Raw genomic sequence first — 72,089 nt, 5'->3', positions numbered from 1 at the left:
GAGGACACTAACCCTGGTATAAACCGTCTCTGGTAATGAATGCTCCTTTTCTTTTCAGGGGATAAAAATCTCCCCAGCCACTTTCCAAGTGAGAAGGGTGTTTTGTGGACATTGTGCAACCTGGGATTCTAAGCAGAGTCAGAAGGAAGACATTCCAAGGGGCTTTCAGGACCTTCTGGAGGCTCCTAGGGCCTGTTGAACAAGGGCAAGTGGGAACAGAGTGGAAAGGGGTTTAAGTACAGACTCAGCTTTTGGAATGGGAGAGGCCTTTTTTTTTCTTCCTTCCTCAGTTCTCAGAGGACCCTCCCAGCAGCTGGGGTGGCTCTACCTGGAGCTTGTGGGCAGTCTGAATTGGGTATGGCATATTTAGAGAGTCTTAGCTGGTGATTTGGGTAAGTCTGAGCATGGAAAGGAAGCGAGCGCTGAGTACCAAGACTTGTCATGATCACCGGTCTGAGTTGGAGTCTTCCAAACAGGATGACTATGTCCTTCCTCTGCAAACGAGAAGGCAGCAGCCAGCTGCTTGTAACCCATCAATAGGCAGCCTGTGGTTCTGAATTTGTTCAACTCTGGCGTTCACATCCAGTGCTGTGTCTTCACAGGCCGCAATTCCCCCGCCAGCTGGACACAGTGGGTGGGGCTGGTGGGAAGAAGTGATGAGCAACTCAGAAGTATCACTCCCCTTCCCGTGTGCCTGGAAGCCACTCCTTTAAGCATGCTGTGGCCCCTAAGAGCATGGACTTTGGAACCAGGTGCACCCGGGCTTGCACCTTGTTCTTTTGGGACGAGTTCTTCTTGGCTGTAGTTGTGTGCCATATAACGCTTAGAATCCTGAGGAAGATGCATTGCCTCCCAGTGTCTGTGAGTCAGGAATTCGGGGCAGTCCCTTCGGGTGGGACTGACTCAAGTCTGTTATAAGAAGGTGAAGGAGCTACTGGCCGTGGCCCAGTCGCTGTTGGTAAGTCAGTGCTAACCATTGACAAGAGTCCTCTGGTTCTCACATCACAACACCCTTCCCAAAGCATGGTGTGAGTGTTCTCCTCACAGAGCAAGTGACTTTTCCAAAGTTGGCCGTCTCTGAAAGCAAGGTAGAAGCTGCCATGTCTTTCATGATCTGTCTCCGAGATCAGACTCAGTTCCACGGTATTTCACTGGCTCTCTAGGTCAGCCATATTTGATGTGGGCAGTGGCTACATGGACAGCACAAATGCCAGGGAACTGAGGACGACCTGGGGCCATCTTGGAATCTAGCTGTTTCATCCTCTCCGAGTTTTAGCTTCCTCAGTCCTGTAGTTCAGAGAGGCAAAAATGCAAACAAAATCTTCACCGGAAGTTCCTGCCATGCAATAGATGCTACCTGTTTCCAGTTCCCAGGAGGGATCTTAAGGGGAATTAGCTCATGGGAGGGGTGACTAGGCTGCAATTGTTCCAGGTGCTTCACATTTGCTAACCTATTGCTTTTCATAGCAATCCCACGAAGCAGACATTATGGGCGTATCTACTTTACAAGAGGAAGCCCAGGATGCTGACTATGGAGGAGTGGCATCAATCCTTTGGCCTGACTTCCCAGCCAAAGGAGATTCAGCCTGAATCTGAGAGTCTCCTACTCTGGAAAGTCATTCCTGGAGGTCTGGATCTCCTCTCTCTATGCTGTGTGCGTCTAGATGGAGAAATGAACCATGACAGAAACGTCTAACTTGCCTCCCTCCTCGCTTTGTTAGCGCAACAAGCGTCTCTCCCTCTTGAGTGTCAGACTTTGGTAGGGTTTGGATCTGCAATGTCCCCTGAAGGTTTGTGTGTTAAAGGCTTGAGTATTAGCCAATGGGTTTTGGGGGGAAGTGATTGGACCCCGAGGGCTCTAATTTAGTCAATTCGTGCATCCTTTGATGGACTCGTAATATGGCAGCATTATTGGGAGGTGAGGGCTCATTGAAAGAAAAAGGTCACCACTGAAGGCATGCCCTGCAAAAACATGATTTGTCCTATCCCCTTCCTGTCTCTGTCTCCGATGCCATGAGGCGAACCCCTTTCCTCCACCGCACGGTGCCACCATGACATGCTAATCTCATCACAATTTGCACCAGAAGCAAGAAAGCCAAGTGAGGAAGGATCCAGACATCTAGAGTCATTCGCCAGGCATTCTGTCACAGGGACAAAAGATGACCAACGCAAATTCCTTGTCACTGAAGTAAAGACATGGAGCCACAGCCAATCTACTGAGAGGATGGGAAAAGAACCCACAAAGCCACCAATCAAATGAAGTAAGTCAAGGCACGTCAGCCCTCATTTGTTCGGAATGGCAGGCCTTTTAGCCATCTTTCCCTGGAACAAGAACCCCACCCCGTTTTCTTCAGATCATTTAGAGATTAGGCACCAATGAAAACTCTCACTACTCATTACCTGGGATTGAACTTGACCTTGGGGCACAGTGGTCAACCTGGACAAACAGCTAAATGTAGGGAAGGGGACAAGAGATGAAGGAGCCCCTCTCCCAAATTTCTAGAGTTTTTGTTGTTGTTGTTGATGGGTGTATGATAGCCGCCTAGAACAAGCTGGGTTAATGCTTGGCATAGGAGATAAGTATATGCCCTCTACATACAATTTCTCTTCTTGTTTAACCCTTGCTTCTCCCTGGCCTGTGAGTGAGGGGTCTCACTGGGGTCATTTCTGTACCCTCCTCAGTCTCCCCTACCATGGTCTAAGATGTCTGTACTTACCTATGGAATGCAGTTCTCAGGATTTTGCTCTGGAGTCAGCGGGGGTAACGTGTCTAAACTCAGTGGCCAGGTCATCCTGGCATCTATCCAATGAGATAGTGTTTACTTAGCAAAGTATTCAAAGCTAACTCATCACAAAAATGACAGACACCATTGAGTTCTACCCAGTATCCAGGGTGTTAGGGAGCCTGGGGGGTGCCGTGGGCTGGGCTGGGGAGAGACTCAGGCAATCCCACTCTCTCTCTCACCCTCCTCCTCCTCTTCTTTCTTTCCCCCTAGAGTCACAGAAAACAAAGTATCCTTTTCTTTGGTTAGACAGCCAGTTGTTCCAGGCCCCAGCAAGGGCAGCTAGTCCCCAGGCCTCCCAGTAGGAATTGCCCTGGAAGACAAGGCCTCACTGTGACCTTTCACCTTTTGATCTCTGGGTGAAGGACCATTAACCAAACTGCTTTCCACAGTCTTTTGTAGAGGTTAGTCCTTTGTCCAGCTGTCCCCTAAAAAGAAAACGTGCGGAGTGATGGCTTCTGTCCCCAGGCTGTGCATAAGCATGGGCAGCCATCTTTGTTTGCATAGTCCTTTATGATTTATAAATTCCTTTCATGTGTGGGATCTCATTAGGTCTGCAGAGAGGTTATATTTCTGGCTCAAGGTCACCCAGCTGGCGAATGGCCAGACAGGACTGGCTCCCAGGTCTTTTGATTGCCTAACTTGCCTCCATCTCCTTCTGACCACTACGTCAGTGGCAGAAGGGGTTTGGGGCTGGCACACAAGGACGATTTTGAATTGTCCCATTTTTGTCCCTACATTCTTTACGGGGCAGGCTTTCTGTCTAAAACAAGGGAAGAACATTGCTATTTATTTTCAGCCAGCATTTTCACTTGCTGTGTTACGTAAGTTATCGGCTAGCTTTCAATGTGGTTCCCATGGGAAACTCTTGAAAGGGGCATTCTTGCTGTTTTATGAAGAAATCTATGTCTGGTGGCCAGGAATGCACCTACAGTTACACAGCTATTGAGGGGGGAAGGGGAGCAGGGACTGGTACCTTAATCTCCTTGATGTCACGAAGCATATCCTTTGCTTATCACTTTGGTTGTCTTAGGTTGTGGGGGGTCTCTTGGAGACACAACTCAGAACAGCTTGGGTGTGGCCCTGGGGTTTCATAATTTTCTATAATAGCAAGAAGAACACAGGGTTCAGTGGAGTTGAATACAAATTTAGAATGAGATTGGGCTGTGCAGCCCAGCCAACACCTTCTCAAAGCCTTTCTTCATAGCTGAGAAACACCAGTGAGAAGTGGGAGGAATGTCCCCTGGCCAGCAGGTAACTAACCCTGTGCTAGACATGGGTGCACCATAGTTGTTACCTCTTGGTTTAAGATGGCGGCTGTAGCTCCAGCCATCATGTCCACTGTCATCAGGAAGGCAGAAGAGATGTAGAGGAAAGGCAGAGAAGGCACACCAGTGTTTTCTTGGCAAAGATTTCTGCATAGTGTGCATGCACAGGTGCCTTGGGGACCCTGAAGATGACCACACTTGGCAGCAAGGGGAAACTGTGACTAAGGTGTAAACATGTCCTTATTTGGAAATAGAGTAACTGTATTAATTAATATAATTAATTAAGTCAAGATCCTATTGGAGGAGGAGGGTCAATGAGTCCAGCATGACTGGCTGTGTGAGGGACAGTGACATGCACAGAAGATGTGATGTCAGAGACTGGGGTAATGCTGGCAGAATCAAGGTGTGTGTGTTAAGACCCGGCAGCTAGGCAAGTGATATGAAGGTCCATCATATACTGGCCAAAAAGATACCTTGAGGTTGGATATCTTCTCTTCAGCACTGAAACAATACATTTGTGCTATTTAAGTTACTCAGACTGTGATATTTTGCTATAGTGGTCCTAGCAAGCGAATGCAGATGCAACGTCTTCTACGGTTCTGCCATGAAAACGTCTTTCAATGGCTGGAAGGTGAGTCTGCTTCTCAGGAAGATGCATGCCTTGATTTCCCTTACAAAGGAAGTGAATTAATGCCTAGTGGTGGCTGTTCCCAGGTTTTATTCAAGGTCATGAAGTTCAGGGCAACTTTTATCAACCCCCCCCCCCTTCCAGTGTTCCAGGCACCAAGCCAGATGCATGACCCAAAGAAACCAGACAAGACAGAGAAGAAATTAGAGTGTGTGTGTCGGGGGGGGGGGGGGCGGGTACCGTCTTAGTGTTGGGTTTCTCAAGCTGAGATATGTCTGGTCACTGGCTAGCTCAGTGCCTTGGCACTGGGAAGAGCGAGAAAGGCAGCCCTAGATTCTCAGTTGCTCTGCCAGGAGAGAGTCCAGACCAGAGGCTGATGAGCAGAGACCAAGTCTTCTCCCAGTGGGGGCTGAGCCAAGTTGTCTTGGTATTTGAGTTGCTCCATCTGTGGCTGCTTATCTTACTGGGTCAGAGCATGCAACAGTCACAAAGCCAAGGCCCAGTGTACTCAGGGGGCTGGCTGGAGCATCTTGTTCACAGTCTCCGGACTCCACTGGCAGTTGACCAGCAAGTCTGTGCTGTGCTAGCGAACTTTCTTCTTTCGTCTTTCAGGAATCTGTCCTGTCATCTCAGTTCCATGGTTATCTCCACCTACGGTGTGTGGGTAGCTGTCTGTTGGGAGGATACAGATTGTCTTTCCTCTTCTAAGGACAGTTTGTTCTAGCATCACCCAGTCACAAGATCCAAACTGCTCAGCTGAGCAGTGAATAGTGACTTGAATGACCATTTCTCTGTTCTCTCTCTTTCTTTTCTTTTCTTTTCTTTCTTTCTTTCTTTCTCTCTTTCTTTCTTTCTTTCTTTCCTTTCTTTCCCATTATAGTGCTTCCCCTCCCCCACCTAGCGACTGTCATTAAGTTTGTGTAATTTCTGAGTCTAGCATGACACAAAAGATGTATTTTCAGATGCATCCATTTAAGCATGACTACATTACTACAAGCTTTACTACATACTACATTAGCTTGGCATACCTCCTGGATGTCACAAGCCAGATTTTACACGTGTGCACCATTGATAACACCATTTAAGATGAAATGATTGGACCATGTGGAGTCTTCACACCACCACTAATTCAGGACATATTATCTGTATAGGAGAACTGGGGCAAATGTTTGGGGCCCTGGCTGTGATAAGGAGGATACATAAACAGGGAACAGGTCAGTTTCACCTGCGTCAAGGTTCTCAAAGATTAAGAGAACAACTCTTTTGACTGTCAGTGACAACATGGAGCTGTGTCTCTGTCCTTGCCAGTGTTGACAGGGACAGCAGTTGCTGATCTTGATGTCCCTCACTGAGGATTGCCTGAAATTGAAAGAAACTGCCCCCAACCACGTGCCCCTTCCTCTTTCACCCCTGATGGTCTTGAGCAGGCAATGTCAGATATGATCTCTTGCCTTAATTTGGGACGATATTGGGGGTCTGCTCAGGTTCGTGAGCTTTCTATAAGGTAGGCAGAAGCCTGGGCAGCAACTATACTTGGCCTTTTCTTCCTAGCTCCACCCATCCTTCCCGTCAGTCTTAGTTTAGGTTCTATTGCTGTGATGGTCATGCATCTCTTATAAAGGACAGCATGTAATTGGGGCTGGCTTACGGTTCAAAGGGTTAATCCATTATCATCCATGGCAGGAAGCATGACAGCATACAGGCAGACATGGTGCTGGAGAGGTAGCTGAGAGTTCTACATCTGGATCCACAGGCAGCAGGAAATGACTGTGGCACACTGGGCGTGGCTTGAACATCTTATGTCCCTCCAACAAGGCCACACCTCCTAAAAGCCTGTGGGAGGCCATTTTCATCCAAACCACCACACTGTCCTCTTTCTAGGAAAATCTTCTGATGGTGCCCCAGGAGCCCCTTTATATGCAACACTTTTCTCAGCATCTGTGTGTGCAAAAGCCCATCTATGCATTGAGACTTGTAGTAAGAGGCTGCTTCTTTGTTCCCAGCTTCTCAGCCCCCAAATAACCACACAGAAACTATATTAAATCATTGTTTGGCCTATTAGCTCTAGCTTCTCATTGGCTAGCTCTTACATCTTAATTTAACCCATTTCTATTAATCATGTATTGCCACATGGCTGTGGCTTACTGGCAAGGTTCTGTTCAGCATCTGTCGTTGGCAGGGCTACAAGGTTTCTCCCTGACTGTGCCTACTCTCTCTCTCTATCTTTTCTGGTCTGACTACACTCTGTTAAACCATTGCCCGAAAGCAGCTTCTTTATTCATTAACCAATAAGAGCAACACATAGACAGAAGGACTTCCCACACCAGAGACTTAGATAACTTAGGATGCCGTAGAAAGGACACAAAACTGTCCTTTAACCTCATTTCCAAATTTGTGGATTTAAAATGTGTGCACATGTGTGCATGTTTGTGTGTGTGTGTGTGTGTCTGTGTTCACATCTGTGCACGTACAGGTACATAGACATGCATGTGGAAGCCAGAGGTCAATCTTGAGTTTCTTTCCTCAGGTGCTATACACCTTGTTTTTGTTTAGCCCAGAGCACACCAGGTAGGCTAAACAGGCTGGTCGGCCTGTCCCCAGGACTCTCCAGTCTCCCTCTTTCCAGTGTTGAGATTACAGGTTCATGCTGCTCCATACCGCTGTTTACATGGGTGCTGGAGATTGAAACCATGACTTCCTGCTTAGACACAAATGCTTCGGTGATGGAGCCATCTCCCCCACCTAGCTCCTCCTCAGGAATTCAAGACCAGCTTCTTGCTTGGTACAAAGAATATCCTGTCCCATCTTACAATCTGGTGAAGGGTAAAATGTCCCAAAACACATGGGTAGAAATCCATAAGTAAATGCATGAATGCACACATGTGTGTGCACATGCATGTGCAGATGCATGCTTGTGTGTAGATCCTTATGCACATGTGTGCATATATATGTGGAGGCTATAGTCAGCCTAAGGTGTCATTCCTCAGATGACACCCTCCTTGGTTTTCTTTTGACACAGGGTCTCTCACTGGGCCCAGATTAGTTGATTAGACAGTGGGTGCCCTAGGACCACCTCTGTCCCCATTTCTGTTCTGGGATGGCAAATGTGTGACACCACACCTGGCTTTTAAAGACGTATATACATTTTTAAACATATAAAAATCATTTTTATTAGTTCTTTGATAATTTCATACATTCGGATCACATTCATACCCTTGCCCAGTTTCTCACGAATCCACCTCCCCTTCTTACTCACCTAACCTGTGCCATGGTTTTAAGGAAAACCCAGCAAGTCCAATTTGCACTGCTTAAATGCTCTTGGGTGCGTGGCCTTTCACTGTAGTGTAGTTGGCTTACCAGGGGCTACATTCTTAGAGGAAGGCAGCTCTCCCTCTCCCAGTAGCTAATAATTGTTAACAGCTCCTTGGTGAGGCCCATTATAAGTGCCTAACTCCATGCTATGAATTGTTCTGGTTTGGGTTCGCACAGGTCTTGTGGGTGCTGCCACAACCACTGAGTTCATTTGAGTATCTGCCCTGCTGTGCCCAGAAGACTGTTTCCTTGTAGCTGCCCACCGCCTCTGGTTCCCTCTCTTCAGCAATGATCCCTAAGCCTTGGGAGGAGACAGTGTTGTATAGATGTTCCATTAAAGGCTGGGCATCTCCCAGTATCTCATTCTCTGCACCATGACCAACTGTGAATCTATGCGTTAATTTCCATTGACTGCAGAAACTTCTCTGATGGGGGTTGAGATGCATTAAACCTGTAGGTATAATGATATGCCATTAGTAATCAGTTTAATATCATGTCATTGAGCAGAATGACATGAATAGTACTAGGCTCTCCCCTAGGGCTATGGCCTGTCTAGCCTTAGGTTCTTGGCTTGATAATGATGCCAGCCATGGGTTTCATCTAGACTTAAATCCGGACAGAAAGTGGTTAGTACTCCCATGACATTCATGCCACTACTGCACAGTGGGAACATTTGACCAGGCCACTCATGATTGTACCTCACAGGGTTCACAGCGGCTTAGACTGACAATTTCTCTCCTCCTACAGTGTGTACTGCGACCTCTAGTGCTATGAAAGCTAGCCAGTAGAAATGGAGCTTCTGGGTGAGCACCAGCTTGATTTTTTCCATGGTCTATGACTCGAGATTATGATGTTTGAAGTAATAAGGTCTTACTGTCAGGTTCTGGAGTATAACCAAATGCATTGACAACAGTCTGTAATATTTGGGAGTCTATGGGATCCTAATAACCAAAAACTTCAAAAGAAGTAACCCGGGCGATGGTGGCGCACGCCTTTAATCCCAGCACTCGGGAGGCAGAGGCAGGCGGATCTCTGTGAGTTCGAGACCAGCCTGGTCTACAGACTGGTCTACAGAGCTAGTTCCAGGACAGGCTCCACCACAGCCACAGAGAAACCCTGTCTCGAAAAACCAAAAAAAAAAAAAAAAGAAGTAACCCATTCCTGACATTTTTTTTTTTTTACTTTTTTTGCCTGTGGTGTCTAGTAGGGGTACTGTCACCAACCCCCATTTACCTCCATTTTAGCTCTTTTTATGTGTGTATGTATAGATACATATATATTATATATTATATGTGCGTGTCTGTGTGTGTACACATATCTGCCCCTGCCACACACACAACTTCTGCACTAGTAGGTTGCCACTTACCTTTTGCAGAAAGTCTTTGGTGTTATTTATCTCTTCTCATTCTCTCTCTTCTACCCTGCCCTCCCTCCCCTCACCCCCATTTAACCCATTGTGTTTATTATTCTTACAAGCTCTCTACTGATCCCGCTATCTCCCCAGTCCTGGGTATTTTTCTTAAGCAGAAATTGGTACCAGATTTTGGGGTGAAAAGACTCAATTTTGCTGGCTGAAGCCAGAACTGGCCTCCAGGCCCACGTACAATAAATACACAGGGATCTACAAGGGAAAATCTCGCTGGGCAGCAGCTGGTGCCTGCTATGCTTGATCCTCAGGATGGGGGTAGGGAGGGAATTGCTTTTAGTCCAACCAACCAATCTTAATGGGCAAAGTGTTCTGCAAAGCCAGTATCCTCTATGTTCAGCCTCCCTGTCCCAGAAGAGCCAAGACAGGACCTTTGGGAATCAGATGTTCTTTCTGCCCTCCTGCCTCTTCCTTACAAAAAGAAGAAGAAGAAGAAAAAAGTTCTGGATGGTGTCACTTAAAACAGATCTTGCATAAGAAGATGAGTTCCTGAGCAAAAATACCCAGAAGAGGCAATTTGAAGTAGGCCCCATTCTGAAGCACACTTGAAGTAATTGGCTATGGTGATTTCTGAACAGGCTTTTTGATTGCAGGAGAACAAGAAGGATCCATGGTGATCTAATGCGCGAGAGTTTACAGATCTTTATTATGGGGACTCAAAGGAAAATACTGACTCACAAAATACAGGACAAGGCAGAAGCCGCCACTGATACCTTTTGCCTCTCTGCCAGTTCGGTCTCCCCTCAAGCCAAGCAGGAGCCAGAGCAAAAGGGGCGAGCAAGACCCCCCTTCCTCCTTATAAGAGATCATGCCTGCAGACAGAAGCCGTGCCCTAAGTCAGGAACCCCCAAAAACTATTGCCAGGATGAATTCCTACAACTGTGTGATCAGGCCAGACAGTTTCTTCATTGGGAGTTTCAAGTTTTAAATATGGATCTAAACATTCACACTTAAAAATAGTTCTTTCCTTTCTTTCCTTCTTTCTTCCTTTTTTGGTGTGTTTTTCAAATTTTAGGTACTGTTCTAAGGAATTTTTAAAATCTTTAATTTTGTGTATGTATGCTGTGTGTGTGCATGCGCACGCGTGCACGCCCAAGCGCGCACGGACAACTTGCTTGAGCCAGATCTCTTGATGGAACTCTGGGTGTCAGTCTTGGCAGGAAGTGCTTTACCCTATCAGAGGCATTTTTGGGGGAATATGCATGAGTGTCCGGCAGCCTTTAGTTTAGTTTAGGTTGTTCATTTTGTTTCTAAAGCCGGAAAAACAGAGACTCGGTGAGGTGTAAGTTAGCTTCCAGGAGGCCCTTCTGAGCCTGGCTCTTGATCAAGGACGTCTGCCCCCGAGGTGGTGTCTTCACTGCAACCTTATAGGGGCTAGGGCGTGGATAGTACTGGGGCTAGGGCGTGAATAGTACTGGGTCTGCATTTGGGGAGGGGCTCCAGTCTCACCCTTCTGGAGGGGAGCCTTGCCTTCTCTGCACCAAATCCGTCAGCAGATTGATCTAAGTTGACGGGAGCAGCTGCTCCCAGCAGCCACCTGTCCTTTTCTCCCTTGGGGTTTCCTTTCCAGAACAATTTACCTCTAGCAAGGCTGGGAATGGGATGGGCTTCCCGCTGCCTTTCCCGGGGTTTGTCATGTAATCAGGAGAGTGAGTTATTCTTCTAGGCTTGGTGCATTCTTCTGCAGAGGGCTCTCTCTTCCTCACCCCACTATGAGATTTACTTCTTGGGGGGTCCCTGTACCAGGCATCAGTGCTATGCCTCAAGTAGCAAGCCTGGGCCCCAGTAGATGATTCCCCTGGGGGCTCAAGTTGTTAGCTTCTAGAATAAAGGCACATTTGATATATTTGAAAGTAGCCCAGTGGTCGACAGAGCCCTTCCTCACAACTCTTGCAGGCCAGAGAAAATAAAACTAATTCCCAAGTGCTTGAAGTGGTTATGGCCTGAACAATTCACAATAGCCCCGGGTTTTCCTTCTGGTCCTTTACGACCGATGGCTGATAATGTTAATTGCTACTTTCCTGCACAGGTGTGCTTTTCTGGAAGGTTGGTGTGTGTGTGTGTGTGTGTGTGTGTGTGTGTGTGTGTGTGTGTGTGAAGAATGCTGATAAGGCCTCAGTGTTTGGCTTGTGGTACCTTCCCCAGAAGATGTGAAGCCCCAGCAACGCACAGATGACTCTGGCCTGGTGCCCACATGCCTGCAGAAGCCAGAGCAGACAGAGCGTGCCTTGCACAGAGGGATGCCACTTCCTTCTCCCTTAGGGTAGGATTTCTTACAGGGAAGACTCACCCAGGCAGTGGGGCTCAGGTTGGAGGATCCACCTGCTGGTTGTTCTGGAACCTTCTGGGTTTCTGTACTAAGCATCTGCTCTAACCCTTCCTCCTTGGTCCTGGGCAATTAGGCCACTTGCTCAACTTCTCACTAGCTGTGTCTTCCACTTCTGTTTGCAGGAAAGTCCAGAGAGGGCAGCTCCTCCCCCCTCCCCCGCCCCAAGGAGGCTTATGGAGCCCGGGGTTATTTTGCACCACCTGGACCAAGTGGGGTGGGTATGTTACAGTGGAACTGAGATCTGGCTCCATTCAAGAGAGGAGAAAAAGAAATTTCTATACTGGTGCTTCAAGTGTGTGTGCGCGTGCCTGTGTGCACGCACGTGTATAAATAGGTGTGTGAGCAGGTGCAAATGTATGTGCAGGGACCAGAAGTTGACATCGGGTTTCTTCTTAGATATTGAGGCAGGATCTCTTCCCTGAACCCAGAGTTCGGCATTCATTTAGTGTAGTTAGCCAGTTTGCCCCGGCGATGCCCCTGTTTCTGCTTCCTGAAAATGAAGATTACAGCTGGCCTGCCATGCATGATGCCCAGTACTTGCTGGGATCTGAACAGTTCCTCATACTCATGTAGCAAGCTCCTTATCCTCTGAACTGTCTCCTCAAATTCTACTCTGAAGCGCATCTGCCACCCAGGCCCAACCAATGTGCTTCTTTCATAGCCCGGTCACTGCTGAGTAGTGATGGCAATACCAATGGGCTGACCACTGTTGCAGGGACGTGGACACGTCTACTTTTCAAAACCCTGTCATGAGCTGAGTGCAGTAATAAACCCATCTTCCAACTGGATCTCAGATAAGTTAAGACATGCCCCAGCAGCAAGTGGTGCGGGTCTAAGCAGAGATGGGCAAAGACTTCTTGAGGAACACAGAGCTGCAAACGGGGTACCGACTGTCGTGAGCAGAAAACCTGAGGTACACAGAGCCGCAAACGGGGTACCGACTGTCGTGGGCAGGAAGCCTGAGGTACACAGAGCCGCAAACGGGGTACCAACTGTCGTGAACAGGAAACCTGAGGTACACAGAGCTGCAAATGCCGGGGGAGGTATTGGCTGCCGTGAGCAGGGTAGATCACCCAGGCAGATGTGCAACATATGAGCAATACTATCCTTAGGTGAGGTACCAGGGTGGGTAGTAGGGCATATTATCATCCATTTAACCCACCTCAGAGTTTCAAGCTTGTGGGATTCTGTTTCCAAATTCATGACCAATTCTAAGTGTATTTAATCCTCATTACCCCAACCCCCCCCCAAAAAAAAAGCAGGCAGGCGTTATATAACCCAAACTGTCCTTGAATTCCTTAAGTAGGTGAGGAAGACCTTGGATTCCTGAGCCATCTGTTGCCACCTTTTGAGTGCTGGGATTACAGGTGAATGTCATCACACAGGGCTTTACCTTCTTTTTTGAATGGATTCAGTAAATGAGGGCTTCTCAACTGGAGGCAATTTGTCTCCCCCAACCCTACACCAAGCCAGGGAATTGTTATCAAGATCTAGTGGTGGTTTTGCAACCACTGCAGAAGTAAAGGTGGAATCCCTGGTCCCAGGAGATGATGCCCTCATGGATTTAAGGCTCTTTCTTATAGAAGAAAGGCGCCAGGTGGTGGAGATCTAGGCTCCTGCTAAATCATAACTATCCAATACATCTTCCCCTCCAACACAGGACTATCTGACCACCGAGTCATTGATGCCAGGGTTGAGGAGTTCTAATGGTGATCCTCCATGCCCCGGGATGCTCAACCTGAAAATACTGGTCTCAACTGCACTTCCCCCAATCAGGCTGGTGTCACTTTTCTGCGGCGGGGGGCATGCTTTGTTCTTAAGGGTTCATCCAGAGATTTAGATCTCCTTCCTGCCTATACACTGTCACGGGCAGCTGCATGCCTTTGGCAACGCCACCCCGCTTGGTTCTGGTTTGTTAAGACAGGGAATGAGATTTTACAGTTATCGCCCTTGAAAGCCCCATAAATGGCATCTGCCAGCATTAGTGGGCTGGGCTTTGCTGGTCAGTGAACTCAACATCATTGGTTGAAGAATACACACGCCCTCTATGGTGCGGGCATCCAGTTGCTGAGCAGGCCAGACATCTGGCAGACTGCAGAGACTTTGAAAGACTCAACCAGTCAAACGGGCATGATGTGGTTCCTGGGAACAACTTAGTTTGTGCTAGCTGGTTCTGGAGGAGGGCTGCCACCTGCTCTGGGGCCCCAGATGTCACAACACTCAAAGGACCTGGGGCAAAATGAGAATATGAAGGACTGGAGAGATGCCTTAGTGGTTAAGAGTACTGGCTGCTCTTGCAGAGAACCTGGGTTTTATTCACATCACCCATATGGCTATAATTCCAATTCTAGGAGATCTGATGTTCTCTTCTGAGTTACTTGGGCACCAGGCATTCATGTGATAGGCACCAGGGACCCATGTGGTACACAGATAAAACATTGACACATGTAAAATGATAATAGTCATGATAGATGATACAGCAGGGCTCCATGCTCAAAGGTTATTGATGTCCAGATGACTGGAGAAAGGCAAATAAAAACTTCTTTTTAGTTCCACCTCACCCCAGTCAGAATGCCTGACATCAAGGAAACCAATGGCCACAAAGGCTGGAGGGGACGTGGGAGAAGAGCCTGCACTCACTGCTAGTGGAGTGTAAACTCGCACAGCCACCACGGAGTCAGTATGGGGGTTCCCCTGTAAGAGCCAAGAGTGAGATGGCCATGCTATAAACCAGAAGGACTAAGTCCATACTTTATAGAGATGTATGCACATCTCTGTGTGTTCTAGGAAGTGTAAGTGGCCTAGATATCCATCAGCGGTTGGATGGATTTTTTAAAAAAGAAGTATATATACATAATGGAATTTTATTCAGTTGTGAGGAAAACCAAAATCATGACATATGAAGGAAAATGGCTGCAGCTAGCGATTATTATATTAAGTAAAATAACCTGGTCCCAGAAATGGCCCAGACACAGAAAGACAAACACCGCACTTATCTTCTCTTACATGCAGGTCCTAGATCTTCATTTTTGTGTGTGTGTTCGGGATGGCCGTAGGTCTGGAGACTAGAAAGGGAATCATGAGAAGGAGGAAAAGGAGAAAAAGGAGGGTGATGGAATACATACCTGTGGCTTGAAAACAGGAAGGAGGCTGGGGGTGGTGGTGAAGGTGGGGGAGAAAGGCAATCGGCAGAGGGTGGACAGGGAGATGGAAGAGGGAGATGGGGGATCAGCAACAAGAAAGTGAATGTGAGAATACCACAACGAAGCCTGCTACCCTGTGTGCTGCTTTTAAAAAAGAGAGCTCACTGCTATGGTGCCACCCTGGCAGTCAGTCACGTCAGGGCGGAGCTGAATGTCTCCTTCCCAGCCACTGGCTGTCAGAAACTCTCTGAAGTGCACGATGAACTCAGGCTTCATGCTTTCTCTGAAAAACGCATGGCCCCAGAAGGAGCTGATGTTCTGGGTGAAGAGTGAAGAGCCGTGTGGTCTGAATCAGTGGCAGTGCCAAACAAGGCTTGCCCATGAAGCACGTTATCTTGACCCACGGCAGAGTGCGCCTGCTGTTGAGGAAGGGGCAGCATTCTTGTTACAGCCCAAGGGAAGCAGAAGTCTGTTAAAGGATGCACTGTGGATGCCAACCTAAACGTTCTCAACTTGGTAAAAAGGAGAGAAGGATATTCCTGGGCCGGCAGATACTCCTGCACCTTGGCAGTTGGGGCCGCAAAGAGCTAACAGAATCTGAAAGCTTTTCAGTCTTCGTAAGGAAGATGATGTCCACCAATACACAATCAGAAAGACCTTAAATGAATACGGTGAGAAACCCAGGACCAAAGCGCCCAAGAGTCAGTGTCTTGTTACTCCACATGTCCTGCAACACACATGATGATGAAATGTACTAGACAACAACACACTAAAGAAAATGAGGAGGTTGCAGAATATACTAAACTTCTGGCAGAGAGAATGAAGAAAGCCAAAGAAAAATTGCCAAGAAACATAGACTGCCCTAGCCGAGAGATTCTACTTCTGAGTCCAGCCAAAAATAAGTCTTTAAGAGCAACAAATAAATGATCAGACCTTGAAAAAAAGGGCACTTATTTATTTTTCTGTAATTTAAAGATTAAGTTTCCTTTCTCTTTATTTTGACTGAGTTTTCTATAATGTCCCAAACTATTTCTGTAGTGTTATCAACTGACCGATTGTTTTAGAAGTGGCACAAAAAGCTGACAGAATGGAATACAAATGTCTATTGCCACCAGAAGAAATGACCGTGAGATGAAATTACACTGGCTTTTGGAACCAGAGCCAAGCAAAAAAGCATGCCACTTTGGAAGTGAGAACAGAACAAATGAAATAGCATTTGTAAGTGGCATTACCGTTCTCAGAACGGTGACTCAGAAGCGATTAAGACGTTTCGCAACGTTAGGGGCAATGCTGGGGAGATGGCTCAGTCGTAAAAAGCCCATGCAAGTGTGTTTGAGTTCAAATCTCTAGTACCCATGTAAAGAGCCAGTGTGACCGTGCATGTGCCTGAAACCCAAACACTGGAAAGAACAGAGACAGGAGGATTGCTGGGATTTGCTGGCCACCAGCCTGGCTCCAGAGCTGGTGAAAGACTTGTCTCAAAGAAAGAGGGTAGAGAGCAGTGGGGAATGGTGCTTTGCCCCTTCTGTGACCTCCAAGGGGTGTGTGCGTGCGTGTGAACCTGCAATGTGCATACACTCTACACACACACTCATGAAGCTGCCCTTGCTTTCATAGCATTTTGTGGCCCAGGACCATATGTCCAGGGTTTACTACTAATATCTCAAGACAACACACACATAAAGACACACACACAGAGGTCGGGGGGGAGCATTCCTGTAGTTTAGACTGGCCTTAAACTCCATATGACCTCAAACTTCCAACCCTCCGATCTCTACCTCTCAAATGTGGGGGTTACAGCCATGCATGGACATGCCCAGTTTTACGTGCTGCTGGGAACTGAACTCAGTGTTTCATGTCTGCTAGGCAAGTAACTCTATCAGCTGATCTACACCCCTAGCATCTCAGTGTGATTATTGTGGAGTTGCTTTTCCATTATCAATGCTATCCTGGTTTGGGGAAAGTTGCTTCATAATTGTCCAGTAACCTTTCTAGGTATCTATTCTGCCATAATGTCACACAAAGACTGACTACTTATGTACTTCCTTTATTTGGGGAAATAAAATGGCAATAGTTTTTCTTATTAACTATTTCAGGTTGAGTTCAGATCCTAATCTCAACCCTTGATCTCTGTACCAGGTCTGCTGTGGGGCTAAGTGGGCCTTGGAGGACGTACATTATCTTCTCAAGGGCATCTGAAGGTCACCGAGTTGCAGGTTCAGGAGATTCATGATGGAATGGTTAAGTTTCTACCTGAGGATCCGTGGCCACTGTTTTTTATTTTTCCTTCTGGAGTCAGAACATTCTGTGGGTGTAAGACCTCTCACTTTAAAACCGGAGTGTCAAGTGGGTATGGTCACACACCCTCAAATTCCAGTATTCAGGAGGTAAGAACAGAAAGACTACTGCTGAGTCAAGGACAGCCTGGTCTACATAGTGAGTTTCAGGCCAGTTGGGGTTACACAGAGAGACTCAGCTTAAAAACAAAACCAAAAAACAGGCATAAAAAAATAAAGTCCACAAGCTAAGATGAAAGAGTCTTCAAATTTAGTAAATCCAGTCTCCCAAACTATGCAGGATTCATGAATATTTTTGAGTTAATAACTTATGTGATTTATTGCAATCCTTTGTGGGGTTAGACTATCCTTGAATACTAAAGGATTTCATTATGACTAAGGGGTAAAGTCAATAGACTCATAGCAAGAAAGATTCTTATAAATATCCACCCGAGGAGATGAAGCACTACTCTACTGACTAAAAGCAATGCACAGTTCCTGCCCAAATGCAGGAGGGACCCAGAGCAGGGACCACAGGACCTCTTGCATCTGTCTTCTGCCTTGCCTTGGGGCAGCCAAGTTTTCCTTTGGACACACTGCATCATCCGTTTCCATGATGCCTGTGCACTGTAGTGTGCCACCCCTAAGCGGTTCTCTCAGAATGAGAACCTCTGCCCTTCGCTGACTCCATCTCAGGTACCCCATTGCCTAGAAAAAATATGGAGGCTCTACTGGGACCTGGCTTCCTGCAGTGGAAGGAAGACTCTAATGACATCAAACTGCTCATCATCTTCATCACCTCTCTGTCACAGCCGATGGGCTGCTCCAAGGTTCTGGGGGTGTCATTTTGTCCACTCTGCCTTCCTCGGTCTTGCAGCTGTCTGCCATGGTAGATGACACATAGAACAACGCAGCCGCCATGTTCACTGATTGTTTCTGCCACTGAGCCTCTTCCCCTTCATGGTTAAGTTACTGCCGCATTGAGCATTTAGCTCCTGCTGGAGGCTAAGGGCCAGAACGGCAGTGATGACTTCATGGACACTGAGAGTCAGTGTTTTACCTTGGGCTTCTATCCTGGCTCCACCCTCTGCTGGCTGTGCAGCCTAGGACGGACCACCCCCCTTCATCTCCAATGTGACAGTGACAGCAATGGCCCGCAGCCTTTTATGCAATCTCAGTGGACAGAACCTTTAATCAATGCCAGGTCCTATTCATATCGCTAGCCAAATGCTTGCCGGACGGCAATGATCCTCATCAGTTTCTCCATCTAGGAAGACAATTTTATCCCTACCTGACCCACTCCATAAAATGCTCTCCTATGGGCTGACATTGGCCTCTTCATCCTTCCCTGGTATGAGTCTGTATTGGGTGTAGAGGGACATGGACAGCAACATTGACTGTGGCCCCAGGTTGGAGGTTCAGATGCAGGGCACCACGCTGCTGGCACACTGCCTGTCGCTTGGCTTTTCTGGTATACTGCGATTCCATGCATTCGTTTCCTTTTACAAAAAGATTTATTTATTTATTATTTATGTCTGTGCATCTGTATGTGTGTATGTGTACATGTGTGTGCATCAGGAGAGCCCAGAAGAGGGTGTTCGATTTCCAGAAGCTGGACTCACAGGCTGTTGGGAGCCACTTAGGATGGGTGCTGGGAATTGAAATCATCGAACACTCTTCACCCCTGAGCAATCTCTCCCTCCCGGCATCGATTTTCTTAATGAAAAATTCCATCGACTGAAAGTAAGTCCCTTTACTTAGTCAGAATTATTGAATTAGGATCCATTTAGGAAGGTTTTACTTCCACAGGCTTTTTGTGACTCAATCCAGGCTACCAAATGCTGTCAAGGAGAAATTCTGCAGATCTGCCTCTGTGAACGGATCAGCATCCTTTTCTATAATGTCATCACAGGGACTGTAGACAGATCCAGGAAAAATGTTTGAAAAGTCTGTTCCCTGGAGTAGATTAAATATTCCTCTTTGTTCTTATTTTATTATATTCGTTGGCTTAGCTCATTTTTTTTCTTCCTGAACAAGGTATTTCAACTCAGTCTCTCTTGACCTCACCATGAATTCTAGACCAGATTTGAAGCCCACACAGCTTGGCTGCTACGAGCCCATGGAGCCTTTGAGACTCACAGCTCAGTGCCGCCAACACACTCATCAACCTTGAACGTTTCCTGCTAAGGGAACTCAGAACCTCCCAGGCATGTCCAGCCCTTAGCCTTGTCGGTCACAAATGGCCAAGGATAGCTGTGGATGTAGCCCAACACAGGGTCACAAACTAAAACCATTCATGGTAGATATCTCCTTAAAAACAACTCCATGGAGTGCTTCTCAGACATGATTTTGTAGACCCAGACCCGTCGCCTCACTTCAGGCAAATGACACTCACTCTGTCCTCCCCATTCTTGAGAAAGTCCAGCTTGTCTCTCTGACCTCTCTTGATATCTTGGTCACACAGACACACTTCCCTAACCTTTGTCCACTTCCTTCTTTTCTTCTAGTCTCCCAGAGTCCTCTGCCTCCCTCAGAACCCTAGGCCAGTCTTGCCCACCTGGTGGGAGGCCTCAAACATCACACAAACACAGCCAAACCTTTTAGTCTTTTAAAATAACAGCGGTCTGAACTAAGCCCCGGCGCATCGCTCCATCCTGATGCCTGTATCTCTCTCCATCACTTTCTTGCCAAACTTCATAAAAGAGTTGTCTTCAGCCACAGAGGCCATGTCATCACCTCCCCTTCATCTGTCCAGCAATCGTTTGCTGGCTGCTGGTCGCACCGGCTCGCTGACATGCTTGCCAACCAGGCCAAGGACATCTCTGTTGTGAAATCCAGTCAATACTGCTCAGCCCTTATCTCTCCAGGTTTCCTTACAGGCTCTGATAATTAGTTTCCTCCAAAAAGCTTTCCTTCTCTCTCTCCTCAGACATCCTCTCCCCTGCTTTCTTCACACCTCTTTCTTTCTTTCTTTCTTTCTTTCTTTCTTTAAGATTTCTGTCTCCTCCCTGCCACCGCCTCCCATTTCCCTCCCCCTCCCCCAATCAACTCCCCCTCTCTTATCACCCCGAAGAGCAGTCAGGGTTCCCTGCCCTGTGGGGAGTCCAAGGACCTCCCACCTCCTTCTAAGTCTAGTAAGGCGAACATCCATTTGGACCTTGGGGTTTCAGTCCGGTGCTCCTATGTGGGTCTCTGTCTCCTTTCATCGCCTGATGAAGGTTAATATCCAGGAGGATGACGCTATGTTTTTCTTTGGGTTCACCCTCTTATTTAGCTTCCCTAGGATCACGAATTATAGGCTCAATGTCCTTTATTAATGGCTAGAAGCCAATTATGAGTGAGCACATCCCATGTTCCTCTTTTTGGGTCTGGCTTACCTCACTCAGGATAGTGTTTTCTATTTCCGTCCATCTGCATGCAAAATTCAAGAAGTCATTGTTTTTTACTGCTGAGTAGTACTCTAATATGTATATATTCCATACTTTCTTCATCCATTCTTCCGTTGAAGGGCATCTAGGTTGTTTCCAGGTTCTGGCTATTACAAACAATGCTGCTATGAACATAGTTGAGCATATACTTTTGTTGTATGATAGGGCCTCTCTTGGGTATATTCCCAAGAGTGGTATTGCTGGGTCCAGGGGTAGGTTGATCCCGAATTTCCTGAGAAACTGCCATCAAACCACAGACACTAGTAGTAGGAGACTTCAACACACCTCTTTCTTGTTCTATGAACTGCTCCTTGAGAGATGTGTTCAGTCCTCCAGCTCCAATGGCTACCCACATTCACTTTCATGGGAAATGTGGGGTGATTCCTGGCTCACTTGCCAACCTGGGCTGCTCCCAAAGACTTGCTCTCTTAGAAGTTTCAGGCTACCGACATCTCTTGTTGTATTCCTGTGTCCCCTGAGTCTCAGCTCGAAATAGCTCAATATCCCATCCCAGGTCCTTTGTCCTTTTTTTTTTTTTTTTTTTTTTTTTTTTTTTTTAATGTCTGCCCAAGTCCCCTTCAAACTTGAGCATTTCTTTTCCTTGTCAATCCTTACTCTCTCTTGTCACCATAGACTCATGGATGACTTGAGCAGCATCCTAGCAATGCTGCCTTCAGACCGACTCACCCGCAGACATTGACTGTAGGGTAACCTGTGGACATTAAGACCAAGTCCACATACTTTGGAGCCCCATCACACTGCAAGGCAAGATGTGCAGATCTTCTCTCTGTACCCATTCAAGAGTTTCTGGACTCACAAGCTTTACCTGCTGGAGTCTTTTCCTTTGCCTGACTTCAAGAAAACTCTCCCCATACTCAGCTGGATCCATCCCTTCCTGGATGCCACTCTTTAGCTTCATGCCAGACTTGAATGTGTTGCTCTGGTGGCAGGGAACTCTTTCTTCTAGGTCAGGTCCTGGGATTGGCAAGTTTAGGGAGGCCCTGGCATCTAGGAAACAGGCCAGCCAATAAACACAAACTATCGATTGAATAAGTTCAATGGTAGGACGGTTTACAGTTGTAAACATTGGCGTAAGTCATACACAGTGTGAGATAACCCCAGTCTCAAATGGTTTCAAGTTATTCAATCTTGGGACAATCTTCTTGTGGGATTCTCATGGCCCAGCATTGTAACAATGAGGGCTGGCTTGTTGGGATTTCTGTCCCACCCAGTACCCCATAGCCAGCAAGCCCCAAAGAAAATCACACAAAGATCTCCATAAGTTATAAAACTGATTGACCCATTAGCTCAGGCTACTTATTAGCTCTTGTAACTTATATTAACCTATTATTCTTATCTATGTTAGCCACATGGCTTGGTACCTTTTCCAGTCGGGTAGATTATATCCTGCTTCTTTGGTGGTCTGGGCAGGACAGGGGGGGGGGGGGGAAGAGCTTCCTTCTTCCCAGAATACTCCTGTTCTCATCATCCTGCCTCTACTTCCTATCTGGTTGACATGCCTATACTTCCTGCCTGGCCAATCAGCATTTATTCAAAACATGATTGACAGAATACAGACAATTCTCCCACACCACAGCATGAGCGAAACAAATTTTTATTTTGCGTGTGTATTTTGTCTGAATAAGTATGTGCACTGCATGTGTTCCTGGTGCCTGAGGAGGTCAGAAGAAGACATCAGATTGTCTAGAACTGGAGTTGTGGATGACTGTAAGCCACTATGCAGGTGCTGGAAACCAAACCTGGGTCTTCTGCAAGAAGGTCAAGTGCTCTTAACTTCTGAGGCCATCTCTCCAATCCACAGGCACCCAATTTTTTGAATTTAATTTTATATACCTGTTCTTTGAGAGTTTCATACATTATATGATGCATTTATATATTTATTGGCTTTAAAATTATTTTAATTCAATATATTTTGACCATATTCTTTCTGCTCCCATAGCTTCCCTCAGATTCCCACTTCTCTACTCACCAACCTCATGTTCTCTCTCTCTCTCTCAAAAATAAAACAACAAACTCAAATCAAAAGAAACAAGAAACCAAAACAACTCCCCACCAAAACCAATCAAACACAAAACAAACAAAAAATACCAGGACAAACAACAACAAAAGAAAGCACACAAAACATGGAGTCTGGTTTGTGAGGGCCAACTATAACTGAGCATGGGGCCTGCCCTGGAGTGTAGTTTCTATACCTCATGTCACAGTATTGGAGAAAACCAGTTTTTCTCTTCTCCAGCAGGTATCACATGCGCATTGAAAATAGCTTTTTGGCCAGGGTGGGATTTTTGTGCCTATCCCCCCTTCTCGACGCTGGGTTTTGTCTGACTTGAATTCTTGCAGATTTTGTGCATGTTGTCACAACCCCTGTGAGTTCATGTTCCCCAATATGTCTGGAAGACACTGTTTCCTTGGTCACCCACCCACCACCTCTGGCTCTTACAGTCATTGCAACTCCTCTTCCACTCTGATCCTGATTCTTACGGGGAGGGGTTGATAAAGACAATGTCTTTATCTCTTTACATATTTTCCAGTTGAGGGTCTTTGTGTTCCCATATACTGCAAAAAAAAAAAAAAAAGCTTCTCTGGTAAAGGCTGAGTGAATCACTGATCTTTAGGTATAGGAAAATATTATTAGGAGTAATTTTATTGCTATGTTCCTTTGGCAGAATAATAGTAGGTTTTCCCCTAGGACTCACAAACTATCTAGTCTCAGGTTCTTGCCACATTTAGGAGTATCAGGTATGAGATACAACTCGTAGAGTGAGCCCTAAAAAATAAAAGGTGTGATTGGTTACTTCCATGTTACTTGTGCCACTATTGCACCAGTATATTTTGCATATTGGTTTCAGGGTCCCACCCTCTCCCCCATTTAATCCTCCTAGTTTCAACCTTATCTCTTTACAACACAGTGCTCTGCTTCCCTTTCATTGGAAGATCCCCTTCTTCATCCTGGTCCTTTACTAGCTACCTAACCTCTGTGGTTATTCTAAATGAAACACACATACATCTAAAGCTTCAAAGCTAACATTCACATTTAAGACTAAACATGTAATGTCTGTCTTTCAGGGTCACAGTTACCTCACTCAGAATGATTCTTTCTTGCTCCATCCATTTACTTTCAAATTTCACTTTTCATAATAGCTGAATAATGTTCTATTGTGTAAACATACCATATTTCCATTATCCATTCATCAGCTGGTGAACATCTAGGCTATTCCCAGTTTATGGCTGTTCAGACTAAAGCAACAATGAGCATGAATAAGCAAATATCTCCATGGTAGAAGGTAGAGTCCTTTGGTATATGCCTAAGACTGATATGGCTGGATCTTATGTTAGATTGGTTTTCAGCTTTTTGAGGAACCTCAATAGTGGATTTACAGTTCTGGCTTTTACCAGCAATAAATAAGTATCTCCCCCACTTCTGTATTCTTACCAGCATGTTCTGATGAGTTCAAATCTATTCCCTATGTTTTCTTCTATCAGATTTGGGGTATCTAGTCTTATTTTGGGGTCTTTGGTCCATTTGGAGTTAAGTGTGTGCAGGGTGATAGATATGGATCTGTTTACATTCTTCTCCATGCTCTATCCAATTTGACCACAACAATTGTTTAAGATTATGTCTTCTCCAGTATGTGTGTGTTTGCTTTGCTGTCAAAAGTCAAACATTTGTAGATGTGTAGAGTTGTGTTCAGCTCTCCAGTTCTAATTATTTGCTCAGCTTGTTTGTTTTAAGTCGATATCGTGTGATTTTTATTACTGTAGCTCTACAGTACACTTGAAATCAGGGATGGTGAGACCTCCAGAAATCCTTCTCTTATTTGTTTTAGCTAACCTTGTTTGTGTGTCTGTGTATTTCCATATGAAGCTGAAGATTGTTTTTTCCTCCAATTTCTATTTTTATCAGCATTTTATCAAAGTTTCCTAGTAGAGTCTTTAGGGCAGTTGTTCTCAACCTGTGGGATGTGACCTCTTTGGGGGTCACATATCAGATATCGTGCATATCAGAAATTCACATTACAACTTATAACAGTAGCAAACTTACAGTTAAGAAGTAGTAATGAAATAATTTTATGGCTAGGGATCACTACAACATGAGGCATTGCATTAAAGGGTCACAGCAGTAGGAAGGTTGAGAACCACTGCTTTATGGTCTTTTATGTATAAATCATATCATCTGCAAATAAAGATACTTTGGCTTTTTCCTTTCCTATTTGTGTCCCCTTGGTCTCCAATTGTCTTGTTTTTCTAGCTTAGACTTCAAGTACTATATTAAATAGATAAGGAGAGAGTGGACATCCTTTTCTTAGTCCTATTTTGTGGAAATGCTTTGAGTGTCTGTTTAGGGTGCTATTGGCTGTGGGCTTGTTGTAAATTGTCTTTATTGTGTTGAGGTATGTTCTCTGTATTCCTAATCTCTCCAGGACTTTAATCATGAAGGGATGTTGGACTTTTTCAAAGGCCTTTTCTGCATCTAATGAGATGATCATATGGTTTTTGTCTTTTATTATGTTTATGTAGTGAATTGCATTTATTGATTTATGTGTTTTGGATCATCTTTGCATCCCTGGGATGAAGCCAACTAGATCATGATGGAGAATATTATTTATGTGTTCTTTAATTTGGTTTGCAAATATTTTGTTGAGAATTTTTGCATGTATGTTCATAAAGGAGACTAGTCTATAATTTTCCTTTTCCGTTGAGTCTTTGTGTGGTTTTGGTATTGGGGTAATAGCAGTTTCATAAAAAGAATTTGGAGATGTTCCCTCAGTTTCTATTTTTTGGAATAGTTTGAGGAGTATTGGCATGAGTTATTCTTTGAAGAACTGATAGAATTCTATGCTGAATCCATCTGGCCCTGAAATTGTTTTTTGTTGGGAGACTTTAAATTACTGCTTCTATTAAATTGTGGATCTGTTTAAATTGTTTATTTTGTCTTGATTCTATTTTTGTAGGTCATAAATATCAAGAAATTCATTTGCTCCTTTTAAGTTCTCTAGTTTGTTACAACACATATTTTTAAAGTACGTCCTTATGATTCCCTGAATTTCCAAACACTATTGGACTGTCTCCCTTCATCTCCAATTTTACTAATTTGTATCCTCTCTCTCTTCTTTTGGTTACCTTGGATAAAAGTTTGCCAATATTGTTGATTTTCTCAAAGAACAACTCTTAGTTTTTATTTTCTATTTCATTGATTTCAGCTCCAGGTTTGGTTATTTCTTCCCACATACTCCTTTTGGGTGTTATTTCTTTCTTGTTTTTTCCTAGCACTTCTGAGCATAGTATGAAATGTCCAAAGGTCTTTCACGTATTTCTTTTTTTCTTTTAGGTTTTGAGACAGTGTCTTGATGTGGGAAGGTCATTTGTCTATCTGTTTTCTTTCATTGGCTAATTAATAAAAAAAACTGCTTGGCCTGATAGGTCAGAACATAGGTGGGTGGAGTAAACAGAACAGAATTCTGGGAAGAAGGGAAGTGAGAGCAGACTGCCATGGAGCCAGCCACCAGGTCAGACATGCTGAATCTTTCCTGGTAAGCCACCACCTTGTGGTGATACACAGATTATTAGAAATGGGTTAATCAAGATATGAGAGTTAGCCAAGAAGAGGCTAGATATAATGGGCCAAGCAGTGTTTAAAAGAATACAGTTTTCGTGTTATTATTTCTGGGGCTAAGCTAGCTGTGCAGTAACCAGGCAGGACGAAAAGCATGCCTGCTCGCCTCATCACTATAGTGTCTCACTATGTAGCTCTGGCTGTCATGGAACTCACTATGTAGACCAGCTGGCCTCAAACTCACAGAATTCTACCTTCCTTTGCCTTCTGAGTATGGGATGAAGGACATGCACCATCACACCTGGCATTCCAGGTTTTTGATGTTGGTGCTTGATAATATGAACTTGCCTCTTAGAATTGCCTTCATTATGCCTCATATGGAAATATGCCATGTTTTCATTTTCACTGAGCTCTAAAAAAATTTAATTTCCATTTTGTAGCTGTGTGTGTGTGTTTGTGTTGTTATGTGCATGTGAGTACCTGCCCACAAAGGTCAGTAGAGAGTGTCAGATCCTCTGTAGCTAGAGCTAGTGGGGGGGGGACTGTGAACCACAATATGGGTGCTGGGAATCAAGCACAGGTCCTCAGAAATAGCAGCCAGTGCTCCTAACCACTGGAAAATCTCTCCAGCCCTAATTTCCTTTTTAAAATTTATGCCTTGACCCAATTTACATTCATGAGTGAGTTGTTCAGCTTCTGTGAGTCTGTATACTTCCTATCTATTGTTGTTGATACCCAGCTTGATAGAAAAAGCAAAATGACAAAATAGAATGTAGACACTAACTCAATTCTATTGTATCTGTTAAAAGATGTGCTTTGTGGCTTTACGTGTGACCAGTGTTAGAGAACCGGCAGCTGCTGAGAAGAAAGCGAGGTCCCGAGTGTTTGGGTGGAAGGCTATGCGGGTGCCTGTCAGGTTCATCTATTTTATGACATTATTTAACTCCAATACTTCCGTTTAGTTTTTCTCTGGATGACCTGTCTGTTGGTGAGAATGGGGTATTAATGTCACTTGCTATTACTGTGTTAGGACCACTGTGTGAATTTAGCTGCATTAGTGTTTCTTTGATGAACTTAAGTGCACTTGCGTTTGGGGGCCATATATTTTCAGAATTATAATATTCTCTTGGTGAATTTTCCATTTAGTGATTATGGAGTGTCCTTCACTACCTCTTCTGACTAGTTTTGTCTTGAAGTCTATTTTGTCAGATCTTAGAATAGCTGTGCCTGCTTTCTCTTGTTTCCATTTTCTTGGAATAAGCCTTTCCATCCTTTTACCATAAGGTGATATCTGTCCTTGAGGGTGAGGTGTGTTTCTTGGATGCATCAGAAAGATGGACCCTGTTTTCTAATTCAGTCTTTTAGTTTGTGTCTTTTTACTGGGGAATTGAGATCATTAGTGTTGAGGGTTATTTTTGAACAGTATCATTAATTTCTGTTATTGTGTTTTCCCTCCCTTTTGATGAACTGTTCTGGAATTATTTTTTCTTTTTATCTTTTTGGGTATAGTTAACCTCTTCATTCTGAAGTTTTCCTTCTAGTACCCTTTGTAGAGTTGGATTGGTGAATAGAAATTGTCTAATTTTTTTTATCATGAAATGTTTTTCTTTTTCTGTCAACTGTGATTGATAGTTTTGCTGGATATAGTTATTTGGACTGGTGATATGGGATTCACCTCTGAATGCTGTGAATATATTTTATTTTCACTGGTTAATAAAGAAGTTACTTTGTCCTATGGCAGGCTAGAATATAACAAGGCTAGAAATCCAAGCAGAGATAGGGGAGGAAAGAAGGTGGAGTCAGGCCGACCTCATGTAGCTGCCAAAGGAGAAATATGCCAGAACCTTACCAGTAAAGCCACAGCCTCATGACAATACACAGATTAATAAAAATGGGTTAATTTAAGATATAAGAGCTATGTAGGAATAAGCCTCAGATATTGACCAAGCAATGTTGTAATTAATATAGTTTCTGTGTGATTATTTGGGTTTGGGTGGCCAGGAAATGAAGGTATAGACTCTGTTTACAGATTGGCATCTGTGTTCTTTTAGAACGTGTAGAACATCCATCCAGGTCCTTCTAGTTTTCAGTCTTCACTGAAAGTCTGTTGTTATTCTAATGGACCTGCCTTTATATGTGGCTTGGTCTTCTTTGTTACTTTTTAATATACTTTCTTTGTTCTATATATTTAGTGTTTTGATTATTCTGTGTGGTGTGGAGTTTCCTCGCCCTCTGGTCCTTTCTATTTGGTGTTCTGTAAATCTTGTGTGTCTTGATAGGCATCTCTTTCTTCAGTTTAGTGAAATTTTCTTCTATTATTTTGTTAAAAATGTTTTCTGTGCCTTTGGCCTTTGTTTCTTCTCCTTCCTCTATATCTATTATTCGTAAGTTTGGAATTTTCATAGTGTCCCATATTTCTTGGTGTTTTGTGCCTGGATTTTTTTTTTTTTAAGATTTAACATTTTTATTTGACTGGATTACCCAGTTTTTTTTTTTAAGACCTGAAATTCTCTATTCCATGTAGTAGTAATTTGAATGAGAATGACCCCCATGAGTTCATATGTTTGAATACTTGATTCCTAGTTGGTGAAACTGCTTGGGAAGGATTAGGAGGCATGGCCTTGTTGTAGGAGGTGTGTCTCTGGGGGTTTTGAAGTTTCAAAAGCCCATTCCACTTCCAGTTAGCTCTCTCTGGTTCCTGCTTGTAGACTGGAATGTAGTTCTCAGACACTGTTTCAGCACACTGTGTCTGCCTGTTTTCATCTTCCCGCTTCCACGATGGTCAACACATTGTGCCTGCCTGTTGCCATCCTCCTGCTTCCACCATGGCCACAGACTCTAACCCTCTGGAACTGTGAGCCCCAAGCTAAACGTTTACTTTTAGAAGTTGCTTTGGTCATGGAGATTTGTCATGGCAATAGAGAAGTAACTATGACACATGCCTTTTACCCTATTGTTGAGGCTTACCTCTGAGTTTGGTTGTTTGACTTCCTGAGTTATTATTTTGTTTTGGCTTTTCTTTAGTGATTCTATTTCTTTGTTAAATTCTACTTTTATATCTTGAAAAGATCTCACTATTTCAATCAGTCTTTTTTTGTGTTTTTGCATTCTTTATTGAAGCATTTATTCATATCCTTTTTACGTCCTTGAGCATATTAATAATTGATATTTCGAAGTTCTGTTTTGTGCCTCAGATGAACTGCTTTTCTCTGGGCTTGTTATAAGAAGGTTGCTGGCTTCTGGAGGATGTGCATTATCTTGTGTTTTTATGCTTGGATCTAGGCCTTTGGAACGATGACATTTGTGGTTTTGCTTGGTGTAGAGATCTGGTTTCGCCTTCATTGGGTGGGTATCTTCTTATTTGGTTACCATTGCCTCAGTTTGACAGATTATAAACCAGAAGAACAATGCTTTACTTTCAGTCTTGGGTCACTCTGGATTTTAGAGTTCAGGCTCTGACTAGCCTCAGATCTGAGGTTCTGGATGGAGCTCTGGGTTCAGACGCCAAGCAGTCCAAGATGGATGCCGTGGTTGGCTGACTGATGGGCTATCAGTCTGGCTCCATGAAGGGTGGTGGAGGCAGAACTAGAGGTTCCCTGGCTCTGGTCACAGTTGGCGACAAATCCGAAGGGGATTCAGATGGGCTGGAAGGAGAGGCTGAGGAAGGCAGACAGTGGCCCCTGGTAGAGAGCAGCTCTGCAGTTAGCAGTGAATCACAGATGGATGGAGATGGCCTAGGAAGAGTGAGTGGACCTGGGTAGTGAAGTATACAATATATTTTGATTATACCCACTCCAGTCCTCCTTGCAACTTCTCCCAGACCTCCAGTTTTCCCCCTCTCAATATATTCTCTTCTTTTTCTTTTTCATTATAACACACCAAGTCCAATTCGTATTTCTTAAATATGTATGAGTTCAGGGCCACTTCCTGGAGCAGAAGCAATCTAGGAGAAGCCACACTCCTGAAGCAAGCAGACTCTTTCTTTCCTAAGAGCCATCAGCTGCCAATGGCTCTCAGCTCTTATGACCCCCATCCATCCATACTGGAAATTTGGCTGGCTTGATTCTGTGTAGGCAACCACACCTGCGATGAATTCCTTAGTGTAGCAGCTTCATTATGTTCACAGGCCACTGTCTTGTCCCTGTCCTCCCTGACTTCCAGCTATTCTGCCTTTTGGCGTCCTCCTCACCAAGAGTCCTCAAGCCTAAGTGGCATAGTTTTCAACTTCTGGTAGGTTCATGGCTTGAAGGGAAGACAGGGAACCAGATATCAAGTCTGCATACAGCAATAACTAGACGCAACTCCATGCAAGTCACTCAACCACTTTGACTCTTTGCTTCTGCATTATAAAAATGGCAATTAATAATAGAAGCAGCCTTCCACAGCTTCGAATGCAAAAAATAAACACAAAGGTATTTTGTGAACTGTAAAGCCATTGGTCAAAATGGGGGGAAATGGTATAGTTGTAGGTTTTTTCTTGAGAGAATTAAGAAGCGGCATACTTATGAGATATTTTGAGTCATATTTTTCTCTTTCCTAAATCTTAATGAAGTGTGTAGTTCTCAGGGGTAGCAGTCAGATCTTGTAAACTCTTATTTCTTTCCTTTTTTGAGACACCAAATGGCCAAAAGGTGATGTCACTTATTTTAAAATATCTTTTGTAAATAAAGAATTAGAAAAATTAGATTTACATTTTAGGAAATAAATATAAAATAACTTGGACATCATTATTACTATTATTATTACTACTATTATTACTACAAGTTCTCACTCTATAGACCTGACTAATTGAACTTGTTGTGTAGACCATCCTGGCCTCAAACTCCCAGAGACCCACCTTCCTTGCTTTCTGAGTGCTAAGATTAAAGACATGCACCACCATGCCCAGCTATTTTTAAATTTTATTATAAGTTATGTGTGTGCTGTTGGGAGGGACAGTGTGTAGATGCCACTGTGGGTGTCCGGAATCAAAGGACTGTTTGTTAGAGTAGAATCTCTCCTTTCACCACATGGGTTCTGGAGGTCAGACTCAGGTCACCAGGCTGGGCAGCTCCTTTACCCGCTGAACTGTCTCCCTGACCCGTGGGCTTTACTTTACAATGGGCAGGGAACAATTGCATATGCTTTTGATATCTAGCGTCTGTGATGGTGTTTACGACTTTCTCCAAAGGGTGAATGTGGCAAAGGAGAGTCTGGCCCATAAGACTGAGCTGGGATGAAGGGAAGATTAAAGCAGAGTCAGATGGGAATGGCCGAGCTGGGTCGGGTCTTTTGATTTCTAGCATTCATTTCCGTTCTCCAAAGACACATGTTTGTTTCTTCTGTGGGACAGAGAACACCTGCCTTCCACTCTCGGTTCCCAGTCTGGAGATGATGCATTCTGATATAGGCGCGTGGCTCAACCTGCCAATCAAAGCATCCTATTCTGCTCTCTAGGGTGGGCAGATGACCTGATGAGGACCAATGGATATTTTAGATTGTGTGTGTGCACATGTGTACACACGCACACACGCACACACACGCACGCACACACACACATATATACACACATACATGTGAGCTTGTGTGCCATGGGTAGTGGGTAGTTGTTAGAAGATAGATTTTAGGAGCCAGCGCTCCCTCCACCATGTTCTGGGGGGCAACTTGAGGCAATCAGATTGCTGCCCGGTACCTTACCAGCAGAGCCGTCTCGTCAGTCCTGTTATGTCCTGAGTCAAGTCCTGTGTGATCTGAACCGAGTGATGGGGCGGGCTCTGAACGTAGGGCTGTAGCCGGGGCAACCAAACTGCCTTACGTCATTGTTTGCTGACTTGCCTGATATTTGTGGAGAAAACTGAGAATCAAAGAACCACCGTAGATTTGGACACTGTCTCCAAGATTATTTAAAAGTGGGGACAGGCCCGGGAGACTCTCGGGAAATCCTTTTAACCCTGAAGTCCCAGAAATGTACAAATGCACTCAAGGACTGTAACCCCATACCTTCAGTAATGCTGAAAAAAAAAATTCTCATCTGGATGTGAGTCAACCGCCAGCCAAACCTTCACCGCTGGCTCTGCTTTTGGTGTCAAATTGTAGCTCTCCTCTTTCATCTTCCCCAGCAATTCCTTCTGTTTTTCATTTCTCTTGATTTCTTTCTTTGGGCTTTTGATCTGTTTTCTATTGTTATCATCCAGGCATTTCATGCCTGAACTTTCCAAGTCCCTGTAATCCAACCATAACAACATCTGGGATTTGTGGTTGTGTGTTAGCATTAGCTCCTCTTGATGCATCGGGAGCAGGCTGATTCTTTTATATCTTGTTCCATGAAGCTGATTTTCCTCCAACCCTTAGCCTCGGGATTTTCCAAGGAACTTTCCAAGGTGGGCAGGATACAAGGCGAGCTCTTGGGGGAACTGGTTTTGCCATTTTATCTTGCTTGTTTTCCACTGCTGGTGGGCTTCACATGGCTTACCCTTTGACATCTGATTCCTTGGGATGCTACTTCTACATCTCAGAGTCTCCTTCAAGGGACCCATTAGGTCCTCTAGACATAGCTTCTAGGACAGCTCTACTCTTCTTATTTTGCAATTTAATGAATCGATTAATGTTTGTGTCTGTGTGTGTATGCATTATATGCATGTTTGAGTGTAGTGAGTGTAAATGTGTCCACGTGTGCATGTGGAGGTCAGAGGTCAATGACTAGCATCCCCCTCTATCTCCTTAACCTTATTAATTAAAAATTTTACTTAGTAATTGATTAATTAACTAATTAATTAATTAATTAATTAATGTGTCTGTGTCTGTGTGTGGTGTGATGTGGTTGTGGTGGAGTTTCAGGTGGTTGTGAGCTGCCTGACTTGGGTATTAGGATCTGAACTTGGGCCCTCTGGAAGCGCTCTTAATCACCGAGCCACCTCTCTACCTTCTGTTTTGAATCAGACTCTTACTGAATCTGGGGCTTACCATTTCAGCTAGCCTGGCCATTCTGCAAGCTCCCAAGACTTCTCTTGTCTCTGCCCCCTGTCTAGCTTTTGTATGGGTTTGGGGGATCCAAGCTCAAGCCCTCATGTTTGCGCAGTGTGCCGGCGAGTTTCATGTCAACTTGACACAAGTTAGAGTCATTCCGTAAGAGGGAACCTCCACTGGGAAAATGTCCCCATCAGATTGGGCTGTGGACAAGCCTGCGGTGCATTTTCTCAACTGATTGATATGGAAGGGTCCATCTCACTGTGGGGGGTGGTGTCCCCTCTGGGCTGGTGGTCCTGGGTGCTATAAGAAAGCAGGTTGAGTAAGCCATGAGGAGCAAGCCAGTAAGCAGCATTCCTCCATGTTCTCTGCTTCAGGCCTTGCCCCAGGTTCCTGCCCTATCTGAGTTCCTGCCATATCTTCCCTCAGTAAAGAACTGGGGTGTGAGACTATAAACTGGATTCAGCCCTTTCTTCCCCAAGCTTTTTTGGTCATGGTGTTTTATCACAGCAATAGACATCCTAAGTAAGACATTCAGCAAGGATTTACCCTTTGAGTAATCTCTCCAGTCCCCAAATCTCCACTGTGTGCCAGCTAGTTGTGTGTAGACAGTCCCCTGAGCTCCCCGACTCCCAGTTTCTCTAGAATAGGGTAAAGACAATGACTTTTATAGGAAAGGATTTTCACAAGGATTATATTGAAACACATCAATTCATGGAAAGCATCAGCACGGTGCAGCACAATACGCAGCCATGGATTCCACATCTGGGAAGTCAACCAACCGTACAATGGAAAATAATTTCAAAATGAAATCGCATCTGTCCCATTTAAGGATGAGCAATCCATAGTCATGTATGTTCTGCACCTTGACCATCTGTGGGTCTCTGTAGCTCCTTCTACTGCAAAAAAGAAGCTTCCCCCATGGCGGCCGACTGATGCACTGATCTATGAGTATAATCAAAAGTCAGTAAGAGTTGATTTAAGACCATGTCCATTTAGCACGTTCACTAGAACCTATACTTTATCTCGCCACGGGTTCCTGGCCCAATAATGGCGCTAGGTATAGATTTCAACTTGTGCAGTAGGCTGTAGATCTGGCCAGGAAGTGGTTTGTTGGTCCCGTTCTAGTCCCGGCACTGCTGCACCAGTGGGCGTGTCTTACCCAGCTGTGAACGACTACCAGGAGACCGTTTTCTAGAAACATCAGAGCAGTCAGCGGTGCGTGAAATTCATAGCAGTTGAGACAGTGTGTGCAAGCCCCGGGCAAGCTCAATTCAGGCAAAATTATAGTGTAGAGAGGAAAGATAGGCATGAAGTCCCGCCCCTACCTAGCTAACAGCTGCTGAAACAGAGTTTTCCTGGTGGATAGACCACTCTGCAGGAAAGAACTCACAGCCAAGGGTATGTGGGCAGCACAAACTATGCTTGATGAGTTAAAAAAAAGGAGGGTACCCAAAGATGAGTGGGTAGGGAAATGGGGAAATGGGTCTAGGAGGAGCAAGGTAAGGGATGAGTATGATCAAAATATATTGTATTGTATAAACTTCTCAAGGAACTGATAAAAGATGAACAGAAATCAATTTTAGAAATGAGAAAAAAGACATTTAATCTGTACTGGAAATATACTCCCCCCGTCATTATTCCTCCAAATAGTGTATATATATAATTTGTATTGGGTCAGGCATTATAAACAATACAAATGTCACTGAAAATACACAGAAAGATGTATTAGGTTTTATCCAGTTATGATATCATTTTATATAAGGGACTTCAATATCTGTGGACTGTGGTGTTCTTGGGAGACCCACAGATGTCATCACTTTAGGACAGTTATGGTGGCTGGACCTGGCTCAAAGCTCACCTTGGCATGAAGGAATGGAGTCACCTCCACCTCAGTCACCTTGATTTGGGCAGCATGGGAACGACACAGTCAGGGAAGTGGTTATATCTTCTGCTGTGCGGTCCTGTGCATCCAGAACTTGGTTCTAAGCTATGATGCTATGACCCAGTTTGGCTTGGTCCTAAGCTCTAATAGCCCCATTTTCAAAGGTCTGGGGGATATATATGTAGAAAGGATGTATATAAATATGTGTGTGTATAGAAAGGATATGTATATAAAGATATAGAGTGATATAGATGATATATATTATATATCCTTTAGATATATCTATATATATTCTTTCTAGTATTCACAGAAATAAATGAATAATGATAAAACATCTGTCTTCATTTGTTACCTACAGCAATTCTCATGCCAATGGCAGTCGGCCCACAGTTTGGTAGCTTTGATCTCATTGATCTCACTTACTCTCACTCTTTCATAGCAAAGCTAAGCAGTTCATGCAAGGGCAATTTGAAGGCAACAGAGATGGGACAAGCAGCCTGATTCCACCTTATCATCCATTCATTTTTATTTCCTCAAAGAAACATGGTATTGTCGCAGCTCTGTCTCTTGCCAGCTCTGTGTCCTTGACCGTGTTACTTCCCTTCGCTTGTGTTCCCATTCGTATAATGAGGGTGGAAGATGGGGGGCCGTCATATCTCCTTCATAGAAGTGTTACCCGGATTAAATGAATTCATATATGCTGTTTAGGCCAAGCCTGGTAGGTAAGTAGGTAGTGATAGAAAGATGGATGGATATATAGATGATAGATAGATAGATAGACAGGTAGATAGATAAATAGATAGATGGATTGATAGATCATAGGTAATAGATGATTGATGGATAAGTAGATGATTGATGGCAGATAATTAATGGGTGAATAGATGATATATATTACACACGATAGATTATGACAGGTGGATCTATATATAGATGATATGGAAGTGATAGACAGAGCACAGATGTTTTTGTTAAACAAACAGGATATGACATGTTGTATCAGGAAGTGTGTGTTTATAGTTCATAGTCTCTGGGGGAGGAATTCAGACTGTTCAGAGGAGGGGCACTCCTGAACCAATCAGCTGTGGCCAGGGGGTGGGGTCAGATGTTGGGAAAATGACTCTACCTACAAGTATTACTTGTAAGGGTGTGGGCAGCATAGGGGAAGGGAGGAAAGGGGAAATCTGAGGATCCTGGCCCCTCGGACTTACAGAATTTTCTCTCTTTGACATTGGAAACAGCATCTATTCTGCTAATGTTTAATATTGAATTCTGTAGATGTGTGTCTAAGTACATGTGTATGTGGGCATATGTGTGTGTGTGTGTGTGTGTGTGTATGCATGCTTGTGCGCATGTGTAGGTCGGAGAATAACCTCAGGTGTTGTCCCTCAGGTGTTATCTACCTTGTTTCCTGAAACAGGGTCTCTCACCAACCTAGAGTTCACCAATTAGGCTAGACAGCGCCTGGGACCCATCTGCCTCCTTCTGCCCAGTACTGAGGATTACAAGAGTGGGAAGCTCATGCTCAGTACTCAGTCTTGTTTGGCAGTGGCTCAGAAAGTTGAACTCAGGTCTGGTTGAGATCTGTCCCTGCCTCTAAGCTTGATTTTTTTAAATTTTTTTTATTGATTTTTTATTAAGCTCTACATTTTTCTATGTTTCCCCTGCCTCCTCCCTCCCCTTCAACCCTCTCCCAAGGTCCCCATGCTCCCAATTTACTCAGGAGATCTTGTCTTTTTTACTTCCCATGTAGATTAGATCCATGTATGTCTCTCTTAGGGTCCTCATTTTTGTCTAGGTTTTCTGGGATTGTGATTTGTAGACTAGTTTTCTTTGCTTTATGTCTAAAAACCACTTATGAGTGAGTACATGTGATAATTGTCTTTCTGGGTCTGGGTTACCTCACTCAAAATGATGTTTTCTCTCTCCACTCATTTGCCTGCAAATTTTAAGATGTCATTTTTTTCTGCTGTGTAGTACTCCATTGTGTAAATGTACCACATTTTCCTTATCCATTCTTTGGTCAAGGGGCATTTAGGTTGTTTCCAGGTTCTGGCTATGACAAACAATGCTTCTATGAACATAGTTGAGCACATGTCCTTGTGACACAGTTGAGCATCCTTTGGATATATATCCAAAAGTGGTACTACTGGGTCCTGAGGAAGGTTGTTTCCTAATTTTCTGAAAAATTGCCACACTGACATCCAAAGGGACTGTACCAGCTTGCACTCCCACCAGCAATGCAGGAGTGTTCCCTTTACCCCACAACCTCTCCAGCATAGGTTGTCATCAGTATTTTTGATCTTGGCCATACTTACAGGTGTAAGATGGAATCTCAGAGTTGTTTTTTATTTGCATTTCTCTGATGACTAAGGATGCTGAGCATTTCCTTAAAGTTATCTTTCAGCCATTTTAGATTCCCCTGTTGAGAGTTCTCTATTTAGATCTGTACTCCATTCTTTTAATTGGATTATTTGTTCTTTTGATGACCATTTCTTGAGTTCTTTGTATATTTTGGAGATCAGACCTCTGTCTGATGTGGGGTTAGTGAAGATCTTTCCCCATTCTGTAAGTTGTTGTTTTGTCTTGTTGACTGTGTCCTTTGCTTTACAGAAGCTTTTCAGTTTCAGGAGGTCCCATTTATTAATTGTTTCTCTCAGTATCTGTGCTGCTAGGGTTATATTTAGGAAGTGATTCCCTGTGCCAATGCATTCAAGTGCATGTCCCACTTTCTCTTCTATAAGGTTCAGTGTGACAGGCTTTATGTTGAGGTCTTTGATCCACTTGGACTTGAGTTGTGTGCATGGTGGTAGACATGGGTCTATTTTCATTCTTCTACATGTTGATATCCAGTTATGCCAGCACCATTTGTTAAATATGCTTTCCTTTTTCCTTTTGATATTTTTTGCTTCTTTGTCAAAAATCAGGTGTTCAAAAATGTGTGGATTAATGTCTGGGTCTTCAATTTGGTTCCATTGGTCCTCCTGTCTGTTTTATGCCAATACCAGGCTGTTTTCAGTACTGTAGCTCTGTAGTAGAGTTTGAAGTCAGGGATTGTGATGCCTCCAGAAGTTCTTGTATTGTACAGGATTGTTTTGGCTATACTTTTTAAAAATTATTTATTTATTTATTTATTTATTTATTTTGCTTTTCCATATGAAGTTGAGTACTGTTCTTTCAAGGTCTGTGATGAATTTTGCTGGGCATTGCATTGAATCTGTAGATTGCTTTTGGTAAGATTGCCATTTTTACTATGTTAATTCTACCTACCTAAGAGCATGGGAGATCTTCCCACTTTCTGGTGTCTTCTTCAATTTCTTTCTTCAAAGATTTAAAGTTCTTGTCATACAAGTCTTCCACTTGTTTGGTTTGACTTACTCCAAGATATTTTATGCCAAGCTTGAATTTCTGAGTTCTTGGGGGCCACTGGGGCACTGGGTGGTGGTCTTTTTCTTCATCTGTTGAGAAATGGCATCAGTAGTGTGGAATGGAACCAGCCCTGCAGATCTAAACACACGAAGAGGAAAGAGTTTCGTTTTTTCCCTGTTGTCTTTCACCAAAATGAAGGCGTAGAAGCCTGGAGATTCTGAGGTCTTTGCTTAGTGGATATGGACAACAGGGAAGAGGAGGAGGAGGAAGAGGAAGAGGAAGAGGAAGAAGAAGAGGAAGAAGAAGAGGAAGAAGAAGAAGGAGGAGGAGGAGGAGGAGGAAGAGGAGGAGGAAGGGGAGGAGGAAGGGGAGGAGGAGAAGGAAGAGGAGGAGGAGGAGGAGAAATACTCCTGGAGAATGAAAGAACCACAAGACATCATCAAAGCTGAGTGCCATGTCTAAGGAGAGCTCAGAACTGATAGTGAGCCTTGATTGCTTCCTGGGGCCCAGTGTGACGTGACCCACGTCTGACTAAAGAGCCCCTCTTCCAGGATTCTGCCTTTGGTTTGCTCTTCTGATCCAGAGCCATGTTCAGTGCCTGGCCGACATCCTGTATTGACCGAAGCACACGTATCCTGTCTCTCCAAACAGACGGAATGCCACTGTTTCTGTTTATTGTTCTGACTTGGTGTGCAGGTCAGGGCCAGGCAGTGTCCGCTAGGCGAAGTACAGTAAAGCGACTGAATATCTGAGACATTTATTGCTCACTCTTGCTCACTTATAAACCTCGTTTTAGCTAACAGATGTGGCTGAAAAGACCCGGGGTGAAAGAAACAATGACCCGTGCCAACTCTGCACACAGAGGTCACGCACCAGACTAATGTCATCCACTGTAATGCAACAGTCTTCCAAGTTTTTCTGTGACCCAGACAGGCTGTGTGGTTAGTGGGACCAAGTGCAACTGAATTCTAAGGCCGGAGTGGGGGGTCTTTGCCAGGAGCTGAGGCTTGAGGTTCTTAAAAAAGTCTCCATGTTTGTTCTGTGGTGTGAGTTTGTCAGCATAGTTACTGATTCAAGGGTCGTTTTAGGAGCAGGGATGTAGGGCTGGAGAGGTGGTTCAGTGATTAAGAGCACTGGCAGCTATTCCAGAGGACCTGGGTTAGATTTCCAGGACATGTGTTGTGGCTCACACCTCCAGTTCCAGGGGAATCCTATGCCCTCTTCTGGCCTCTGCAGGTACTGCATACATGTGGTGCACAGACATACACATTGGCAAAAAACAAACAAACAAAAAACACGTAGACATAAATAAAAAAATAAAGGTAAATTTTCTTTTGAAAAGAAGGGACATTTTGACACACCTGTGTCCTAATTAGCATTCTTCTGTCACTGCGATAAAGGCCATGACCAAAAGAAACTTGGGGAGCCCAGGGTTTGTTTCCTCTTACATGTTCACCAAGGAGAAGTGAGGGCAGGAACTCAAGTCAGGAACCGAAGCAGAGGCCTTGGAAGGACGCTGCTAACTCACTTGTTCCCTCTGGCCTGCTCAGATTGCTTCCTTATACAAGCCCTGACCACCTGCCTTGGGGCGGCACCGCCTAGGGTGAGCTGGGCCTTTCTAGGTCAAGCACTGTTCAGAGAAGTGTCCACAGGCCAATCATATGGGGACATTTTTTCATCTCGGGTTCCTTCTCAGATGACTCCACATTGTGTCAAATTGACAAAACTCTAAGGAGCATGCCATACGGCCAGCATTTAATGGCAGCTCCTTTTCCAGTGACTTCTCTCTCGACATGAAGCCACTTAGAAACTTTGCTGTCCTGTTCAGGGTCCCCACTGAAAGTATAGCAACAACACACCCATAATGAGCTGCTGCTGAGCAGATAAGGCTATTTCTCTTTGGATCAAAACACCTCCTTCAATTTAGACTGTCATTTAGACCCTCTAAATCACAGGTCTCAGCGGTGGAGAGGGTGATGTCTTTAATAGACACTTGATAATGTCTAACTTGCAGGCTTGTCCTATATTTTCTCTGTGTGTGTGTCTCTCTCTGTGTGTATGTGTGTGTGTGTATGCAGGCATGTGGGCATGTGCATAAGAAAGAAAGAGGGAAAAAAAATAAAAAAATAAAAAAAAAGAGGGAGGGTAGATAAAAGAGAGGAGAGAGAAAGGAAAGAGGAGAGATAGGAGAGAGAACATCGAAGAGAGAAAAAGGAGAGAGCCAGTGGAGAGAGTGAGAGAGCATGTCTGTTTGTTCATGTGGTGGTCAGGGATCAGTCTTGGGTGTTATTTCTTAGCCATTGTCCTCATTTGCTTTCTTCTGAGGAGCGGTTTTGTTCGCCAGGAACTTGGCAGTAAGCTCTGGCGACACGCACCTTTCTCCATCTCCTCTGAGTGGGGGTTATAAATGCAAACCACCACATCCAGCTTTTGAAACATTGGTTCTGGGCACAGCATTCAGCTCTTGTGATGGCAAGCTGTGCACTCCATAGACTGATCCATCTCCTTAGCCTGTGTCCATCCTTTGGTGATCGCAATGCAATGTTGTCACTGATAGCATGTCATCCTTGAGAACGGCACAAATCAATGGAAAGTCGTGTCATAAGAGTATCTCGTCATGTTTTAATTGCGTTTATGACTGTATGTTGGGCTCAGTTTCATACCTGAGCTAGGCCATTTGCAACTTCACTCAGGTGAGACACATGACAGAGGCATCTCTGATTGTCATGGCTGAAGGAGTGATACTGTCCTCTAGTAAGGGACCGAGAATACTGCTCCGCATTTGCTGAAGCACAGTTCCCAGGATGAAGATAATTTCAGTCCCTGGTGTCACAGCCGTCGAGCAGGGTCGAGCAGCCCTGGCTTAGCTGAGAGCGGCAGCCGGAAGATGCCCCACTGTGTTAGAGCACGTAGGTCCAGGGGATTGAACTCAGGTCATCAATCAGGCTTGGCAGCAAGCGCCTTCTCCCACTGAGCCATCTTGCCCTCCCTCAAGTAAGACGTTTAAAACTGCTCTCTTGTTCTTAAATGCCCCGCCCCCGCTCCCAGAACTCGGGTGAAATTCCTGCTATACAAGCAACAGGCAGAAACATATTTCCCCCAACATCCTTGAAGAGATGTCCTTGCTAACTTATCCTGGATTAGTCTGATTTAATTTACCTTTGGGCCTGAAAGTTGCAATCGCATTTAAGAAGACATCGTTTAATGTCTAATGAATTCTGGCCTCTCTTCCCCGAGTTTCTTCCTGAGCAGATTTGCCCATGGTCTCTGGGACAGAGGACACCTGCCAAGAGAGGAAAGGCTAAGAGCAATCATTGTGATTTGGAGTTACCCAGTTGCAAACTCCTTTGAGTCCGGTGCCAGCCTTGGCTAAATCACTGTCCCCCTGAACAAATGCTGTTTAAAAACCCAAAGGCAGCTGCGTGGGAGTGAAGTCCAAGATGGCAGCAAGGACAATGGGCTCCTGCTGGCTTCCCGCCCGCTGTGTTTTGATCAGCCAAAGGCTTGATTCTCCGTCCCTTCTGTGTGGAGCCAGATGAAAGCCACTGTCGGCAACCATCCTGCCTGTGATAAAGGGGTGTTTACTCACAGAATGTCACTGTGGACAGCCTCACCCAGGCCTCCAGCAAACGGCCAGATCTGGAACTGCTCAGCAAGGACAAAATGGGTGAAGCCAACTCGGCCTCTGCAGGTCCCATCTGAATGAATCAGTCCTGGTGGTGCTAGGTCCCTGTGCCCTTGGTTTGTGTCATTGACAGACCTCAGGTCAGGTCGGGGTGCAGGGGCGGGGTGCAAGAGAGAAAGGAGGGGAGGGTTGGGGAGATGGTTTAGCCAGTCACGCGCTGGCCAGGCATGCAAGAGGACCGCAGTTATCCCTAGATCCCATGCACAGAAGCTAGGCTTGGGGCAGGCAGAATGGCTCCATGGGCACTTGCTGTCAAGCCCCAAGGCCTGAGTTCAAGCTCTGATAAAAGGAAAGAACCAGCTCTGCAAGTCTTTTGAGCTCCACATGTGTGCACAGGCACATACATGCACACACACTTGTACATAACACTAACATGCAATTAAACAGAGCTGGGTTTAGTGGTACCCATTTGTAACTCAGTGCTGGGGAGGCAGAGACAGGGGAATCTTGGCTTCACTGGTCTAGCTGAATCAGTGAAGGCCAGGTCAATAAGAGACTGTGTCTCACAACCATGGTGGATGGCACATGAGGAGCAGCACCTGAGATCGGCATCTGGATTCCTCTGTACACATCTGCACCTATACAAATGAACATGCACACATACACATATCACACACACACACACACACACACACACACACACACAAGGTCGGCTGGGGGGAAGGAGACCGTGGTATGCAGAAGGTTGAGTGGGGCTCAGCTGAAGAGCACCTAGGTGGTGTTAGTATCTAGGTACACCTTGGCCCTGCTCCTTGGGAACCTAACATCTCACCTCTCTGTGCATGGCAAGCAAGAAGATGGCTTGGCAGTTAAGAACACTGCCAGCTCTTCCAAAGATCCCGAGTTCAATTCTCAGCAACCACATGGTGGTTCACAACCATCGGTAATGAGAAAATTAATTACACAAATATCAAGGTCCCTTCAAGAGTCAAGCTCCGCCCACTTCCAATCCCCCCTTCTGAAGAGGTAAGGAGGCCTTTGCTTCTCTCTCTCTCTCCTCTCTCTTTCTCTCTGTCTCTCTCTCTGTCTCTGTCTCTCTCTCAATGGAGGAAGGTCATTGGTTAATTAATAAAGAAACTGCTTGGCCCTGATAGCTTAGAACATAGGTGGGTGGAGTAAACAGAACAGAATGCTGGGAGGAAGAGGAAGTGAGCTCAGACGCCATGCTCCCCTCTCCTGGGCAGACGTAATGAAGCACCAACCCAGAATGGACGTAGGCTAGAATCTTCCTGGTAAGCACACCTTGGGGTGCTACACACATTATTAGAAATGGGCTAGTCCAGCTGCGAGAGTTAGCTGAGAAGAGACTAGATATAATGGGCCAAGCAGTGCTTAAAAGAATACAATTTGTGTGTTGTTACTTTGGGTAAAGCTAGCCAGTGGCGGGAGCTGGGTGGCAGAATGCAACCCACAGCTCCTTCAACTCTTTCTCTCTCTCTCTCTCTCTCTCTCTCTCTCTCTCTCCTTCTCTCTCTCTCTCTCTCTCTCTCTCTCTCTCTCTCTCCTCTCTCTCTTCCCTGCCCTCTACCCTTTATCCCAATAAACTCCACACTCTGTCTGTGTAGTGTCTCTCCCTCACAGGCTGCAGTTTGGACCCACCTGCCATGAGACCCACGGCCAAGGTCCCAACTCATGCCATATCATAACAGGTGGGGCACATAAGGTTAGACTTGTCACCTGCCAATCATAAGTGGGCAGTGAAGATAGACTCAAGCCTACTGGGCCCAGAAAAAGAGAATGGTGTCCATGAGAACTTCCTGGAACAGCTGTTATCACCCACCTGCCCGTGCCAGAATCTGTAGGGGTCTCCCAGGCCTGACCATGTTTCTGCTTGCTGTTTGGACTGTGGGTATGTTTTACTCCTTCAGAAAAGTCGTGTGCGACATTCCTAACTAACCCAGCTAAAATGGTAGAACTGAGACCATCACATGTTCTCAGGGGCCCAGAGCCCAGGGCTACCTTCTTTAGGGGCCCAATAGTACATTCTTCATCTACACTTGTGAATGAGGTGCCCGCCTGGGATGGAAAGCCTCCAAAGAAAGGTTCTGCCAGCCATCCAGAAGTAGGACAGCCATGGCTTCAGTGTGAGGAGCTGGCCAGCTGCCACGGGCAGAGCAGAACCCTGCAGAACACCCTCTCCCTGCAAGCCTGTGGCTGGAGTTCCTGCTCACCTCCTCACTAGAGAGCCTCAAAGGGGCTTTTGAAACATTTCCTTCCAACTCAAAAGCATCAAAGAGGGCATGTCCTTAATCCCACCAATCAATCACACACGTTATTTACATTCCTCCACAGCCCCTTCCATTTTTCATCTGTACAAATATATGTTTTTATGTATTTGTAATGGGGGGCATATATACTTCAATCAACATCACTTCCCCTATACCCCCCTCAAATTACTACCCAAGTTTTCAGTTGTCCAATATAACATTGAGGTAATCACCAACATTTTCTTTACTGTCCCAGTAGAATTCAATATTTCTTTTGCTTTTAGATTCCTGTTATTCTAAAGACGCAATAAGCATCTAAATACAGCTGAGTTTTTTTGCTACTTATTTTGAGTTATTTCCCTGGCACAAATTCCTAGGAGTGGGAGTATTAGGTGAAAGGGAATGACTGTTTTTATAGCTGTTAATATATATGGTCAAATTATTTTACAAAAAGGTATCAGTTTTCATAGCTATAAGAGATGTAACAGTCTGTTTCAGTAGTATGGAGACAGGACTTAAAACTTCTGAAATAGAACACAATAGATTTGCTATTTCCCACTTGTAATGAATTTCCAACACAAAGGGACTCCTTTTTTTAATTTGGCTTGCTTTATTTTAATGATTTATCCACCAAGGCCACAGGCAGCCTACTATGTACAGACAGAGGGGAACTTTCTTTCTTGGTCTCTTCCTCCTTGGATAGAGTCTTGATGGTCTCCACTTTCTTGGCCTGAAGATGCTCTTGGAGGTGCTCCTGAAGGTGCTCCTGGAGGTGCTCCTGACCTATGAGCCTCAGCCTGGTCAGCCAGGACTTCTTGCGGAGTCCATGAGTGCTCCATGAGAACCTACTTGCTTTTGAAGACATTGCCTTTGGCCTTCAGGTACAGGTTGTGACGCATAATGTAAACGGAAATTGTACTTTCATTTCCTGGCTGCCCAGATCCAAATAATCACACAGAAACTGTATTAATTACAGTACTGATTGGCCAATAATTTAGGCATATTTGTAGCTAGCTCTAAGATCTTAAATTAACCCATTTCTATTATTTTATATTTTACCATGAGGCATGTGGTTTCTTACCTCACATCTTGCTTTCTTGAGTGGCTACATGGTGTCCACCTAACTCTGCCTTCTTTCTCCCTGCATTCAGTTTAGTTTTCCCACCTAGTTATATTCTGCCCTGCCATAGGCCAAAGCAGCTTCTTTATCAACCAATGATAATAAAGCATATTCAAAGCATATAGAGGGGAATCCCACATCAACGTGGTGGTCAGTCTTCTTAGATCCATGATATCTTCCTGATACGTCAGCACAGGATCCGCATCCTTCTCATCCAGGTTACCTTGTTGGGCATTCGAGCACTGGCAGTACCCTTCCGCTTCCCTATGCCCAGATGCCTGCCCTTCTGTCGAGCCCACGTGTTTTTCCAGCATCAAGCCTGGGCATGGACTGTCACAGGCTTCGGATGATCAGTCTATCTTTGATCAGTTTCCAGATCTGCTGAGAGTTGGCACTGGCAATTTCATTGGTCTTACTGGGGTCCAACCAGATACTTTAAACACAGTGGAGAACACTAGAGGCAAGTCCCTTCTGTAGCCTGAACATACTCAGGTCTGCGGATGTAGCAGTGAAAGCCACAAAGCAACTCTTTAGCTGAGCTTCGTATGGTTTTCATGAACAAATACTGGTTTTTGTTTGTCTGTTTGGTGGTGTGGGGGAGACGAAGTCTTGCTGTGTAGACCAGGCTGACCTTAAATGTATAATCCTCCTGCATCAGCCTCTGTAGCGCTTGGATTATAAATACACTGCCAAGTGTAGTTACCACGCTATTTTGAACCAATCAACCAATCTCTCTCTATGCCTGTCTGTCTCCTTCCCTCTCTCACTTTCTTTCCTTCTTCCCTTACTTCCCCTCTCATCACTCTGTCCCTCCCTTCCTCTTTTTTTCCCCTGTAAAGACAGGATCCCTGGTCAAGTCTAAGCCGGTCTTGAATTTGCTGTATAGTTGAAAATGACCTTGAATTTTTTTTTTTTTATCCTCCTGCTTTCCCGCTCCACCTCCCGTATGCTGGGATGGTAGACACACACCACCACACATAATTTATGAGGCGCTTGCGTGGAACCCAGGGATTTGTGCATACTAGGCAAGCAGGCTACCAGCAACATCTTCACCCATATTTTGAATGTTTGTAGTGCTCCCTTTGCTAGTGTATTTGCGTTTCTATAGACCATTATCGGAAAAGGCAAACGAAAGCACTGGTAAACAATAAAGGAGTCAGAGAGGCTTTGAATTTGGTACTGATTAATGTGGGTGCCACCAGATGTTGAGAAGACAAGAAAGGATTCAAGTCTCTCCGTGTGTGTGTGTGTGTGTGTGTGTGTGTGTGTGTGTGCCCATGTACTCTCATAGTCATGTATGCACATGTGTGTGTGTACATACAGAGGCCAGAGGTCTACCTGAAGTATTGTTCCTCTGGAGTTGTCCACTGCATTTTTTAAACAGACAGGGTCTCTCATGAGACCTGGGGCTTGTTTATTAAACTAATCTCTCTGGTCAGTGAACGCCAGGACTGGGATTGCAGATACCACGCACCACGCCTGGCTTTTCACATGGGTACTGAGGAGCCCATGCCTGTGCAGCAATTCCCACTGACTGACCTATCTCCCCCTGCCCCAAGATTTCAGGTTTCTGATGGGGTGCTTGATGTTGGAGTCTAGCTTAAGACCGTGGCATAGGAGAAAATGAGGTAGGTCATTAGGGAACTGTCGCTGTGTCCACAGGGAAGAGGGAGAGGTGGGAACCCTGGATTCACAATCCAGTTCTACCACTGAGAGCTGCACAGGCCTGGCATACTTCACAACCTGGATTCTAGTCTCTTTTCCTGAAAAACTGGTTGGAGGCACATGCTTTGTAGAGATGTCGTGAGCATCAGAGAGGATGACATAGGCAACAAGAGAATACAGGCTAGCGACATCATGCCCCTGTGTGATGGCTAAGTCTTGTTGTCAGCTTGAAGAGGGACACTCAACTGAAGAGTTGCCGCCCTCAGATTGTCTGTGGGCGTGTCTGGGGGGCGTTTTTCTTGATTGATGGTTGCTGTAGGAGGGCCCAGTGCACTGTGGGTGGTAGACCCCTAGCAAGGCGAGTTGAGCTGAGGAAGAAAGGTAGCAGAGCCCAAGAGAGGGAGAAAGTCAGCATACAGCATTCCTCGCTGGTTCGCTCGACTGTAGGTTGATCAAAGGGAAAACAACAAGGCAAGATTTTGTCTTTTTCAAGACAAAATGTGGTGTGGGAGAAAGTGTGGGAGCCCGTGGAGGCCGGCAGTTAGTCTCGGGTGTCGTACAGAATGCCATCTGCCTCCTTTAATACAAGGTCTCTCACTGGCTTGGCGTTTGCCAATTGGGCTAGATTGACCAACTAGGGTTCCTCTAGTCTCTGTCTCCCTCGGTGCTGTGAAAACCGAAGAGTGTGACCATGCCGGAATTTTCCACTCAGTCTCTGGGGAATCCAGCCTTTGTCCTGTGCTCACAAGATAAGCCCTTTCCCGTCTGAGCTACCTCTCCAGCCCCAAGTGGTTATTTTAAGTAAATTTTCCCTTCCAGAGTCTGCGCAAGATCACGGGCTCTAGAATATTAGTCAATGCCACCCTTGCTCAGCAGACTTAAGGATTCAAATCCTCGTCATTGGACACTTGATCAACTACGTCCGGAGAGGCCGGTGGGCGGCTGATGGAAAGGGCATGGACTGGGGATTCGAGAGAAGGGAGGTTCAAATGCAACTCTGTCGTTCCCTGGCTAAGCGATGGTACACAATCATTCGACCGCTCCAAGTCCCAATTTCTTCATTCGTCAAATGGGCTAATAAGGTACCCACCTTCCTCCCTGGGTGGTTCTGAGATATGAAAGTCTTATACATAAATCTCTCAGTAAGTGTCTGACCTACTAGGAGGAGCTAAGCAGGTTCTGGGTCGTCATAAAGCGATTGCCGTTGCCTTTCAGAGGGGATGAGCAAGTGGGGCTGCATGCATGCTTTTAAAATATGATCCTCGGCCTTTGAAAAAAATAATATATGGGGCTGGAGAGATGGCTCAGTGGTTAAGAGCATTGTCTGCTCTTCCAAAGGTCCTGAGTTCAATTCCCGGCAACCACATGGTGGCTCACAACCATCTGTAAAGAGGTCTTGTGCCCTCTTCTGGCCTGCAGACATGCACACAGACAAAATATTGTATACATAATAATAAATAAATAAATATTTAAAAAAAGAAAAAATAATTTATTTAATTTTACATGCGTTGGTGTGAGGATGTCGGATTCTGTGGAACTGAGTTACAGACAGGTGTGAGCCATCATATGGGTGCTGGGAATTGAACTCGGGTCCTCTGGAAGGGTAACTCATGCTCTTAACCACCAAGCCCGGATTCTCACCTTTTTGAAGCTAAGGCACCTCCCTGCTTACACGTGAACTGAGCAAATGCTAAAATCACTTGGTATCTAAGGCACCCTCTTTGGTGGGTGTCAAAGACTGTCCTAGTGAGTGTGACTTTCCCTTTGCAATGACTAGTTTAGGATGGGGCACGTTATCTTGGCCTTTTTCCTTCCTGCTCTTCCAATGAGAAAGGTCTCTGGAGTGAAGAATGTCTACAGGCGCCTGGAGCGGCCACTCTTTAGTGTTTAACACACCATTCAACTCTTTACATTAGCACTCGACTTAGGGAGCTGTTCCTGTTTAGAAGGACCACCCAAGTGGCTCTTCCCCAGTGCTGCCACCTGCTCAGTCACACCTATCCAACATCCTCCTCCCAGCAGAGCTGGGTCTTAGGTAGTGAGGCCCTTCTTAGATTCCCTACGAGAAGCGTGGGAAATCACTGGAATAGCCACTGAAGGATCAGAATGGGACTGGGAAGAAAGCTCTGATTGTCAAGGGCTTGCCCTGCAAGCCTGAGGACCCGAGTGTGACCTCTAGCACCCACATAATAAAAGGAAGGTTGGACATGTGCTTGTGATTCCAGCGCTGGGGTAGATAGAGGACACAGGTAGACTCCTGGGGCTTGCTGGCCTGCCAGCCTCCGGGTCGAATCCACAGTGAGAGATTCTGGCTCAAAACAACAATGGATTTTGCTTGAGGAGGAACAACACCCTACAAGGTTGTCCCCTGGTCTCTGCATGCCACACCCTTGCACATTCAATACACACACGTACAGAGACTGAGAGCTGATACAGTGTTTTGGCTTCTGAACCTGCTGCTGTCTTTCCACCTCTGCTTTCCCCAGCCTCTAATCTCATATTCCAGCAAGAATGGACTGGATGGCTCTAAGCCAGTTAAAACGTCAGGTCAGAGTTTCTTTTGAGGCTAAGGGAGAGTCACTGCCTTCCACGTCTCCTCTTGGACGGCGTTGCTACTGGGTTGTTAGTGGACTGTGCGTGCAGCTTCTGTGCCGGTCTCAGCCGCACTCCTAATTAATCCCCTGGAATCTTGGGCACTTTTTCCTTCTGTCCTCGGCTCCGATGAAGGTGTACTAACGACTCCCAGCCTCTGAGCTTCCAAATGAGACCCACTCCCTCTTCTAGCGCTGCTATAATGTTACTGGAATGGGCCCGTTCCCTTTGATCTCCTATGGTTCTTAAACCCAGCAGTTGTGTGTCCGAACATCAATAGAATCAGGGCTTCAAGCCCCCTCTTTCATTATCTTTCTCAAAGATTAAAAAGGAAAAGAAAAAAAAAAGAGCAAAAAAGGGGAGGAAATGTCCTAGGCTTTGTAGATGAGGTAATGTGTTTTCCAGTAATTTCTTTATCTGATTTCAGTGGATCAACAAAGCTGTTTATTAATACAGACCTACTTGGACCTCCCCCCCCCCATTTAAAAAATGGCTTTTATTTTGTGGGAGAGAATGAAACAGGGTTTCACGTACCTAGGATGGCCATGAACTTTCTGTGTAACTGAAGATGACCTTGAACTCCTGATCCTCCTGTCTCTCTTCCTCCAGAGTGCTGAAGTTACAGGCATGTACAACCGTGCCTGTTTCTGTACAACCATGCCTGTTTCTGATGGTGGCTTGTTCTAAAAATAAAATACATCTCAAACCGTCCTGCTCTCTCTCTGCTAAGAACATGGCAGGGATGTGTGTGTGTGTGTGTGTGTGTGTGTGTGTGTGTGTGTGTGGTGTGTTCCTGCCTTGTCTATGTTGTGGGTAAGGAGCCGCATCTCTAGTTACAAGCTTTGGAAAACTTGAAGGGTCTGAGCACTTTGTGGACCAAGGATAAGACCCCACCTTTTCAGAGGTCTACCCTAATATTGCAACAGGAACTTTCTGTTCTTGGCAAAGTGAGAAGAGCAGACTTCTAGATTAGAATAATTAAATATCTGACCCGTGACTTCTCGGATGCCTGCGGCTTCGCAGGCTTTGATGTGGGCAGCTCACTGTAGGATGGAAAAGTACAGCTTCTTCCCGAAGGCCCTCAGCGATGGAGACGACAGGCTAGCAGGGTCTTGAAAACAAGCAGCCAGGGACCCCAGGCAGGGCGAGGGGCAGGAGGAACGGGATCCAGCATAAATCCTGTCAGCCCGTCATTTGGCTAGTGCACGAATCACAGACTGGCTCCCATCAGCCTCGGCCTTCTTATCTTGAGTCTTCCAGACCCACACTGTCTACGCTCATGGGCCTTTCCCACCTCCTCCCTGTTCCCCATCTCATCGCGTGGGCTTTGCCCAGGACCACGCTCACAATGGTTTCCATTCTTCTTCTGTATTTAACCCCCAGCCATTCTTCAGCTCTGTTGTGTAGCTGGATCGGAGGAGCAAACCTGCAACAAAAGCCCTTGGGAGCTCCATGCTTGATACCACGAGTCTCTTTTCTGCTACTATCCCCAGAACCGTCCCATGACACAGCTCTGCCTTCCTAAAAACAGGAAGATGAACATGGAGGTGTGTGCTGGCCACGCCTAGAAGAGGCTTGCCTCATGTCTTTCTTAATCCCATTGACTAATACTGGGTGCTGTATCCTGATACAGTGTTCAAATGACCTCATACTGTTCGCTCTTTGGGACACGGTTGGACAGAGCTGAGACCCTAAAGCCTCTGCGTCTGGATGCTCAGCGTCACCACAGAAAGCTAGGTGTTTAGATAGACGTCCTTTATGTAGTGGATTCTAGGCCACACCCCTCTTAGGTCAGCCGCTCACCTGCGCCCCATGAAGGTGCTTCGGATGAGCTAAGCGAAGGATTGTAGGACTTCACCTGCACTGCAAAGCAGTATGGGAAAGTACGTTTAAGACCACCGAAGGGGAGAATAACCCAAGCGTAATGAATGTTGTCAAAGGTTTGTGTGGTTTAAAAAGAGTGATTGTCCCCGGAGGAGGCTGCTGGTCTGTTAGGAGACCGGGCAGGATTTAGGATGATGTTAAGGGGACAAGAAGGGACTAAACAGAGCTCCCCGAGTCCACGCCAAGTGTGTTAAAGGAATACTGCCATTTGCTGTTGTTTTCAAAGTTTGATGAACACCGTAGGATTATGAAACTCAAGATGGTAAAAATACACTTTTTCTCTTGGCCACACTCTAAATATAAATTCTTTCAACCCTTCGCATTGTTTTCTACAAGTTTGCTTTGTTTTCCCCCTTGAACTTATTTAAAAAAAAAAAAAAGTATCAGACAGCCATAGGGGCTCAGAGCAGCAGATGGCGGGGTAGGGAGTTTCGGATAAGCTCTGGCCACCTCCTGCCGCCCAGGCGTGGAGCCCAGCTGCTTCTGCCAGAACTGGGGGCCTCTGTTCCTATCAGGCAAGACAATGGTCTGAACAAGGCCCCTTGGTTGTTGGTGGGGTGCTGTGAGCTGAGAAGCCAGCAGCATGAAGATTTCCTCTTCTTCCTGCCTGGCAGGATATAAGTTCAGGGATGCCTCAAACGCTGTCAGCCCCAGGCGTCTTCCAAAGACTCTCAGTCAGTGGTGGTAGCAGCGGCAGGGGAAGTGGGGGCCAGCAATACTTCATGCCCCATACTGACAAAGCACTGGCATCTTTACCAGCCTGCAGGAGACAGAGGATGTTGCCTAGTGAGTGTTGTTAGCATTCAGGCTGGGGGTGACGTCGGGGAGGGGTTCCTAAATACAGCAGACTTGAATCTGGCTGCAGGGTGTTGTTTCTAAGTTACCCTTCAGATGTTTGCAGAGAGAGAATGGGTCCAGCTGAAATACATTGGAGACGAAGTGGCGGGGGTAGAGAGAGACAGGAATTCGAGGCCCAAGTCAGAAGAGTCTTGTCATAAGGTCATGAGACTTTGGGAGGCCAGGGAAGGGAACAAAGTGCTGACATAATTTTCCCAACTGCTCTTCTTTCAGTCTTTCCTGATGCCTGAATGTTCCTGGGTCACTTGCTGAGGATAGGCTAGTGATGCTGTGGTAATAAATGCTTCCTCAAATTATGATGTCTCGACAGAACGAAGTTCATGCTTTCCTTTTCATTCCCCATGCCCCTTCAGTGGCTGCCGGGTATTGTGAGCCATTTTCCCCAAACTGAGACATTCTTGGAGGATGTTCTCTCATAAGACTAAGGATATTACTAAAACGTACGTGCCCAGGAGGCTCAGAAAGTCACAAGATTCTCTGGGCTCACTTGAGTTCTATAAGCTGTAGACAGTTTCTGGGGAGAGCACAGTGTCTTCGGTGCAGCAGCCTGCAAGTCAGGCAGGAAGCTCAGGAAACCCGGCTTTCATGAGTTGTTGCCCATGTTGGGCTAGTCCCTTTGGTGGTGTGACTGTCTTTGAGTCACCTGTGATCCTCCAAGTCATCCCAATATCTCATTGGTTCACCAACCTGGGCTTGAGTATAATTGTGTTTTAGGATCGTTATTGGTACCCTATCTGGGGTGAAAAGAAATGTATTCACACCTCTCCAGGGTAAGTCAAAACAGCACATGTCCTACTAGAGGGAGATCTACTGCTAGCATGGTTACCAGCCACCACAGCAAGGGGCAGAGAGTCCTAAAGGGTCTCTCGCTGCAGTCTAACTCTCTAGTGTGAAGCAGCTCTTCTTGGGGTAGTGAACATGAACTAGCTACTTGGTCTCCAATAACAAAGAAGCTGGGAAATAGAAGCCTATGCTGGTAAAATCTAGACACTTTAAGCCGATACCCTAGAGTTTTCTGTTGTCCTTGGTGCTTTATGGGGTCTCATTCTATGGCAGAAGCTAAGGGAGGGATCCTTTGGGATGTAGGCAGGTCTCTTATCTTCCACCTTAAGCGTTAGTGGAAGAGGGCATCCTCAGGCTTTTCAGAGTGAAGAATCTCCAAATTAGATACAGTTTAGAATTATTCAGAGGTCCTGCTCCAGAGCTCCGTGTCAGCTAGTGGCCTTTATGTTTCTTTTTTCTCCATGGAAAATTGTAATTTTTCCAACACATACTCTTCCATCCTACACACTCTTATTTATTGGACGGTGGGGCCCATGGCCCTTGCCTTCAGTCTGGGAAGACCTGTGTTCAGTGCCTCAACCAGTAGACTAGGACAGAGCGATGCTATGTGACTTCTGTGATCAGAGCAAGAAATTACCACCTACTTCCATTTCATTGTCTGACAACACTTTTTCTTAGGACCCATGAAATCCAGCCACCATGTTGTGAGGAAGTCCAAGCTAGCCCATGTGGAAAGACCACACAGCCCAGCCAAGGTCCTAGCTGACAGCTGCTATCTCTCTCCTGATAGGTATGTGTGAGAGATACCTTCAAATGGTCCCAGTACTGGGTGGCAAACTATTTTTGCTCTCAAGACTTCCTATCCAATACATCAGACAATATGGAGCAGAGAACAGCAACTTCTCTCGCCCGAATCACTGCCCATAAATGTCAGGCTTTAAGGGTAGTAACTTTATGTCAGTATATTTTGGGATGGTTTGTTACATGACAATAAGAAATGGATATGTTTCTCACATGTCTACCCAGGGGTTTAACCATCCTGGCCTTTGTAGGCAACAGCAGAGTGGTAGAAGGTTGTAGCAATTCAGACAGAGCTGGGAACAAGAGACAGAGCCCATTCTGCAGGAAGCTGGGACAACATAACTCTAAGAAGTAAAAAAATGAGGTGCCAGGATGGACAGGAATACTCAGAGGATGGTTACAAAGAGCTGGCATCTCCCAAAGCCATCCACTGGCTCACCACGATGCTTTCAGATTCAAGACAGGACTACAAAGAGAGGCCAGCACACCACGAGTCTCAGTAATTAAAAGCAATAAATCAAGTCCACATGTTCTTAAGCATATTCCATTCATCTACCATGACATATATCTAAGTTTGAGACAACCCGGAAGGTTCAACCCTTGGACTCTTTGTAATACTTTGCTGGAAGATGCTGACGTATGACCATCAGACCCATGGACTCATGACTTCATATCCCTGTCCTGCCTTTGCATCCTTGCTTGTAAGCCAAAGTTCCAACAGCTACCCATGAGGAAGCCGGAGAGTGAGAATTCCGTGCTGGCATGTAGCAACTGCTCAGTAGGCAGGGATGGTAATAATCCTACTTCAACTTGAAATATTTCAAGTGCTATCATGTGGATGAAGACTTTGATCTATTGTGTGTAGCTCAAGGGTGTGTAATTATGACCGGAGGTTAGAAGTTACCGGAAAAGAAGATTTTGGTTCAACCTGGAAGGACTGTTTTGTAATGAACATGCTGGAAATGTAATGGGTTGAAGTTCTTTGGAGCAAATGAGAAGAGGAAGTTCATGCATTGGATGGGAGCTGGCTTTGAATTTGGGTTTTATCCAATGGTCTCTCTTTGGGATGCATGAGCCACACTCTTCTATACCTTCAGCGGTTAACCTGCAGTGATCAGGAATTGTGTGCCCACAATTTACCCCATGTCACAAATTCGGTTGAAGCCTGGAAAAATCTTAAAAGAGTCAATCTGCCATCCTGAGATGTCAGAATATGTGTGGCATTTCTCACTGAAGATAGTAAAATATAGGAAGGGAAGGGAAGAGACAGACAGGAGGAGGGGAGGGGAAACGAAGATCAGGATATAGTAGAAGGATGCTGAGGGATGTAATGGAGACTGGAGAGAAGCTGAGTTCTGACTGGTCCTTTGGGACCAGAAAGCAGATGCAACTCTGGACATCTGAAGTTGGAAACTATGCCGTTACTTAGACCGTTTTCTCTGAGGCTTTCTACCCTGGCTCTATCCTTTCTTCTTTCCCCTGATTGGCTTTATCCATGGGAGATCACATGGAGCCAGGCTACCCTGTGCCCATAGATGGATGTCATCCTGCTTCAGCCACAGACAGCCTGGCACTCTTTCCAGTTTATAATCAGCCAGTTCTCATGGCACTGCTGATTGGCCCCTACTGGACTAGGCGTGTCGTCGGCCAATCAAAAGTGGCCTACAGGATTATGTTGTGTGAAGTGCTTGCTCCTAAGATGGTTGTTTTAAAGTGGAGAAGCAGGACTGGCAAGCTGGACAGGGCTGGGACCTCTGGCCGAGGGAGGGATCATAGTTATCTTTTGGTGCTTTGATAGGGACTGGTGGCATATGTTCCTTCAGCTGAGGTGGGCTCCCCCTCCCACCTGAGAAATCTTTGTTTGGAGAGGGATGTTCTGCTAAACAGGCTTTGTAGGGCTGGAGAGATAGTTCAGTCAGTAAAATGCTTACCTCTCCTACACCCTTTCCAGTTGGTTCTCTGTCCTCCGGTCCCCGCCATCTTCCTAGCCCATTCATTGGACTGAGAGGCTATGAATGGACTGGAGGAACAGGTTCTGTGTCTCCCCCTCCTTCAGAAAGGGTCAAGGAGTTATAAAAAGTGGGGAGACTCAGGCCCATACCTCCTGTGGTTTCATTTCACCTGGTGCCGTTTAATTCCCATCCTTCCATGGCATTTCTGGGTAGGCAGAAAGTCTTCCCCGGAGACTTCCTCAGGACTCAGTCCCTCTCTGGTATCCATAGGACACCCCAGTATTTCTCCCCACAGAGGACTCTCCCTTGTGTGACAGACTAGCACTCTATACAAACTGGGGAGGAGATCTTTCTTAAGAAAAAGAATCCAAGTGATAAATACAGCATTAGAAGCGAAACCAAGTATTTATGACAAATGATTAAATAAACCACAATAATAAACATTTTTAAAAAGTTGGTAAATAATGCAAGTCCTTAATGAATTTCCTTATGCCGCTAGCATTTCCCCCCTACATTTTGACTGCATACTCTGATTGCCTATTTATATAAAAATCATTTTAATTTTAGTTGAATTAATCAATTGTTTTTGAGGCTGGATTTCATATAGCCTAGGTATCTGGCCTCAAAGTTGCTATGCAGCCAAGGATGACCTCGAACCTCTGATCTTCCCTCCTTTCCTCCATCCCAAGAGCTGGGTCTGCCTGTGTGTCCTACCGCACTCAGCTGTTGGGGTTTTAAAAATTCATTATTGAAAACAAATCTTTGTGTATGCGCATGCGATATGCACACATTCTTGAATGTGGTTGTGGGAGTATGTGGAGGTCAGAGGGCAAGCTTGGGGGTTTGACCTTGTTTCTTTGAGACGGGGTCTCTTGTTTTCCCCCCACTGTGTCTGCTAAGGTAACTGGGGGACAGATTTCCAAGACTCCGAAGGTACCAGCTTGTCTATCATCCATCTCAGAACAAGACCTTTGCTCATGGCGCACCCACAAACAGCCCACCAGTGTGTGCTGGCCGTGTTGAGCACTGTCACAAGAAAAAAAATTAGGCGTAAAGAGTAGTAAACTCTACCCACATAAAGAATGCAGAATATGCAATCTGTAAGCACAACCCAATTTCTTTTCTTTTTTTTTTTTTTTTTTTTTTTTTTTTTTGGTTTTTCGAGACAGGGTTTCTCTGTGGTTTTGGAGCCTGTCCTGGAACTAGCTCTTGTAGACCAGGCTGGTCTCGAACTCACAGAGATCCGCCTGCCTCTGCCTCCCGAGTGCTGGGATTAAAGGCGTGCGCCACCACCGCCCGGCGTGCACAACCCAATTTCTGCTAACAGTCTCATAGAACATTTTTATTTATTTCTGTCAAACTCTGGTACTTGTAGCCTATCCAGAATTACATTTGAGGGAAATGTAGTTTTGACACAAATGTTGACAGATATGTTCACTTATGAACTAAGATGAAAGTGACGTGCCTGGGGAGACTCCTTGTTTGTCACTAACATCGTGAGCGACTTTTTGCAGAATTTAGATAATGGCTTTTTAATTCTGAAAGATCTCTATCGCTCCCCTATTCCTCTCTGGAATGCTGTCCACAATTAGCTGGTGACAGAAATGATATTTTCTCTACTCCTTCTTATTCTAGACATCAAGAGAGCGGTCAGTCAAGTCTTGACCTGTAGCAGCTGCCAATGCCTGTGGTATAAATACTTGCACCATAGCTCATTCCAGCCACCGCTGGGATATCTCTGAGCACAGAAGCAGGAAGCGATGTTCCAGTGTGCCGTCACCCGTCATGTCTACCATACGGTGGTAAGCAACCCTGAGGGGGCAGGCAGCAGCAAAAACTGGTGAAAGATTCAGGAGGGATGCATTTTGGGATTTTACTCCTTTGTTTTCAATACGATTCAATTACGTGTATATAATCTAATTTTCAGTGATGGCTTTGTTTCACAACTGGTTTGCAAACTTCCTGAAAATGTAATAACTGGGGCTTGCGAGCTGATTCTGGCTGGTGCCGGCACTCGATAGGGTGTCCTGAGTACTTCCCAAGAGACTTCATGTAGAGGAGGCACCAGGCACACATCGTCTGTCTCGTACAAGGATGTCATCTCTCTCTGACGCTCTGAGGGCCCGAGCAAGTCTCCTACCATCCGCTCTCTCCCCTTTCCAAAGGAAGAGGCTATTAGTGCTGACTTCTTAGAGGTGCTGGGAGGGTTAATTAAGGTTCCCCGAGAGCTTTGAAACCCAGGGATGAAAGGCCCAGTGGGGAGAGAACTTTATTCTTATTCTCATGCATCCGTTTAAGAAGTGGATGGTGATGATACCCACCTGGCACGTTTCATCTTCAAAGCCTTCTCCAGACATTAGCCAATTAAACGTCACACACACTTCCCTGGCCGGTCAGTGGGCGTCCTCCATCAAGGAAACCACACAGCAGAGTGGGTGACTCCTTCTGCCCTTGGTCTCCAGGGAGTTGGGGACCTAGCCAGGGTCTCAGCCCCTCCCACTGCGTTCTGCACAGGGATCTACCCTGGCCTTTCCAGCCTTGGTCCTCATGGCTTGCAGACGGGGGTGAAGCCTACATGGGCCTAGGGGTTTGGCTGCATCTCTGTCCTTGGGTAGCTAGCATTTACAATGCTGCCTACTGAATAATCTTAGATGCATTGTTTTCATATTTGAAAGACCACATAAGTACCCTAGATCAGTGTATGCCTTGCAACTACTTGACTGTAGTTCAGTTGAAATGGTGTTCCTCCTTCCTGGCCCCTCCAATGAAAGTCCATCGCACCAATGCCATCTGCCAATGGCTGTTGGAGTATGTTATGGCCTCTCTCTCTATGCCTGACACCTTTGTGGCTTATTTCCGGCTATTTTAAAAAGGGGAACGTCTTCTCTTCCCACTCTCGTTATTAGGAGTAACATGTGATCAGTATGTGATGCGGAAGAGGCAAACAGTTAATAAAGACAGCGCTACAGTCACCCTAAGACACGCAACGGAGAGATCAACAGCGTGTCACCATGCTTCCCGCCAAGCTTTCCATTTTATTAGGGACATCCCCTCTGTGATTATAGAAGGAACCCAGGCCTATTGTGGGAAACCCCACCAGTCTAGGGATGAGTGTAACATTTAATACCAGTCATCGATGGTCCTATCGCCCATATAGCCCATGGTTCAAATTCAGATTATTTACTTTTTTTTTTTTTTTTTGGTTTTTTCGAGACAGGGTTTCTCTGTGGCTTTGGAGCCTGTCCTGGAACCAGCTCTGTAGACCAGGCTGGTCTCGAACTCACAGAGATCTGCTTGTCTCTGCCTCCCGAGTGCTGGGATTAAAGGCATGTGCCACCATCGCCCGGCGATTATTTACTTTTTATTTGTTTATTTATTTATTGCAGAGCTGGGGACTGAACCCACGGATTTCTACATGTTAGGCCACCACTTTACACTTCAAGTTTTATCTTCAGGTCTTGATCATTATACTTCTATATTATATAAGACATGTATATATATACATATATATATAATTATACTTCTATATTATATAAGACATGTTAATTATAAATAACAGATTTTAATAAGTCTACAGATGACACCTGGATGCCATTCTTTCTACTAGGTGACTATTTAAAAAAAGATTAAAATTTATTTTATACATATGGGTGTTTTGCCTGCATGATTGTCTGTGTACCACACGTGTGTGTGCCTGGTTCCTGCAGAAGCCTGAAAGGGCAATTGGCTCCCTTAGTGACTTGAGTTGCAAATGGTTCTTAGCCACCATACAGGTACTGGGAATTGAACCTGGGTTCTTTGGGAAAGAAGCCCACAGTGCTCTTAGATGCTGAGCCATCTCTCCATCCCCCACGTGCCCACATTTGTCTTTGCTTCTATCTGGAAGTCATGCGTTTATGTTTGTGACTGTATGCACCCATAAAATCAGAAACATAAAACATGATGGATTTTCCCTGAGTTTAAATTTTAATTTTGTATGCTTTTTAGCAATGTCTATTGGAGCCAAAAACATATGTCATAGATGTTTACTGTATCTACCAGTTAATCATAATATGTGATTATATATATATATATATATATATATATATAACATATATAAAATTATCTCTAGTAAAGTCTGCTGAACAGCATGCAAATTAAATATACATCATCCAGGAACTGGAAAGATGGTTCAGCAGTTAAGAATACTTGCTGATCTCACAGAGGACTTGAGTTCAGTTCCAGGCACCTATGTTAGGCAGTTCATAACTGCTTATAACTTCAGCTCCAGAGGATCTGAAGCCTTCTTCTGGCAATTTTGGGCACTGTACACAGATGTGCACTGTTACAAGCACATACAAACACACACACACACACACAATTTAAAAGATAAAAATAACTATCTATCACCAGAGCTGATCTCATATGCATGATCTATACATACTATGTGTTGTGTTGTATATATATAGATGATTAGATCATTGGCTCTAGTACATACTTCTGAATAGCTTACATGTTAAATATATACTAGAGCCAATCCTACTTCTATTATGTATACACACTATAAATTACACATATTATATATGCATTATATATAATATTTATATTTATTGCATATAATCAGCTCAAGGAAACACTGCTGGGAAACTTATGAGTTATATTTAAATCACGGGGAATTGTCCATACCTTGTGTTTATATATTAAGTAGATATTCTAAGGCACAATGCTTCTATTCTTAATACAGAGCCATGGGAGTTTGCTAGGACTGTTGTAATAGAATACCATGTTAACTGACATAAAGGAAGGGGAGGGTTACCCCCAGGGAGTATGAGGGAAGGGTCTATTTTCAGACCTTCTGTTGGCTTATTGATGGCTGTCTCCCTCTCTGTATGTGTCTTTATCAAAACTATCTCTTCACAGAAAAATCCCAACCTTGCAGCATCCCTTTAGCTTGGTCAACTCTTAGTAGATCCTGTCTCCAAATCAGTCACATTCTGAAATTCTGAACTCAAAGATTTCAGTATATGGATTGGAAACTGGAGTGGGGGAGGGGAGAACAGGGACACACAACTCAGTGGTTCATAACACTCGAAAGATGTTCACAGTGGATGCTTTCAGAATACCCTCACATGGTAAGTAGCCCAGTGCCCGTGTGCAGCAGAAGGAATATTAACATATGATACAGGGCCAGCAAGATGGCTCAACGGTTAAAAGCACTGGCTGCATCAGCCTGGCAACCTGAGCTACATCTCCCAAACCCCAGTAAACATGGAAGGAGAACACCAGCTCCAAGTTGTCCTCTGACCTCCACAGGCACGACTACCCCATCACACACACATTCAATAATAGTAATTAATTTAAAATAGGATCTATTCATGTTTTGGACTACTCTACAGCGATGAATTAACTACCTAGATATGCATACCAAGGATGCATCCCATAGACATAAATATAACACATATTTCTGTAGAACTTGATTTAATCTATGTAAAATATATGCAAATATATGTTAATAGAGGTCAGAAGAGTGGTTACCTTTTAGCTGATATGGAGTTGGAATTGCATTGTATGTGATGCATGCACAAGGTCATTGAGCTATAAAATTAAGATTTGTGTACTTTATATGATGTATTTTAATTATCAAAGATTTATTTGAGTGGCATGGTAGGCCTTTAATCCCAGCACTCAGAAGCAGAAGCAGGCGGATCTTTGTGAGTTAGAGGCCAGCCTGGTCTACAAAGTGAGTTCCAGGACAGCTAGAGCTGTTTCACAGAGAAACCCTGTCTCAAACATCAAGCCAACAAAAAGATGTATTTGTTTTTATTCTATGTTTATGAGTGTTTGATTATAAGTAGGTATGTGTACCATGTGCATGCAGTTCCAGTAGAGGCCCAAAGAGGGCAATGGAGCTCTTGAAAATGGAAATGCAGAAGATGGTGAGCTGCTGGAAACCAAACCTGGGTCCTTTGCAAGAGCCACCAGTACTCTTGACTACTGAACCATCCCTCCTACCCCACTGTATCTTAATTTTAAAAAGTGAATGGGGCCAGATTTCCTTTTAAAACTAAGTATTGTTCTTAAAACACACCATTTATGTGACTACAAAATGTCGCATTTCAGAAACTAGGTAGCGATTGCTGACTATTTAGCACACATCAGGGAGTGCACCGAGGTTGCCCTGAATTAACTCCACAAAACCACCTATCGGTTCCTAATGCCATACCCATAACACAGATGAGGTAAGCAACACAGAAGAAGACTGACTTCTCCATATACATATACATAAAATAGCAAGAAACAGTGTTGTATTCCTTGCTGATCTTTCCATGGCAAGGAGGCACAAGGTTAGATCTTAGAACTTGCTGACAACTGTATGGTTGTCATTTGTTCAATCAATTAAGCTGCTGTTTACATATCTGCGTAAATTGTTGTAAAATGATTTACTTCTCTAGGTCTCATGGAAGCTTCAAGGCCATCAAACCTTCTCTGTTGCTGGGTTTTGCTTGGGAAAATTGAAACTGAAATTCTACCTATGTGCCTGCGTGTGCATACACTATATCACACAAGTGTAAACACATGCACACTGGCACCCCCACACACAATGCACACATGCACACATTGAAACTGACTCTCTAATTTCGGTCCCCATGGATGTTAGAATGAAATGCCAGAAGGAACGCCTCCTTTTATGAATGTCCCCACGGTTCCGGTGCTTTCTGGTGGCTTTTTAGACCTCTATCACTTTGATTCCATGAGAAAATGACCTTCTGGAAACAGAGACCAGTACAAAGTCAAAGCAGTAAGGTTTTAAGATTATCTTGTGTTTTCTAGTTACTTCCTCCTTTCCTCGGAATGATACAAGCTTAGTTCTTGAACAAATTGCTTCTTTGCTCTCAAGGAACTTTTGCTTGGGTTAGTAGTTGATGAAAGGGCAAACATTGGTAGCTACATCAGAGTTCAAACTGCATGCAAAAATGACTGACATATAATCCTGAAGCCCTAGGTATTGTTGAGATCTCATTTCCTGCTCCAGGCAGGACTCCTGGCTGAGCTGGGCTTGGTTCACTCATCTCTTTGTCCACGTCAATGTATCTTATTCACATATTACGAGCATGACTCTTGTGTAGTTTGGGGCAGACTCTGAAACTGCTTCACTGTCTGATTTTTCTGTTCCTTAAAATGTGTGGTGGGAAGACGGTCTGTGTCCCACCCACTGCCTCCACCAAAGTCTTTTTAGGTTTTAAAGATTTAATTTTATTTTTAATATGTGTGTATGTGTGCGTGTGTTTGACACATGCATGCATACATGTGAAGGCAGGTGTCCGAAGAATCCAGAAGAGGGCATCCAATAATCCGGGAGCTGGAGTTACAGGCACTGGTGAGCCGCCTGGTGTGGGTACCGAGAACTGAACTCTGGTCCTTTGAAAGAGCAACACGCTCTCTTAACCACTCAAAAAATACATTTTGTTTATTTATTATTTATTTATTTATTTAGTGTGTGTGTGTGTGTGTGTGTGTGTGTGTGTGTGTGTGAGAGAGAGAGAGAGAGAGAGAGAGAGAGAGAGAGAGAGAGAGAGCAGGTAAAGATCAGAGGACAACCTGAATTCTCTCCTACCTCCATGTGTGTTGTGGAGATCAAACTCAGGTGCCCAGGCTTGATGGCAGGCCTTGTCATCCATCTTGCTGGCCCGTCATCACCAAACGCTATTTCTGTAAAGGTCCTGCTAACTAGTCACTTTCTTAGCTTCATCACGCCCCTCAACTCACCTTTCTTTTCAGAGCTATTTAGAGACTCGGCCTTGGTGGTGGTGGTGGTTTCCTTATCCATCCTCTCAAGGGAATAACTTCTTAGGGGTGAGACACACTTCAGCTGCTGGGCTTAGCCTCCAACCTACTCTGGGGCATGCCCCTCCCCAACCTGCCACACTGCAAAAATACCAGTCAAATGCTAATACTGCTTAGACCCTTGGGAATTCTCCTGAATAGCTGGAACAAGAAATATGACATCTGTGAATGTCAAGTGTCCAGAATAGCCACTGGTAAACATTTTTTTTCTATGGAGATCAGACAGTAAATAGTTTTGACCTTGTGAGGCATGTGGTCTCTGCCCCAATGACTCCATTCTGTCCCTGTAACGGGAAAGCAGTGACAGACAATACATAAACAAATGCTTGTGGCTGTGTTCCAATAAAACTTTATTCACAGAAGCAGAGTGCTGGCCCAATCGGACCTGAGGGCTGTATAGCTTGCCATCCGTGGTGTGTGTCCTGAATGGGTCTTTCCTGAGCACAGACTGTGATGATGGGCCACAATGGAGACACTGGGCTCCAGCCTGGCTCCGCTAGCGATCCGCTGCGTGACTTTGGGTAAGTCACTGACGGTCTCTGGAACAGTTTGATTTTCCCTTCAGTAAATTATGGGGTGGATCTGCATCAGAGGCTGCAAACTGGCAATCCAAGGTTGTGTCTGGCTCGCAGATGTGTGTCACTTGGCCCGTGTAGGAGCCAAGACATTTTGAATTCATTTCCAACATTTCAGATGGGGAGTGTTCATATAAAAATCCAGATTTCTGGCTACTCTTGAAATATCAGAAAATCTGGCACCCCCGGACCCACATTCCCTTGTGGCAGTCCTTGGCTGCAGCTGAGTGCAAGGTCTGGTCGCTCTGGCTGGGTGTGCACCCCAAACACAGCAGCCTCCCCTCTGGCCGGCTTCAGCTGTTAATGCTATGACTTGACACCTAAGCATTTGGCTTTGTGACCCCTTAGGAGGCCTCTGTGCCTTTGAGCTTAGTAATCCAGTGTCTTCCACTTAGTCCAAACTGGCCCATCTCTGCTTCACGGCGGGTGTTTGTGTCCTGCATTCTCTCCCTTTGCCCATAGTCCGTCGTCCTTATTTGGCAGCCATGTTGTATTGGGTGGACAACACTGTGCTACGTCATGCCAGTTGGCACATGTCCCTTCCGGGCCCTACAGCTGGTCAGGGCTGCCTGAGTGAGCATGACAAATGATTCAGAGTTGATGCGGGATGCCCCTCTGTATGCTGTGAATATCATCGGTGAATAAAGAAACTGCCTTGGTCTGTTGATAGGGCAGAAGTTAGGTAGGCAGGGAAAACTAAAGTTGGGAGAAAGGAGGCAGAGAAAAAGAGAAACCATGCAGCCCCGCCAGACACAGACGTCGGAACTTTACCTTTTGATCCACAGCCACATGGGGATACACAGAATAACAGAAATGGGTTAAATTAAGATGTAAGAGTTAGCCAATAAGAAGATAGACTCAATGGGCCAAGCAGTGTTTGAAATAATAAAGTTTCTGTGTGATTATTTCAGGGCCGAGTGGCCGGGAAATGAAGCAAGCGGCTTGTCACTCTTGGTTTTGCTTGGGATGCTGGCGTCTGAGAGGCAGGAGAGTGAGTGGGAGGCCTTTGACTCTGTTGGCATTTTTGTTCATGTGCATGAAACCAACTTTTCAACCAATAACTACTGACCAGAGCAGGTAGATTCGTGCCCTACCCTCTTGCATGCATTTGATGCACGCTCTTCACTGTCTCCTTACACTGCCTGGTGTGATTCAATCTCACTTGTCTTTGGTGGTCCCTTCCTGGCTCCTGTGCTAGCTGCCTGTATTTCTATTCCTCAACTCATTTCATCCACTTACCTATAAGGGGGCTTAGAACCATCTCACAAATAAACAACTTGTACTAGAGGCGTAATCTCAGGATCCTGCTTCCTAAGACACCCAGTCAACAATGGCTACACTTTGCAGAGTGTGGAGAAAATTGAGTCAAAAATACTGAATCGTGATGGTGGTTTGTATAGCCGAATCAAGCTACTGCTGAAGCCCATATTACTTTTGAATTTCGTTATTGTTCCTGCGGAGACAGGGTTTGTCTGTGTAGTCCTGGAACTCACTTTGTGACCTCGAACTCAGAGATCCGCCTGCCTCTGCCTCCACAGCACTGGGATAAAAGGTGTGTGACACCATGCCTGGCTTACTTTTGTACTTTTTATTAGAAGAGCCAAGAAGTTTCCTTGATGCTTAGGCTGACTTGATAGGAGTCTTCTACTGCTTCCCCAAGGCATTCTGTCTGCTATAAAAGACCGTAAATATCCACAGTAAATTATTAATATAAATGGATAATTTATTTTTTATTAACTTCTGTCCTAATGACTTCAGTAAAACTCAGGACCAGAAAAAAAAAATGGAGGGTTTTTTTTTCTTTTCTTTTCTTTTCAATATTTATTTATTTAGTATACAATATATGCCTTCAGGCCAGAAGATAGCACCCGACCTCATTACAGATGGTTGTGAGCCACCATGTGGTTGCTGGGAATTGAACTCAGGACCTTTGGAATGGCAGGCAATGCTCTTAACTGCTGAGCCATCTCTCCAGCCCGGTTTTTTTTTTTTTCTCATATGAAGTTTTTTCCAAAGTTGTCTAACAGAGTGACCTTGGTTTGATTGCACTGGGATGTTGTGTATCTGGAAAGTTCCACACCACACAAGGTGTCTTTCAGATGCACCTTATTATGAAGATCATGCGATGACGGTAGGAACAAAGTGGTTGTCACTGTCTAGACTACCGCTGATGGTCTGATCACGTGCGCAGGAGCCTTTCAGTGTTCCCTGAGGAGGGGGGTGGAGTAGAAGCAGCGTCTCTCCTGCTATGGAGGCCTGTGATCCCTCCTGTTCTGTCTTTCGGTGAACAGGAGGGTCACTCTGAGTCTAGGGACTTTGGAGCAACCAGCACCTCCCCATTCGCCTTCAAAGATGACTGGAGATACACAGGGACTCATCCTTGCTCACCCAGTTTGCTGTGACTGAAGTTCAGTTGCCTGATGATTTTGGCTTTCCACAGTATTGACTTCCTCTGGGAAATACGCCTAGAAACTTCCCGTGAAAAGAGCAGACTTGGGGCTTAAGGTTTCCCTTTAAGGGTAAGAATGCAAGATTCAGGGAAAGTGTATGTATAGAAAGATTTTTCTTGATCACTATCTGGCTTTTCTCTCTCCATAAGAACATTCTAGAACTTCAAGCATCTGTCAGGACTCAAATGAACCTGTTAGTGGGTGGTCTTAAAACCTACGCTTCGTGACTCTGCTCCTCCAAAGGAGAGAAATGGGCGTTGGGGAGTGCTTGTGTGCTCCCAGCTTTCCGATCCCCACTTGGAAAACATTTACAACACAGCTCAGTTCCAGCCTACATGGCTCAGAATGGAGGCTGGCATCCCAGGGTCTCCCTTACAGGTTGCCTTGGTTACCTGGCATCTTTGATCTCATTTGTGAGAGCAGAGCCCTGTACCACAAAGCTTTCAGTGGATGCACAAAGGGTGTCTCTGTGACAAAGCCCAGGATACGGGGGCAAGGAATGATGCCGGGCCAACTGCAGGGTAGACAAGATTGTTACGAAATCCTAGTCGCATTCCAAGTGTGTGTCTGCCTAAAATGATATGGCTGTGGAGAAGAGGCGGGCCCTGTGTGCTTCACAAGGGCTCATTCACAGCCGTTAACACCAGGAGTATAAGCGGAGGTCATCCAACACGTTTGAGGGCACTGCTGGGTGGCTGTGGAACAGATGAAGACGGTTGTTGCACATCTCACACACGGTGGTACCTGTGTTACATCATCTCTCACTTCGTCCTTGTGCCAGACCCTGGAGGTTAGGGGCCATTTATCTCATCTGTTAGGGAAAATGGGTTTAGAACTCACCATGATCACCTGAGTCTGAACTCCCACCTATATTGGTCCCCCATGTATGGGTGGGAGACTCCAGGAGGGAGAGATGGCTGTAGTGTGTAAGGAATAGAACCCAGGGGGTGCTGAACCCCCCAAGGTCATAGTCTCCTCCCCTTTCCTGTTGTCCCCTGGGTCTCAGGAAAGGAGAAAGGCTTGGCCTGAGATTGAGAGCAGGTTCAACACACGCCTAACCGTCTCATCTCCCCGAACCTCAAACAGCAGAGATAGAGGTTGAAGTTCAGAGCTGTCCACTGAAACAGGTATCTTACTGAAAATAGTTCTTGTTTTTGTCCTTATAAGTTACCCTCTTTGCAGTTTTCCACCTGCAACCACACAGAAATGAATATGAAGTCACTTTCAAAGAAATGTCTGAATAGCATCTAAAGCAATGGATCTCAGCCTTCTAGTTCTGCCCTTTGACACAGTTGCTCAGGTTGTGGTGACCCTCGGCCATAAAATTATTTTCGTTATCACTTCATAACTGTAATTTTGCTACTATTATGAATTGTAATGTAAACATCTGTGTTTTCAAATAACAATCCCAAAGAACCTAGACAACAATGAGGGCCCTAACAGAGAAAAACATGGATCTTATCTACATGGGAAGTAGAGACAAGATCTCCTGAGTAAATTTGGGAGCAATTGAAGGGGAGGGGAGAGGCAGGGAGGGGAGCAGAGAAAAATGTAGCGCTCAATATAAATCAATAATAAAAAATAATATGTGTTTTCCAATGGTTTTAGGCAACCCCTGTGCAAGGATTGTTTGATCCCTAAAGGGGCCACAACCCACATTTTGAGAACCCCTGATCTAAAGGTTTTGAAATTTATACATTTTAAAGCAGACATTTGAAAAATTTAAATAGTTTTTTTAAAATAAATTTTGTAATAGTTCAACAATAAAAAATACATCTTTATGTAAAATACACCTGGCTTGGGGGCAGAGCAGTGAGGGCAGCAGAAGGGTGCAAAGTGACTCTGGCTTCATCACCGCGAAGAGTCCAGGGCCAGAGCGTTTGGGGTGGGACAGACCAGAAACCCTTCTCAAAAGGGACCAGCTGGAAACGCTTGCCTGGGAAGAAGATTCCAAAGTCAGTGTGCAGAAGAGATGGAAGCCAGACTCTGGGGTTCTCCTGGGGAGAAAAATCAGAAGTCAGGAAAGGTGAGGTCTATTGGAACATGGGCTGGACACTGAGAAGGACTAGGGAATGGTGGTTCCTGAGTTTAGGGCTGAGGAGCTGTTCAGGAAGGTTCTAGAAGGATAGTGTAGCCCCTGGTGTGTACCAATCTCTCTCTCTCCTCAGCTCAGACCAGGCAGATCTCATCAACCTTTTTAACACACACCCCATGACAGAGGACAGCTTTGTTGGGCTTAACTGTGAACGTTACGATGTACTCTCCTTCATCTTGGACGGATAACCACACTTGCACGCTTGTGTCCTCTTTGAAGCACTGCCCGAGAATTATCAACAGTAAATTGTAACTCTTTCGTCATCTTAAGAGCATTCTAGTGCAATGGGTGTGAGAAGTGTTATATTCAATTATAAAATGAAGATGTTATTGGGGCTAAGGAGATGGCGTAGCTGCTAAGGGGCTTCCCATGAAAGCCTGTGGACCAGACTTGTTTTCCACATCTACGTAAAATCCCAGTAACTGTAATCCCAGCTCTAGTGAGGGGGAGACATGTGGATCTCTAGAAATCATTGGCCAACCAGCCTAGCTAAATAGATGAGTTCCAAGTTCATAGACAGAACCTCTCAATAAATAAACAAACAAACAAACAAACAAATAAATAAATAAATAAAGGTGGAGAGTGTTTAGATGAAGGATCACCTGATCACCTCTGGCTTGTAAAACATACACGCACAGCCGGGCGGTGGTGGCGCATGCCTTTAATCCCAGCACTTGGGAGGCAGAAGCAGGTGGATCTCTGGGAGTTCGAGGCCAGCCTGGTCTACAAGAGCTAGTTCTGGGACAGGCACCAAAGCTACAGGAAAACCCTGTCTCGAGAAAACCAAAAACAAAACAAAACAAAACAAAAAAAACATGCACGCGCAGGTGTACAAACATACATATGCACACATATGCATAAACACACACACAAGTACTGCTTGCCCAGGCATGCATGCACGGTTCCTAGGAACCAACACGTCTGCTCACAGTGTTAGCTACTAAGGTGTAACACATCAGAAACACCGATGTCATGCCTGATAGTCCTGATGGTCCTGACGGTCCCCAGGAGTCTCCTTGAATTTCTGGTCAGTGTGTCATGGGTCAGAAAGCATGAAGTGGTCTTTTTCTAAATTCAGACTCTGGCTGTTTCCTTATTCCAAAGCCACAGCTAATGTGGGCCCAGCTCCATTGACGGGCCAGCAGAACTCAGGCAACATCTGTTCAGTGCATGGTCTTGGCATGTCTCACTGCGCGTCGGGTAGCACCGTAACGGGGAAGCTTGTCACGTGCTATCACCTGATATATTGTGCTTGAGATTTTCTTTGGCCCCTAATTAAATAAGGCCACATCTGTCACGTCTGCAAATGTGAGGACGAACTGTGAGCCAGCGTTAGAGACCATGTGTGTTTGAACTTGGAAATGAATTCTCCCAGTCTCCAGATGAGCTTAATTAAAGTGTATCCTAAGGTTGTAAGGTAAGATGCATGAGAATAAACCAAAGAAAAGCCCAGAAAAACCACAGTGTCAAAATCTTGTATGTGTGAATCAGAGGTGGCTTCTTATTACACAATCAAGGTGAAAAGGTAGAAATAGTTTATACACGAGATGCGGAAGCTGGTGTGGGGGTGACTAGAGGTAGATCTAGATCATCTAGACTAGAAGTAGGCCCACTTGTCTAAAAGGGGTCAGACAAGCATGTCACCTGCATGGCGGTTGCGTGGCTCTGCCCGTCATACAAAAACAGCTACGGACAGTGTACAGGAGATGGTCATGGTGTTGTCCTAACTGTACGTTATTTGCAGACCCTGAAATGTAGATTTCATATAATTTTTCTTGTGTCATGCAATACTACGGTTCTTTTACTTCTTTCAAAAAAATTTACAAATATAGAAACTGTTCCTAAACCATCAGCTAAATTTGCTGTTTGAAACAATAACCTTGAACTGGATGTTGCTGTCATCTATTAAATTAGCCTTCTGAAGACCAACTCCAAAGGAGGGATGTAGATGACACCGGAAAAGGGCGGGGCTACGTGAGGAAGGGAAGAGCTGGCTGCAACTCCTGCCAGGGTTTGGTTTCTTCACTCGGCGGTGGCTACATGGATGTCAGCATCATCAACACTCGTGAAACTTTATGTGGTTATAACTTATGCTTTCTTGCATGCCTATCAAGTGCTTTCTAATGCAAACATTTGAAAGCAAACAGCATGGAAATTAACATATATGTTTTGAGGGGTTGTGGAGATAGCTCAGTGGGAAAAGAGCTTGCTACACAAGGGTAGGGACCTGGGTTCAGATCCCTGGTGCCCACATAAAAAGCTTTGGGAGGTGCCTGTAATTCCACCGGTGGGAAGGCAGAGACAGAAGGATCTTGGGGCTTGATGGCCAGGCAGTCTAGTCAATCAGTGAGCTCTAGGTTCAAGGAGAGACCGACTGAGGAAGACAGCCATGTCGACTCCTGCATCCAAACACATATGCACATATGGACAAATACACCCCCCACGTGTGCATAGATACACAAAAATATGCTTTTCATTGATTGGGAGATTAGCAAATTTTATTAATTTGGCTTTAGAATGGAAATTCAGTTGAAAGTTCATTTGCTCGTTTTCAACACAATTTCATGTATGATTTTATGGGGGGAAAAGGCAATCCCATTGCTAAATATGGTTTATAATGAGTGTCTTGTCAACGATGTCCAGTAGAACTATTCATGATGGTGGGAGTGTCCTATTTGTCCACATGAAGCTACTGTAGCTGCCTTTTTCTGTTCTAAATGTTGATCCAAGTTCAAATCTCACCGGCACCATTAGACAGCTATGTGACCTGACCTTCCTTTCATTTTGTAAAATTCAAATAACAATGCCTCCATGATAGTGGATCTGAGAAGACTAAATGAGAAAAGCTGGGCCAGTGAGACACCTTACTGGGCAGAAAGTTTAGTGTCAAACTTGATGACCTCAGTTCTATTCCAGGCACTCCAGGGGTGGGCGGGCAGGAGGGGCTCCTACAGACAATACTCTGACTTCCCCATGCATGAGGTGGCACAGTCCATCTGAGCGCCATGCCTGTCCATACTAAATGTTTAGTGAGGTTTCCTTTCTAAATATTTTCATCCTCAAAATTGTCTTTTATTTTTAAAGAAAATCTTTGTGCATGTGCATGCGTGTATGTATGTGCCATGAGCCATGAGAGGAAGTCAGCTGAAGGAGTCCTGTCTTCCATCTGTTTTGGCACTGCATGCTCCAGGCTAGCTGGCTCACAAACTCCCAGGGATTCTCCTGTCTCTGCCT

The 72,089-nt window shown here is 45.0% G+C and overlaps 1 pseudogene; it reads right to left on the bottom strand.

The window, feature by feature from the left end:
• Positions 1-12,578: 12,578 nt before the first annotated feature.
• Positions 12,579-63,718, bottom strand: LOC121436023 (annotated as a pseudogene).
• Positions 63,719-72,089: the final 8,371 nt, after the last annotated feature.

This window comes from Microtus oregoni, unplaced genomic scaffold (assembly GCF_018167655.1).
Source record: "Microtus oregoni isolate MIOR12 unplaced genomic scaffold, Mior012 000048F_ref0000485, whole genome shotgun sequence".
Taxonomy (NCBI): Eukaryota; Metazoa; Chordata; class Mammalia; order Rodentia; family Cricetidae; genus Microtus; species Microtus oregoni.
This window is presented reverse-complemented; position numbering and strand designations above follow the sequence as displayed.